Here is a 72,089-nt window from a genome sequence, read left to right as displayed (position 1 = left end):
CAGGAAATAGGGCAGAACTCCTTTACACTTGTTTGCACCCATATCCCAAATATCTGGAACTGTGCCTAGAACATGATGAACAATAAATATCAGTTGATTTAAAGAATCTCTGAAATTATCTGGCATATTCCCCCACCCAGGGAATTCTGAGAGTTTTCTTACTTTACAGTCCACATGATTCCAGCATAGCAGCCTCTGGAGCTCCAAGGGTGAGGCTTCAAGTCTATGTGACCAGCCATAGGGGAAAGCTGGGGGGGGGCGTCCAAGATTCTGGGATCATTTTGATATGAATCAACAGGAAAGAATGTGGTTTTATTCATATAAAGATATCAAAAGGTGTATGGAGAATGAGTCAAGGTAGGGGAGAGAGACTTGAAGAGTGTCAGCTCAGATGCAGAGACAGGATATAGCTAAGAAGCACCAGGACTGATCCATAACAATGACTGACTGAGGAAACAACCAGAGAGTAGCAACAGTTGGCCTAAGAGGGAAAGCAATGCTTATTGCAGATCTTCCTTGTTTGTTTGTTTTTTTTTTTTCACGTCATATCTTACTTATTCCTGTTATTTTAATACAATCAAGCTCCCAAACCAAAAATCGACCCTTATTCTGAGAATGAAGTAAAAATCAATATCAAGGTTTCCTCATTTTTAGTTCAGTTCAGTTCAGTTGCTCAGTCATGTCCAACTCTTTGTGACCCCATGAATTGCAGCACGCCAGGCCTCCCTGTCCATCACCAACTCCCAGAGTTCACCCAAACCCGTGTCCATTGAGTCAGTGATGCCATCCAACCATCTCATCCTCTGTCGTCCCCTTCTCCTCCTACCCTCAATCTTTCCTAGCATCAGGGTCTTTTCAAGTGAGTCAGCTCTTTGCAGCAGGTGGCCAAAATATTGGAGTTTCTGCTTTAACATCAGTCCTACCAATGAATACTCAGGACTGATTTCCTCTAGGATGGACTGGTTGGACCTCCTTGCAGTCCAAGGGACTCTCAAGAGTCTTCTCCAACACCACAGTTCAAAAGCATCAATTCTTCGGTGCTCAGCTTTCTTCACAGTCCAGCTCTCTCATCCATACATGACCACTGGAAAAACCATAGCCTTGACTAGACGGACCTTTGTTGACAAAGTAATGCCTCTGCTTTTCAATATGCTATCTAGGTTGGTCGAAAATTTTGGAGCCCCCCAAAATAAAGTCTGACACTGTTTCCACTGTTTCCCCATCTATTTGCCATGAAGTGATGGGACCAGATGTCATGATCTTCATTTTCTGAATGTTGAGCTTTAAGCCAACTTTTTCACTCTCCTCTTTCACTTTCATCAAGAGACTCTTTAGTTCTTCATTTTCTGCCATAAGGGTGGTGTCATCTATATATCTGAGGTTATTGATATTTCTCCCAGCAATCTTGATTCCAGCCTGTGCTTCCTCCAGCCCAGAGTTTCTCATGATGTACTCTGCATATAAGTTAAATAAGCAGGGTGACAATATATAGTCTTGATGTACTCCTTTTCCTATTTGGAACCAGTCTGTTGTTCCATGTCCAGTTCTAACTGTTGTTTCCTGACCTGCATACAGGCTTCTCAAGAAGCAGGTCAGGTGGTCTGGTATTCCTATCTTTTTCAGGATTTTCCACAGTTTATTGTGATCCACACAGTCAAAGGCTTCGGTATAGTCAATAAAGCAGAAATAGATGTTTTTCTGGAACTCTCTTGGTTTTTCGATGATCCAGCATTTAAAAGAAACTCAATTCCAGTGTTGCTTAGTTTCACCTCAGGATAGGATTTGAAATGCTGAGTGATATTCCAGATGGTAACTGGGCTCTTCCGGTAGCACTAATTATAATTGAGCCCTGAGCACATCTCTTGCACTTATAGTTAGCAGACTTATTTTAAAAGTATTTTCCGAGAAGTTGCTACAGGGAATTATGAAAAGTTATAATCATGAGTAACTAATGTCATTCACAGATATGTTTTTTTAGTTATATGCATGTCTATTCTGCAAATTATATCTTAAATCATTTTTTTTTAAATTGTTGTTTTTCAGTCACTAAGTCATATCTGACTCTTTGTGACCCCATGGTCTGAAACTAACCCAATTTTATAAATCTAAGTCTAAATATTATATTATATAAAATAAAAAATAATTTTTGAAACAAAACAGCTGCAACAACAGTAACAAATAAATAGACACCTGAATTCCATTATTTGAAGAGGGGAAAGGGTGGTTAGGAGAAAAATAGCTGAAGTACGGCAGACACCATCAGAATATTGTAAAGTAATTATTCTCCATTTAAATAAACTATTAAATTATAAAAAAAAAAAAAAAAGAAATGAGGCCCTGGAAACTTCATTCACCAAGAATTTTTCTCTTTTTTGGCAATGCTTTGTTGCATTTCAGATCTTAGTTACCTGACCAGGGACCCAGGGCAGTGGAAGCACAAAGTCCTAATCACTGGGCCGCCAGACAATTCCCATACTAGAATTTCTAATCATATAACATAGTTACTTTTGTTGTTTCTCAGGAATTCTTAATTGCTGACTTTCCCCCTCCCTATATTTATTTCTAGAAATAGAATGGAATCTTTAAAAATTGAAATTCCTCTATATTGTTGTAAATTTTAAAGAAGTCACACTGTGATATGAATGCTTCACTTTTCCAAGTTAGGACCTTATAACTCCAGCCCAGATGCTTTTTTTTTTTTTTTTTAGGATGAAAGGACCCAGCTGGACCACCAGACATATGGACTTGGGATTTCAAACACAACATATTAAAAGTTGGACTTATCATATCCTATGCTATCCTCCTCTCAGTTTATTCACTGTCCAATATTTCCCATAACTGCTTGCCAGCAACTCCAAAATTAAGCTTGCTTTCCCCCTCTGCCTTGTACCTCTTCATCAAAGCAATCAAAAGATGCTCCTGGTTCTGATCCTTTGATATCTGTCTTATCTATCCCCTTTTCTCTGTACATCCTGCCTGCTTCTATCTTGCTCTTTCATTATTTCTCTTGTAGATTGTAACAGGAGTTTCTTAAAGAATTATTTGCAATCCACAGTCCTCCTAAGAGACCATAAATTGAACAAAATATTAAATATTTTTGTCCATTTTATGGACTGATGATGCACAATTCTATATATTTTCATTTGTAAATAAAACAAAGCATTATGTCATCTGCAAACAGTGAGAGTTTTACTTCTTTTCCAATTTGGATTCCTTTTATTTCTGTTTCTGCTCTGATTGCTGTGGCCCAAACTTCCAGAGCTATGTTGAATAGTGGCAGTGAAAGTGGGCACCCTTGTCTTGTTCCTGACTTTAGGGGAAATGCTTTCAATTTTTCACCATTGAGGATAATGTTTGCTGCAGGTTTGTCATATAAAGCTTTTATTAAGTTGAGGTATGTTCCTTCTATTCCTGCTTTCTGGAGGTTTTTTTTTTTTTTTTTTAATCATAAATGGATGTTGAATTTTGTCAAAGGCTTTCTCTGCACCTATTGAGATAATCATATGGCTTTTATTTTTCAATTTGTTAATGTGGTGAATTACATTGATTGATTTGTGGATATTGAAGAATCCTTGCATCCCTGGGATAAAGCCCACTTGGTCATGGTGTGTGATCTTTTTACTGTGTTGTTAGATTCTGATTGCTAGAATTTTGTTAAGGATTTTTGCATCTATGTTCATCAGTGATATTGGCTGTAGTTTTCTTTTTTTGTGGCATCTTTGGTATTAGGGTGAAGGTGGCCTCATAGAATGAGTTTGGAAGTTTACCTTCCTCTACAATTTTCTGGAAGAGTTTGAGTAGGATAGGTGTTAGCTCTTCTCGAAATTTTTGGTAGAATTCAGCTGTGAACCGTCTGGACCTGGGCTTTTGTTTACTGGAAGATTTCTGATTACAGTTGCAATTTCTGTACTTGTGATGGGCCTGTTAAGATTTTCTATTTCTTCCTGGTTCAGTTTTGGAAAGTTGTACTTTTCTAAGAATTTTTCCATTTCTTCCATGTTTTCCATTTTATTGGCATATAATTGCTGATAGTAGTCTCTTATGGATCCTTTGTATTTCTGTATTGTCTGTTATGATCTCTCCATTTTCATTTCTAATTTTATTGATTTGATTTTTCTCCCTTTGTTTCTTGATGAATCTGGCTAATGGCTTGTCAGTTTTATTTATCCTTTCAAAGAACCAGCTTTTGGCTTTGTTGATTTTTGCTATGGTCTCTTTTGTTTCTTTTGCATTTATTTCTGCCCTAATTTTTAAGATATCTTTCCTTCTACTAACCCTGGATCCTCTACATAGAAACCCTAAAGACTCCACCAGAAAATTACTAGAGCTAATCAATGAATATAGTAAAGTTGCAGGATATAAAATCAACACACAGAAATTGCTTGCATTCCTATACACTAATAATGAGAAAGTAGAAAAAGAAATTAAGGAAACAATTCCATTCACCATTGCAACGAAAAAAATAAAATAGTTAGGAATATATCTACCTAAAGAAACTAAAGACCTATATATAGAAAACTATAAAACACCAATGAAAGAAATCAAAGAGGACACTAATAGATGGGGGAAAATATCATGTTCATGGGTCAGAAGAATCAATATAGTGAAAATGAGTATACTACCCAAAGCAATCTACAAATTCAATGCAATCCCTATCAAGCTACCAGCGGTATTTTTCACAGAACTATAACAAATAATTTCACAATTTGTATGGAAATACAAAAACCTCAAATAGCCAAAGCAATGTTGAGAAAGAAGAATGGAACTGGAGGAATCAACCTGCCTGACTTCAGGCTCTACTACAAAGCCACAGTCACCAAGACAGTATGGTACTGGCACAAAGACAGAAATATAGATCAATGGAACAAAATAGAAAGCCCAGAGATAAATCCACACACCTATGGACACCTTATCTTTGACAAAGGAGGCAAGAATATACAATGGAGAAATGACAATCTTTTTAACAAGTGGTGCTGGGAAAACTGGTCAACCACTTGTAAAAGAATGAAACTAGAACACTTTCTAACACCATACACAAAAATAAACTCAAAATGGATTAAAGATCTAAATGTAAGACCAGAAACTATAAAACTCCTAGAGGAGAACATAGGCAAAACACTCTCCAACATAAAACAGCAAGATCCTCTATGACCCACCTCCCAGAATACTGGAAATAAAAGCAAAAATAAACAAATGGGATCTAATTAAACTTAAAAGCTTCTGCACAACAAAGGAAACTATAAACAAGGTGAAAAGACAGCCTTCTGAATGGGAGAAAATAATAGCAAATGAAGGAATGGACAAACAACTAATCTCAAAAATACACAAGCAACTTATGCAGCTCAATTCCAGAAAAAATAAATGACCCAATCACCTCCCAGAATTCTGGAAATAAAAGCAAAAATAAACAAATGGGATCTAATTAAAATAAAAAGCTTCTGCACAACAAAGGAAAATATAAGCAAGGTGAAAAGACAGTCTTCTGAATGGGAGAAAATAATAGCAAATGAAGCAACTGACAAACAACTAATCTCAAAAATATACAAGCAACTTCTGCAGCTCAATTCCAGAAAAATAAACGACCCAATCAAAAAATGGGCCAAAGAACTAAATAGACATTTCTCCAAAGAAGACATAACAAACACATGAAAAGATGCTCAACATCACTCATTATTAGAGAAATACAAATCAAAACCACAATGAGGTACCACTTCACACCAGTCAGAAGGGCTGCGATCCAAAAATCTGCAAGCAATAAATGCTGGAGAGGGTGTGGAGAAAAGGGAACCCTCCTACACTGTTGGTGGGAATGCAAACTAGTACAGCCACTATGGAGAACAGTGTGGAGATTCCTTTAAAAATTGCAAATAGAACTACCTTATGACCCAGCAATCCCACCGCTGGGCATACACACCGAGGAAACCAGAATTGAAAGAGACACGTGTACCCCAATGTTCATCGCAGCACTGTTTATAATAGCCAGGACATGGAAACAACCTAGATGTCCATCAGCAGATGAATGGATAAGAAAGCTGTGGTACATATACACAATGGAGTATTACTCAGCCATTAAAAAGAATTCATTTGAATCAGTTCTGATGAGATGGATGAAACTGGAGCCGATTATACAGAGTGAAGTAAGCCAGAAAGAAAAACACCAATACAGTATACTAACACATATATATGGAATTTAGAAAGATGGCAATGACGACCCTGTATGCAAGACAGGAAAAAAGACACAGCTGTGTATAACGGACTTTTGGACTCAGAGGGAGAGGGAGAGGGTGGGATGATTTGGGAGAATGGCATTCTAACATGTATACTATCATGTAAGAATTGAATCGCCAGTCTATGTCTGACGCAGGATACAGTATGCTTGGGGCTGGTGCGTGGGGATGACCCAGAGAGATGTTATGGGGAGGGGAGGTGGGAGGGGGGTTCATGTTCGGGAACGCATGTAAGAATTAAAGATTTTAAAATTAAAAAAATTTAAAAAAAATGGGCCAAAGAACTAAACAGACATTTCTCCAAAGAAGACATATGGATGGCTAACAAACACATGAAAAGATGCTCAACATCACTCATTATCAGAGAAATACAAATCAATACCACAACATGGTACCATTTCACACCAGTCAGAATGGCTGTGATCCAAAAGTCTACAAGCAATAAATGCTGGAGAGGGTGTGGAGAAAAGGGAACCCTCTTACACTGTTGGTGGGAATGCATACTAGTACAGCCACTATGGAGAACAGTGTGGAGATTCCTTAAAAAATTGGAAATAGAACTGCCTTATGACCCAGCAATCCCACCGCTGGGCATACACACCAAGGAAACCAGAATTGAAAGAGACACGTATAGAAAGAGTCTGTATAGAACAGACTTTTGGATTCTGTGGGAGAGGGAGAGGGTGGGATGATTTGGGAGGATGGCATTGAAACATGAATACTATCATGTAAGAAACTAATCGCCAGTCTAGGTTCGATGCAGGATACAGGATGCTTGGGTCTGGTGCACTGGGATGACCCAGAGAGGGTGGTGGGAGGGGGGATTGGGAACTCATGTACATCTGTGGCGGATTCATGTCAATATATGGCAAAACCAATACAGTATTGTAAAGTAAAAAAATAAAATAAAATAAAAAACAAAGCACTAATTATTAATAACCAATTAAATGAGTTATTAAGGATTGCCAATATTTTGTATTAATAAAATAAAATGAGCATATTAATAGGATTTGCTGATTAAAATACATCCCACAAAGAAGTCTGGTTGAATGTTATGTTATCGTACATCAGTAGTTGAAATTACCCTTATTTTCAGAATAGAAGCCTTCATTTCCGTGTCATAGTTTTAAGTTGCTGCTTTTTAACTGAAATTTCCCATAAATGTAGCTTTCATCACAGTGCTTTAGGTTTATAGATACCTTTTAAGACATATCTGCATTTTTATTCAAATACTAATGATAAAGTAGGTATATATATATATATAATCCCATTAAGTCTTGGTTTACAAAAAATGACACTTCATTCTATGACTCAGAATTTTTTTTCTCAGGAAAGTGGCAACAGTGGGTAAAATATCTTATGGGGTCATTTCTTCCCCCTGCGAAGTAGACTACAATCAAAAGAATCTGAAGATCATGGTCTTTATTACCATCCTGGCTTTAACTTCTGCCTTCTTTCTCCAAACACATACACATTATCACTGTAGTCTGGACTATCAAGAAGAGATCTTTTTTGCACACAAAATAGAATTGTTTCATATCTCTTGCTCAGGATATTTCAGTTTCAACATTACTTTCAACAATGATTATTAGCATATTTTAGATGCTTTTCCCTTTAAGAATAAGTGAAAAATAATTAAAGCTTCTTTCTTCTGAGGAAAATGTACAGCTCAAGAGGTTTTGCAACACCCCTGAAGCCCATCCACAGATCTTCTAGGAATCCCTCACCCAGCCTATACAATTTGCAAATTGAGTCTCCTTTGAATAGTACAAAAGATCTTTTGCCTACCTAACCAAACTCTTAACTTTCTCTCCCCACTTCAAAAGGAATTTTCATAGCATATTATATTCTCTCTTATACTTCTTTTTTAAAATACTTTTTTATTTTATTTTATTTTTTTTAATTTTAGTTTTTTAAATTTTAAAATCTTTAATTCTTACATGCATTCCCAAACATGAACCCCCCTCCCACCTCCCTCCCCATAACAACTTTCTGGGTCATCCCCATGCACCAGCCCCAAGCATGCTGCATCCTGCGTCAGACATAGACTGGCGATTCAATTCACATGATAGTATACATGTTAGAATGTCATTCTCCCAAATCATCCCACCCTCTCCCTCTCCCTCTGAGTCCAAAAGTCCGTTATACACATCTGTGTCTCTTTCCCTGTCTTGCATACAGGGTCGTCATTGCCATCTTCCTAAATTCCATATATATGTGTTAGTATACTGTATTGGTGTTTTTCTTTCTGGCTTACTTCACTCTGTATAATCGGCTCCAGTTTCATCCATCTCATCAGAACTGATTCAAATGAATTCTTTTTAATGGCTGAGTAATACTCCATTGTGTATATGTACCACAGCTTTCTTATCCATTCATCTGCTGATGGACATCTAGGTTGTTTCCATGTCCTGGCTATTATAAACAGTGCTGCGATGAACATTGGGGTACATGTGTCTCTTTCAATTCTGGTTTCCTCGGTGTGTATGCCCAGAAGTGGGATTGCTGGGTCATAAGGTAGTTCTATTTGCAATTTTTTAAGGAATCTCCACACTGTTCTCCATAGTGGCTGTACTAGTTTGCATTCCCACCAACAGTGTAGGAGGGTTCTGTGAAAAGACAGCCTTCTGAATGGGAGAAAATAATAAAATACTTTTAATTTTAGAATAGTTTGAGATTTACATTAAAGTTCCTATGATAGTGCATATTGTTTCTGTATTCACCAAACCCACTTTCTCCTATTATTAACATTTTACCTGAGTGTAGTACATTTCATAATTAATGAAAAAATGTGGTTGTTTAGTAGTTAAATCATGTCTGACTCTTGTGACCCCATGTTCTGTAGCCCACCAGGCTCCTTTATCCATGAGATTTCTCAAGAAAGAATACTGGAGTGGATTGCCATTTCCTTCTCCAGGGGGATCTTCCTGAGCCAGGGATTGAACCCTGATCTCCTTCTTTACTGGCTGAGCCACCAGGGAAGCCCCAGTGAATCAATATCAGAGTGTTATTACTAAATAAAGTTCATACTTTTTTTCAGACTTCCTTAGGTTTTATGAAATTACCTTTTTCTAAGATCCTCTCCAGAGCACCACATTACATTTAGTTGCTATGTTCTTTTGGCTCCTCTTAGCTCTAATAGTCTCTCAGACTTTCCTTGTTTTTTGATGACCGTGACAGTTTTGAAGGACACAGATCAGATATTTGGTAAAATGATGGTTACCTGGGATTTGTCTGACATTTTTTTCTCATGATTAGTCAAGGATAATGTGTTTGGAGAAGGAAGACCACAAATATCATTTTCATCATATGGTATCTAGGATACCTCCCATCAAAATAGCCTATTACTGTTGATATTAACTTGGATCCACTGCTGAAGTAGTGTTTGTCAGGTTTCTCTGCTGTAAAATTACTCCTTTATCCTCCTTTCCATAGTGTATTCTTGGAAAGGGATTCACTATGCACAGCCCACACTAAAGAGCGGGGAGTTATACTCTATTTTCTTGAGGGCAGCGTATCTTTGTAAGTTTCTTGGAATACTTTTGCATGGGGGATTTGTCCATTCTTCTTTCCCTTTGTTTTTAAAATTGTTTTACCTCCATCAAAATGATGAAATAACAAAACATTCCCCAAGTTTCTATGAGTAAACACACAATGTACTTCTCATTCATCTCACAATGTCCAGCATGGTTCCACATGTGGCTCTGCTCCAGACAGTTACACAGGCACTCAAGCTGACAAGAGGTTTTACCAACAGGTGACTATACCTTCTGACACACACAACTTCATCAGTTGCCAAGGTAGGTAGAAAGCACTGGAGTGTTTTCACTAGCAATTAAATGTTTTCACTTTTAAAGTGATCTGTATCATTTCTACCCATAGCTCATTGGCCAGAATTACATAGTTCTCTGTAAATTCAAGGGAATAAGGAAGTATAATCCTTCCCTGTGCCTGGAAGGAGAGAGAACCAGACCTGGAAGGTTCCTATCACAAATCTGCCACCCCAACTATCCACCTAACAAAATCCTCTTCTTCCTCCAGTTCTCATTTATCTTAAATGCTGTGAAGCCTTCATTGTCTCTTCCGCGCAGATTTCAGATCCCCCTCTTTGCTCCATCAGTCCTTTGAGCAGACCAACAGTAAACAGCTATTGTGAGTGAGTGTTAGTTGCCCGATCATGTCTGAGCCTTTGCAACCTCATGGTCTTAGCCCACTAGATTCTGCTGTCCATGGGATTATCCCAGTAAGAATACTGGAGTGGGTTGCCATCGTAATTGTTGATTTGCAGAGAAAAACAATTATGCCTTTTCACCTTGGTATCCTCAGCTTTAATACAGTACCTCTTACCTAGAAAATATTCAATCAACTTCTATTATTTATCGAATTAACAACTGGAGGAAATCCTAAATTCATAACCAAATGTTACATAGGAACTTTTTCCCTAATAAAATTATTCATGCATAAATTCTTGACAATTGAAGTATAAAATTATTTTCCTTTACTAACTTTAACATTGAATCATACCTTCAAAGATTTTACATATATTGGCCTGAGTAATCCTGTATCTCAAACATATGGTCTTGTTTCTAATTTATTTCAGGCCTAAGTTAACTCTTTATTTAAAAAATGATTCTGTCTTTAAAATTTTAGGTTTGTTGGTGCACTTAATCGCTCAGTCATATTTGACTCTTTGCAATCCCATGGACTGCAGCCCACCAGGCTCCTCTTGTCCATGGAATTTTTCAGCAAGAATATCAGAGTGGGTTGCCATTTTCCTCCTCCAGGGGATCTGCCAGACCCAGGGATTGAACCCAAGGTCTCTTGCATTAGCTGGCAGAGCCTTTACCTATAGCACCATCTGAGAAGCCCCCAAAGTAAATGGTCTCATTCTTAATTTCTTTCCGAAATCTGAGTTAACTTTACCTAAAAAGTGATTCTGTCTTTAAAATTCTAGGTTATCTTTTGTAATTGCTTTCCCATGTTGGAGAAGCACATCCTTCTGTAGTTTATGTGCTATGCGTGTGCTTAGTTGCTCAATCATGTCTGACTCTTTGCGACCCTATAGACTACAGCCTACCAGGCTCCTCTGTCCAAGGGATTCTCCAGGCCAGAATACTGGAGTGGGTTGTCATGCCCTCCTCCAGGAGATCTTCCCAACCCATGGATCAAATCAAGGTCTCCCAATTTGCAGGCAGATTCTTTACCATCTGAGCCACCAGGGAAGCTGTGGAAGCTGTGGCTGTAGTTTGTGGTTGATATTTGTTTGTAAGCTTGCATTACTTCCCTGCATCATTTGTAATATCAAAACACTATTTTAACACAGGTGGTCAAGAGAGGAGTGTAACACCCTAATTGTAGGTGGAGTATATTTATATACAGGGAATTTACCAATTTTGTTGAATGTCTACACTATACGTATGAGTGTCCTTCTTTCTGAGAAAGCAGAGGAGAAGCCTTAAGGGAGCATAAGACCTCAAGTAGCTCATCATGATGAGTATAAGGACATGACAGCAAACCTCAGGATAGACAATAAAGTCATAGGTGGCGTGTGATTGACATATGTGTGTTATAAAGGCCGAGTCCTCTGAGTTCAATGTTGGCGTGCTCTGGATGAAGAGTGGGTTAGAGGGAGGAGAAACCGGAGGGAAGAAGACTGCTTAGAAAGCCAAGTCAGTAGTCCCATCATGAAATTCAAATCCTAACCAGATTTCACACGCTGACTACGCAGAGGATATTTAACTTGCCGTGGATTTAACTTTTACATAAGGAAGATATTTTAAGTGCATTCACTCAGTCGTGTCCAACTTTTTGTGACCCCATGGGTTGTAGCCCTTCAAGCTCGTCTGTCCATGGAATCCTCCAGGCAAGAATACTGGAGTGGGTTGCCATTTCCTTCTCTAGGTTTCTATACTTAGGCTTATTTTATTCCCATTATTTTTCAGAAAAATTAGTAGTCATGCATGTATGTATAAATGAGTTTGTGTAAACTTTCCTATTAGAAGATAGTATACTTATGAGGAAACTTAAAAGTACCTTAACTTCCCAGATGTTGAAACATCCATTTATATTTTTTAAGCAGGTTTAAGTTTACCATTTTATATTCACATGATATTTCTGATTTACTTAATTGCTCTTTAACTGAAAATCCTTTTGCAGTGGGAGGGAAGCTCAAGAGGGAGGGGATTTATGTAAACTTATAGCTGATTTACACTGTTATACAGCAGAAACCAATGCAATATTGTTAAGCAATTATCCTCTAATTAAAAACAAATCTTAAAATAGAAAATCTTATTGAATCAGTAGTCAGGGAAACTATTTTCCAAAATAAATCAGTAAAGCACTGATACTAGCCCTCATCATTTTTGGGGTCAAATCATGTTAGACTCTGTGAAAATGATGCCATGTTTGTGAGTTCAGCTTCTATTTGACTGAGTTGGAAATAGACCACTCCCATGCCAGCAACCAGCTACCTCACAGAGGTATGATATTGGCTTGAGGTGAGGGGTTGGGGTGAGAAAATGAATTTTAAAAAATCTTAAACAACTTGGAGTGTTTTATCTTCAATTCAATGTGTACAGATAAATTGTTGTTAATAAGAAGCTGAGCACATTATCTTATTTGGTTCCTAAGGGTAGCAATAAAAGGTTTGTTGAGAGAGAGAAAAAATATAAATAACCCAAGTACATGACCTTACTTGCAACAATTTCTTCTCTCTTATCCCAACATTTTGTGATGTTGCTGCTGCTACTGCTGCTGCCAAGTCGCTTCAGTCGTGTCCAACTCTGTGCGACCCCATAGACGGCAGCCACCAGGCTGCCCTGTCCCTGGGATTCTCCAGGCAAGAACACTGGAGGGGGTAGCCATTTTCTTCTTCAGTTTTTTTGTGATGTTACTAGAGCTAAATTACAGATTGAAACCATAGCTTTCTAGTTCAAGAAAGAAACTGAATGACTATGCAGCAAATAAAAAGATCAAACCTAATCTTAAATCAAAAAGTAATGCTTAACAGAGAAACGAAATCAGAATTCTCTTCTGGAAAGAGGGAACTAAAATGGGAACATTTTGTTCTCTTTGTAAACAAGATTATTCTTTATCACCTGTTTGAAAAATTACTTTTCAGTGATGAATGCCCAATTGTTATGTGAATTGAGAAAGGATTTTTGAACCTGACCTGTATGGGAAGGGAAATATTTGCTCATAATGTGAAAAGGAGAAGTGAGATCCAGCCTAAGTTCTAATTGTATTGACCATGAACCTTTAAAGATAATAGAAATAATAGGACAAAGAAAGTATGCACAAAGAAATCAAGATTTCCTCAGTTATCAGTTGTGCACACTTTAAGAATTTTGTTATTGAAATAGTCTCTAATTGTTTTGTGGCATTCCTGATGTGGGATCAATCTCTTGAAGAAAAGTCACACTTTAAAAATAAATACATAAAATGGGTTTGTACAACTGTGTCAGGAACTAAACGTGGTAGATAAAGGAGTTACAGCATGTTAGGGGGTGAGAATTGCATAGTGACAGAATTCCTTCCCTTTCACTTCGACTTCAAAGTGATGTGGTAAACTCAAGAGACCATTGAGATGATCTGAATCTAAATCCCAGCTCTACCACTATCTATGTCTTTGGGCAGGTGACTTTTCTTCTCTGGGACACATATATTTTAATTTGTAAAGTGGACATAATACTTACATTTAAGACACTGGTATGAATTATGTTGTTGTTGTTCATTCAATAAGTCATGTATTCTCTGTGGCCCCTAGGACTATAGAACACTAGGCTCCTCCGTCCTCCACTATATCCCTGAGTTTTTTCAGATTAATTCCATTCAGTGGTAATACTATCTAACCATCTCATCCTCCACCACCCCTTTCTCCTTTTGCCTTCAATCTTTCCCAGCATCAGGGTCTTTTCCAATGAGTTGGCTCTTTGCATCAGGTGGCCAAAGTATTGGAGCTTCAACTTCAGCATCAGTCCTTCCAATGAATATTCAGATTTGATTTCCTTTAGGATTGACTGGTTTGATCTTCTTGCAATCCAAGGGACTCTCAAAGTCTTCTTCAGCACCATAATTAAAAAGCTTCTGTTCTCAGCGCTCAGTCTTCATTATGATTCAACTTTCACATCCATACATGACTTCTGGAAAAACCATAGCTTTGACTAGACAGACCTTTGTCAGCAAAGTGATGTCTCTGCTTTTGAATACACTGTCTAGGTTTGTCATAGTTTTCCTTCCAAGGAGCAAGCATCTTTTAATTTCATGGCTCCACTCACCATCCACAGTGATTTTAGAGCCCAAGAAAATAAAATATCTCACTGTTTCCACTTTTCCTTCTTCTATTTGCCATGAAGTAATGGGATCAGATACCATGATCTTAGTTCTTTGAATGTTGAGTTTTAAGTCAGCTTTTTCACTCTCCTCTTTCACCTTCAAGAGGCTCTTTAGTTCTTCTTTGCTTTCTGCTATTAGGGTGGTGTCATCTGCATATCTGAGGTTATTGATGTTTCTCTGAGCAATCTTGATTCCAGCTTGTGCTTCATCCAGCCCAGCATTTCCCGTGATGCACTCTGCATATAAGTTAAATAAGCAGGGTGACAATATACAGCCTTGTACTCCTTTCCCAATTTTGAACTAGTCAGTAATTTGTGTATTAATTCATTACCCAAAGTCTCAGCCAAAGTTGTCAAACTCCTTTCAACATGTTCACACATTCCAGAACATCTTTAAGTTTTTCCCCAGGTAATTCACAGGGCCTCTTCTCCCTTCATCTCAATAATTTACCTTCTTATCCCTCCTGTATTAGAACCCTGTGCTTAGAACCCCCATATTCTAACTTATTTGCTCTTTTTATTTTTTATGTATTCATTTTATGGCCAAGCAGGGTGACTTGCAGGATCTTAGTTCCCCAACCAAGGATTGAACTTGGGCCCTGGCAGTGAAAGCACCAATTCCTAACCACTAGACCAGAGAATTCCCAGGAATACATCATTTTGGAATTTCTAGAGCCACGTGCCTTTTTAATGTACATATTTTTAAAGTGACAAAAAGAGCATGTTATTAACAGACCCAGATATCTTCATTTCTCTAATATGAAGTTAAAAGCAGATAATCTTAAATGAATGTTTGGCAATTAATGTTTCAGTATTTTCTCTTTTCTGGAAAGGATCTACATATCCAATGAATATTCTTCTTAAATTTAAGGTTAACAAAATGATTTTGAAAGCAATTTTTAAGTAGATATACTTTATAAAATATAATGATGGTTGCAGAATTCATTTATAAACCTTGTTCCCACTTAGTAGTAGAAGCAGTAGTAATTAATCACTCAGTCATGTCCAGCTCTTTGCAACCCCATGGACTGTAGTCCACCAGGCTTCTCTGTCCATGGGATTCTCCAGGCAAGAATAATGGAGTGGATTTCCATGTCCTTCTTCAGGGGATCTGCCCAATCCAGGGATCAAACCTGCATTGCAGGCAGATACTTTACCATCTAAGCCACCAGGGAAGACCCTTTTGCCCACTTATATCCATTTAATTCATGTGTTCTTAACAATTATGCTTGAGTTGCCATGAAACTTTCATGAGATATTAAAAATTAACCATCATTTTGAGTTACTTTTCTTGTTGAAAAACCAGGCAAGTAGCAAAAATCACAAAAGGAAAGAAACTTAAAATTTACACATGGCTTTTTTCTCTACCATATTGACATACATCAAGAAAATCATTTTTATTGTAAACTGAGTTCTTAGATTGAATTTATAATTTTATCATCTCAAGCATCTAGTAGAGACAACATAAAATTTGACAAAGCTGATTCATTTTATTTGAAAAGAATATTTACTTAGTTATTTGGCTGCTCCAGGTCTTAGTTGTGGCAAGCAGGATCTCTATTTGCAGTATGTGGGATCTAGTTCCCAGACCAGGGACTGAACCTGGGCCACCGGCATTGGGAGCTTAGAATTTTAGTCACTGGACTGTCAGGAAAATCTCGTGACTAGTCTTAACTTATACAAATGATTCTATTTTCTTTAAGCCAATTAAATAGAGCACAAGTTTTTAGGAATGCTATCCAGAGGGAGAAAAATATCACATATATACAACATAAAAACATAGATATATGTAGACATATAGACAGATGCAAACACAGATCTCATAGCTTTCATTTCAATTTAGTCACATTTCAGGTTCAGTAGTACAAAACTCAAGAGCTTATAAAAGAGTAGTTGGATCTAAATGGTGTTTCTGGCAGATGGAACAAGTTTTCCCCTCAGATGACTGGCGTCTTTTACCAAGATTTGTGGAAAAGACCATTAAGATTTTTACTTGTCTTTAAAAGATAATCTTATGGAGGCTGTCAACAAAATCTGGATCAAGGGAGCTTATGAAAATATGAAATAACAGTTTGTTTTTCAAATCTCTCTTTTTGTTCCAGTCTCATGCTTGCTTTAGGCAACAATTTTCTCTTTGCATGTTTACATTTCAAAGATATGGTAAAGTCAATATTTCCAAAGTACTGAGAAAGAATTGTAGGGTTTAATCTAAGAAGGAACTCAGGGGCATATTTGTCTGTTATCAGAAATCTAAGCCTATTCCTATAACATTTTTCTTTTCTTTTATAATAGGATAGTTCAATGATATTTTAAATTTCTTTTTATTATTTTCTTTTTGTAGCCCTATCCAGACTATAGGACATTCTAGACATGGTGGGATCCTCCTACAGAGTAACAGACAATACATCAAGACTTCTTGTACATTTTCTGGACCTTGTCAAAACTGTTTCCTGGCTATCAATATTTATATAAATTATAAACCTCCTTGAGTGATGTCTGCAGGTTTTGACATTTATTCTCTGATCTTCTTCTTTTAATCTTGTTAACAAAGTGTTTTGTTTCACTTTGTTTTCTCAAGTAACCAAGATATTTTTTTGTAGCTAACTTTGTCTTTCTTTTTCTTTTCTTTTCAATAGAATCTTACCATAAGTAAAAATAGGACCTCTGTTTAAAATGCAAGCTCTCTTAAAAATACTTTTTAGATATAAAAGTTCAGATCTTCAATATACCTCTTTCAACTCTGACTCCAAACCAGTGAGTCTTTTTATGGCTTAAAACCAATATTAGGGTGGCACAGATGGTAAAACGTCTGACTGCAATGCGGAAGACCCGGGTTCAATCCCTGGGTTGGGAAGATCCCCTGGAGAAGGAAATGGCTACTCACTCCAGTACTCCTGCCTGGAAAATTCCATGGATGAAGGAGCCTCACTGGCTTCAGCCCATGAGGTTGCAAAGAGTCGGACATGACTGAGTGACTTCACTATGGACACAAAAGGTGTCCTCTAAGAAATGTAGGCCTCTCAAGATGCAGAACCTCTCCAGAGAAAGCCTAAGAAACAAAGACCTTCCTTGACTCAGGTGACAAAGAAAGCTCTATCTCCCACAAAGTGGGACACCTTAAATGACGGACCTCCTAACCTATGCTACCAGAAAGGTGATACTGGGATGAGAGTTTTCCCTTTCAAGCCAGACAATGAAAGTAGAGGCTATAAAGTCCCCTTATGAACTGAGACCCTTTATTAAGACAAACTCCCCTGAAAGCCAGCATGTTTGGACAAAGAGAATGTTGCCTGTCACTTCATGTCTTCAGCTCCTAGCTGGCTGACTAGCTGCTGATGCAAGTCTGACAGACAACCTGTGTTCCCAAGCAGCAGAAACCAGAGGGAATATTCTCACCAGTTACAAAGCCACATTCTTAGGATATAAAACAAAACAATTGGAGATTCTCATCTGATGATTTTTCATCGTTATGACAAATGAAAGGGACAAAGGAAAACACGATTCCTTCTGGGAGGCTAAGGATCAGTGACCATAGGTGTTTATTACCAAAACCATGTTCACAAGAGTCACAGTTCAAGATCTATTTTCACAAATGTTTTTCTCCTACCACTGTGAATTTGGAAAGGGAGGGACAAGGAGAAATATTTCTCCTCCTCTGTTGACTGTGCACTACAGACAGAGAGCTGGGAGACCGACATGGTAAGAATTCTTACCTTCTGCTGGTCTGTTGTTAGCTATCCCATATCTCAGCTGCAGTCTCCAGGGAGAGTGGAGTGTCCTGGGTTTTCACTGTCCCATCAACAATACTAGAAACTGTACAGGAGGAAACATGTGTTTCATTTTACTCTTTTTGGTTTTTGGCTGGAGCTCTGCAATAAAATACAGATTAACAAGAGAAAAGGGGACAAGTATACTAGCATGTACATCTCATGTATACTTATGAGAAATGCGGGGATAAATAACTCACAGACGTGGCTGGAATTTGGACTTACAGACCATCTGAACCAAAGAACAGTATATAATCAGAGGAGCGACTACAGAGAGGAAAAGAGTAGCAGGCTTCCAAGTGTATCAAATTTGGGGGTGATAAATACATTTGAAACTAATGGCAGATAGTAACTAGTACTAATGTTTGTTCTGTAGAGTCCTCTGGGGCTGTATTGGGGCTGATAAGTGTTCAGGGTTGTTGGTGATTAATTTATGTACAAATTTATGTTCTGCTTTCCAGAAAATAAGGGGAGGACAGAGAACTTGTCTTTGATCTGCTTTTCCTCCATTGCCTTCAGCTCAAAATAATATTTGTGTCAAAGTGGAAGATTTTGGAGTGACGTATTCTGTTTATCTTCTGTCAGTCTGTCAGTTCAGCCACTCAGTTGTGTCCGACTCTTTGCAACCCCATGAACCACAGCACCCCAGGCCTCGCTGTCCATCACCAACTCCCGGAGTTCACCCAAACTCATGTCCACTGAGTCAGTGATGCCATCCAGCCATCTCATCCTCTGTTGTCCCCTTCTCCTCCTGCCCTCAATCTTTCCCAACATCAGGGTCTTTTCAAATGAGTCAGCTCTTCACATCAGGTGGCCAAAATATTGGAGTTTCAGCTTTAACATCAGTCTTTCCAATGAACACCCAGGATTGATCTCCTTTATGATGGACTGGTTGGATCTCCTTGCAGTCCAAGGGACCCTCAAGAGTCCTCCAAAACCACAGTTCAGAGGCATCAATTCTTTGGCTCTCAGCTTTCTTTATAGTCCAACTCTCACATACATCACTACTGGAAAAACCATAGCCTTGCCTAGACGGACATTTGTAAACAAAGTAATGTCTCTGCTTTTTAATATTCTTTCTAGGTAGGTCATAACTTTCCTTCCAAGGAGTAAGCATCTTTTAATTTCATGGCTGCAATCATCTGCAGTGATTTTGGAGCCCCCCAAAATAAAGTCAACCACTGTTCCACTGTTACCCCATCTATTACCCATGAAGTGATGGTACTGGATGCCATGATCTTAGTTTTCTGAATGTTGAGCTTTAAGCCAACTTTTTCACTCTCCTTTTCACTTTCATCAAGAGGCTTTTTAGTTCTTCTTCACTTTCTGCCATAAGGGTAGTGTCATCTGCATATCTGAGGTTATTGATATTTCTCCTGGCAATCTTGATTCCAGCTTGTTGTAGGTTTTACTATAAAGTTCCCTTGCTTTACAATGACCCATTATGTTCTAATAAGGAAATGTGAAGTAAGGCTTTGTGAGAAAGGAGTTAGGAATGTTGTTCACATGAGGTTTACTGATCATAGTAAAATACTGACTTATAAATTAAGAATTTACAATAGACACCAGAAGAGTGAGTATAGGAATCTGTGATCAACATGGTGCTGGGCTATATACCAATCAGAACAACAGGAGTGTGTCATGTTCTTTGTGAAAAGTGTATATAAAATAATTTTAAGTGAAAAAGATAAGGACAATATGCAAAACACCTTAATGTAAATGAATGTTAATCAAAATGGGAGCTCATTTTCAGTTGAGTAACATGTTCATTCAGGTTTTTTTCTTTATACTTGTTCAACTTCATAATAAAATAAGAGGAAGTTCCTCTTTTGGCAATAATGCTAACTCCAGTTCTTCCTGAGAAATGTCTTTAGGCAATGTCATTTCATTATTTTCTACAGACTAATTCTTATGATATCAGAATATATCTCTTCAAAGATAAGAAGGAAAACTTTACAAGTGTGTGGACCAATAAACTTTCTGTTTTCCACATGTCTAAGAGGGTGGAGCCACCAAACCAATGAGATAAGAGGGGAGTGAAAAGATGTTAAATAGCAAGTCCAGCTCACCCTGGTCAGTCTGGACACTTGACTTCTCAGTCAACATGAAGGCTCTCGTTATTCTGGGGCTTCTCTTCCTTTCTGTTGCTGTCCAAGGCAAGGTCTTTGAGAGATGTGAGCTTGCCAGAACTCTGAAGAAACTCGGACTGGATGACTATAAGGGAGTCAGCCTGGCAAACTGTAAGTTAACTCTTCTTTCTCCTTCCAAACAGTTGACCAGGTGTGGAACTAACAGAGGATGAATAATGAGCAAGGGACTTTGAGTGAATGGGTTTTTCTTTGTTGGAGGGTTTGTACACTTACCATGGTTAAAAACATCAACTTGCTCCTTTAGAATCAAATGTACCAAGTGAAGGATTGAAGAATGGGAGAGTCAAATTCTATATCATTCTAAACATGCCAGGTCCCCCTATACTCCTCTAGTGCCACTAAATCTGCCAGCTGGCACTTGTAGGCTGGTGATAAAATGTTTCAACACCTGGGATATCTCTTTCAAGCTCTTGGTGTCTGACTCTAGCCATTTCTAGTTTGGAACTTGGGTTCTACAAGCCTGAGTAAGGCATTATTTTTCTCATTTTTATACTCCTACCAAGATGTTGGGCTTTTAACAACAATGCTTTTTCAAAAAATTACATTGAATTCATAAAACAAGAACAAGGACAGTAGGAACCTATTTCCCTTTAGTCAATATCCATATATAGATCCCTGAAATGCACCAAGAAATGACATTTTATTATTTTCACTCAAGTTGATTAATATTCATTTTCTTCCTCAGAATTCAAGATGTGCCTTAAGTAAAAATTTTAGTATTGTAGTCCATATTTGTCAAGGTCACCACTGTATTTTTCAAATTGAACTCAGACATTTCCCCTCTATAACTATTTTTGAAATAATGAGCAAATGGCTAGATGGATAGATGCATGATATAGTCTTTCCTAGTTTATGATTCTTATTGTTCAGATTCTAATTTGATACCCAAATCCACCTTTAGATATGCTAAAAATTTTTCTTTCTCCCAGAAACATATTTTTCTTAATAAAAAGCATTATTCCAATTGTATATACATCTACTGATAAAGACCAAACCCATTCAACAACCCTGTTGATTTTTTTTCTTCTATGGTCTGGCTTACCTGAGGGATGGGAGCAGGGGAAGAGCTTTTTAAAGTTTTTTAAAATGCATTATCTTGTTTCATTAGAATTACCAAATGACTTACTAATAGAAGAATTTTCTTAAGGATGCTTTAACATGAAACTGTTAAAATATCTTGCAAGGAAAATATTTCTTTATATTAATACTTATGAAAGTCATTAGTAAAATACTATTATTTAAAAGAACTGATTTGTCTATGAAGTATAAGTCAGGTCCAGTTGTTGTTTTTCAACTAAAAATACATTTTTTTCAGGGTTGTGTTTGACCAAATGGGAAAGCGGTTATAACACAAAAGCTACAAACTACAATCCTGGCAGTGAAAGCACTGATTATGGGATATTTCAGATCAACAGCAAGTGGTGGTGTAATGATGGCAAAACCCCTAACGCAGTTGACGGCTGTCATGTGTCCTGCAGCGGTAAGGCAAGATGAACGTTGAGTGATGACACAGGGCCCATCTGGTTTTATCTATAAGAATAGAGATTCAATACAAATGAAAATGTCTCAAAGAGCTCATCAGGGACCTAGAAAAGCTCCATATTAATTTCTAGAAGTTCTCTATTATCCTCCTTCTAATTTCTTAAGTAAGAAATTAAAGAGCTGGTATGATAAAAGGTTACTTGCTCTTGCTACCATCAAGAGTTTCTGGAATGACTTATGACTTTATTATAACTAGACTTGTTGATGCTCTGTAGAGAACAATACCATTCCTCTTTCTTATCTTGTCTGGGGAGATTTAGGGATAATTTGGTTGTGTGGTCTTTTTTTTTTTTTAATCTACTCTCCTTTATTGGAAAATAAAGAATTACTAGTTAAACAAAGAGGAGGAATACATGTGGTCATTTAAAAAATTATTTTTACTTTTAATGATGAAATGTTTTTAAAAATAGTAAATTAGAAACATTAATAGACATCAATATGTTCATTATGTACTTTAACAGTTTTTAATATTTTTTCATATTTACTTCTTTTATGTATATAAATTATATGTGAAAGTGAAAGTTGCTCAGTCATGTCCAGCTCTTTGCAATCCCATGGACTCTACAGTCTGTGGAATTCTCCAGGCCAGAATACTGGAGAGGGTAGTCTTTCCCTTCTCCAGGGGATCTTCCCTACAAATTACATATATGTTTTTTTTTTCTTGCTTAGTGATTTAAAGAGAATTAGAAACATTATGATATTTCATTTCTAAATTCTTTAGCTTACATCTCCATAAGATATAGTTCCTATATAAATATTGTCATTTGAACAAGTTAATTTACACAACTGTTTAATTGCAGTGAAAAAAAATTCTATTGAGTTCCTTTTAAAATAGAGATATGGAATCTTTAGTACATAAAATATTGGAGAACTATTACAAAATTTATACTGTTAAATTTTTAAATATTAAAATTCTTAATGAGAAGATTAGTCTAAGAATATTCCTTTGTATCCAGTTAATTTTCTTTAAAAATATTTTGTATTATGCAATAATATGTGGTCATTGAGTAAATATTCTTACTACCCTGAGATGTATGACCACTGGCAAATTTTGGTACCCACAGTTTCTTTCAGAATATACATCACTCTCAGACATGAATGTAAAGCCAAATTACATATATCTGTACTCAGATACAAACATGTAAGCAATGTGTTTCAACAAAACAGAAATTGTACTAAACTTACTACTTTACAATATGCTCTTTTTTGTACAAAATTATTTTTATCAACAAATACCAATCTTTATTATATTTCAAGATGAATAAATTCCACTAAAAAAATGTTCTATAGTTTATCAATCCAAATCACACTGTTAAGCACTCAAGCTGTATTTTCCCCTTTTATTAATTGCTATGGAATATCTGGTACACACATCTTGGGTGCATCTCTTAGTACTTCTTTAGGATAAACTTCCAGTAACAGAGTTGGTGAGCAAAAAACTGCTAGACTGGTTTCTGCATGTCTGCTTGTTTTATTTTGATTTTATAATCCAGAGTAAAAGAGAACATTCTATCACATTAGTTAAGAATTCCCAGAGCTTCCATTGACTTTGGCAAATGAGACACAAAATGCTTCTTTTCATGTCAAATAGGATGGAAAAGAATTTTCCCACGATATTCACAGACACATGGACTCTTAAAACATACTTTTAATTGTTCTTTCCTCAGCCTAAGAGAATAAAGCTGGCCAAACCTAAACTTTAAAAGGAATTTCTATGAATGTTGATTTCATTTTTCACCATCTCCTTTTCAGCATTAATGGAAAATGACATCGAAAAAGCTGTAGCATGTGCAAAGCACATTGTCAGTGAGCAAGGCATTACAGCATGGTATGTTGTTCTTGTTTGTGTGTGTGTGTGTGTGTTTCCTCCTTCCAGTTCTATTGAGATGTAATTGACACACGGCACTGTAGAAGTTTAAGACAAACAGCAGAATGATTTGACTTACATACATCATGAAATTATTATCACAATAACTTTGGTGAACATCCATTATATCATATGGATACAAATTAAAGAATTAGGAGAAAAAAATTTATGTGTGACGAAAAGTCTTAGGCTTTACTCTGTTAGCAATTTTCATACATAACAATAGCATGATAATTGCATTTATCATGCTGTACATTCGATTCCTAGTATTTATCTTATACCTAGAATGTTGCAGTACCTTTAACTGCCTTCACTCACTTTCCCACCCCTCACTTCACCCACTACACCCTCCACTGGTAACCATAAGTTCAGTTCAGTTGCTCAGTCATTTTGGACTCTTTGCAACCTCATGGACTGCGGCACACCAGGCTTCCCTATCCCTCACCAACTCCGGGAGCTTGCTCAAACTCATGCCCATCTAGTCGGTGATGCCATCCAACCATTTCATCCTCTGTCATCCCCTTCTGCTAATCTGACCTCTTTTACTGTGAGTTGTTCCTATATTTGTTTGTTTGTTTGGAATATAATTGACCTACAACATTATGTAAGTTCCTGTTACAGAGCATGGTTTGTGTTAAGCACTAAAAAGGAGAACTGGGGATTTCCCTGGTGGTCCTTTGATAAGACTTGTGCTTCTAATGCAGGGGCTGTTGGACAGGGAACCACATGCCATTAGGTGCTGCTAAAAAAAGGTGGGACTCAGGAAGAATTGGGGGTTTTTTTGGGCAGCACTCCAGGGCATGTGGGATTCTAGCCTCCCACCCCACCATCAGAAATCAAAACCACTCCCTCAGCATTGGAAGGTCCAGTGGTCCTTAACGCTGGACCACTGGGGAAGTCCCAGGTGAGAGCTGTTTTACCCTACTCTTCTGAGAGAAGGGAGAGAATATTCTCAAAGACAAAAGTATGCTACTGACAACTGAAAATGGCAGCTTTAGATTTATGCTAAACAATGTATTACATAGAAAAAATCTACTTTAACTGATTCAGAATCTAATTCTTTTACTCTTCAGTTTATTTTAGGGGATTCTGGAGTTTTTAAGATTCTACAAATAACCAATTCCTTGTCATATCTTGAAATAATTTTTAGAATTAAGTAAATGTGGAATGCACTCTGCAGTCGTGTTGTGAACAACACAGGACTCCACATTTGTGTTCAGCATTCTGTGCTCTAGTGAAGGCTGGTGGAGATGTATGTATCTCCAGTTAACAAATAACAATACTTGCATTTGTCTATAGCTTGTGTTTCATGTACTGATGAACTATTTTGTTCTCCCAAAGGATTTGAAGTATGTACTTTACAAGGAAGGTATGTTTTAGCCTTATTACAATTTGTTTCATCTTTCTCTACAGGGTGGCATGGAAAAGTCATTGTCGAGACCATGACGTCAGCAGTTATGTTGAGGGTTGCACGCTGTAACTGTGGAGTTATCGTTCTTCAGCTCATTTTGTCTCTTTTTTATGTTAAGAAAGTAATAGTTGAATGAAAGCTTATACCACCATTCCTTCAAGCAAACAATGGTTTTACAGAAGCAGGAGCATATGGTCTCCTAAGAAGCTTGGTGTTTATCTAATGTGTTAATTGTTTGACACTAGGCCTATAATATTTTTCAGTTTGCCAGTGAAACTAATGCTGGTGAATATTTGTCTAAACTCTTAATTATCTAATATATCTCCAGTACATTCAGTTCTTAATTAAAGCAAGATCATTTATGCATCCTGCTGATCATGAAGGAATATAAAGAGGGATTAGATGAACTGTTGCTTTCTCTTAATTTCATTAGCATTATGACAAATTCAGAGACAATGAGTCTGCAATTATTGAAATAATTGCTAGTTAACCACAGATATGAAATGATGCATGCTGTAAAAATACAAACATTTTCATTAAAAACTTTGCAGTTCAAACCTTGTCTTTGTTTGTTTAGAGCCATTTAGTGTCTCTGAAGAAATACCTATGTATATGCTGAACAACAACAAAACAGGGATTCCCTGGTGGCTTAGAGGGTAAAGTGTCTGCCTGCAATGCGGGAGACCCGGGTTTGATCCCTGGGTTGAGAAGAACCCCTGAAGAAGGAAATGGCAACCCACTCCAGTACTCTTGCTTAGAAAATCCCATGGACAGAGGAGCCTAGTTGGATACGACTAAGCGACTTCACTTTCCTTTCCTTTCCTTTTGAAAAAAATGACATTTAGCATTTCCAACATCCTCTTCTATACCCAGACAGATATGCTGGAGAAAAACCATAAGCATGATGAAAGATCTTACTTAACTTTTTAAATTTTTTTGGTAAGTTGCACAGCTTGTGGGATCTTAGTTATCCATCTAGGGACTGAATCTTTGCCCTCAACAGTGAAAGTAGGGAGTCCTAACCACCAGACTACCGGGGAATTCCCCTCAGTTTAAATTCATAACCACAAATCTCAAATGGGCCCTCAAGACTACCTGGTCATCTTAGTCACTTCTCTGTATTGGTGTTCCCACTCTTCAAAATGTCTGTCATTATTTACTTCTCTCATTTCAAAGTCCCGGCACACGTGCCAACCACTGGTCTTCCACGCTCTCAGATCTCAGTAGATGACCTGGCCTCATGTTACACTGGCAGAACAGAAGCAACCTCATAAAAATTCTCCCCTCCTCACCACCATAACCGAGCTCATGTCTCTCTGGGTCCATCCTCCCTTCTTTCCCCTTTATCACTAGGATAAAGAGCCTATGCTTTTGCCAACTGCAGTGTCTCAATAGGTAGTCTTCATCACAGCCCTCTCATTACCCTAATTTAGGCTAAGTTTTTCCTGCATTCTGAGTTTTTCCTCTTCACTGGATCATCCCTATCACTGTATTAACTGCCCTGGTAACATTGTCAGGAGGTAAACACTGACAAATTAGGATCACCTAATCATCAGATTCTATGCATTTCATCAATTGTCCCATAAGTCCTTCTTAATTAAAAAGCCTAATTCAGAATTGTGTTATATTTAGTTGTTATGTTTCCCAGTTTTTAATTTAGATCACCTCACATTTTTCCTGACATTTATGACTTTAATCCTTTTGAAGACCTCAAGCAGCTGTGGTGAAAATGGCCTAAGTTTTTATATATATATATATTCTCTGAAATAGGTTAGGTTATGCATCTTTGCAGTGGAATCTTAACCAATGGACCTCCAGGAAAGTCCCTGAAAGTGAGGTCTTTTTTAATGAAATATAGGTGGATTTTGCTTTTTTATCCAGTCTGACTTCTCATTTCAGTATCAAGCCATCCTAAGTGCTTTTTCTTTTGATTATCAATACTTGCACTCTTCTGCTATTTGCTTTTAGCCCACTTTTTCCATAAAATTTGATTATAGTTACTTTAAATAGCTTGTTGTTGTTCAGTCGCTCAGTTGTGTATGACTCTTTGCAACCCCATGAACTGCAGCACATCAGGCTTCTCTGTCCACCGCTAACTCCTGGAGTTTGCTTAATCTCATTTCCATTGAGTCCATAATGCCATTCAACATCTCATCTTCTGTCTCCCCTTCTCCTCCTGCCCTCAATCTTTCCCAGCATGAAGATCTTTTCCAGTGGCTGTTCATATGGCTTTTCCCAGCATCAGGATCTTTTCCAATGGCTCTTCATATCAGGTTTCCAAAGTATTGGAGCTTCAGCTTCAGCATCAGTCCTTCCAAGGAACATTCAGGGTTACTGTCCTTTAGGATTGACTGGTTTGATCTTGCTGTCCAACGGACTTTCAAGAGGATTCTCCAGTACCACAGTTTGAAAACATGAATTCTTTGATGCTCAGCCTTTTTTATGGTCCAACTCTCACAGCCATACATGACTACTGGAAAAACCATCAGTTCAGTTCAGTTCATTTCAATCGCTCAGTCGTGTCCAACTCTTTGTGACCTCATGAATCACACCATGCCAGGCCTCCCTGTCCATCACCAACTCCCGGAGTTCACTCAGACTCACGTCCATCGAGTCCGTGATGCCACATCCTCTGTCGTCCCCTTCTCCTCCTGCCCCCAATCCCTCCCAGCATCAGAGTCTTTTCCAATGAGTCAACTCTTCTCATGAGGTGGCCAAAGTACTGGAGTTTCAGCTTTAGCATCATTCCTTCCAAAGAAATCCCAGGACTGATCTCTTTTAGAATGGACTGGTTGGATCTCCTTGCAGTCCAAGGGACTCTCAAGAGTCTTCTCCAACACCACAGTTCAAAAGCAGCAATTCTGTGGTACTCAGCCTTCTTCACAGTTCAACTCTCAAATCCATACAGGACCACAGGAAAAACCATAGCCTTGACTAGACAGACCTTTGTTGGCAAACTAATGTCTCTGCTTTTGAATATGCTATCTAGGTTGGTCATAACTTTTCTTCCAAGGAGTAAACGCCTTTTAATTTCATGGCTGCAATCACCATCTGCAGTGATTTTGGAGCCCCCCAAAATAAAATCTGACACTGTTTCCACTGTTTCCCATCTATTTCCCATGAAGTGATGGGACCAGATGCCATGATCTTCATTTTCTGAATGTTGAGCTTTAAGCCAACTTTTTCACTCTCCTCTTTCACTTTCATCAAGAGGCTTTTTAGTTCCTCTTCACTTTCTGCCATAAGGGTGGTGTCATCTGCATATCTAAGGTTATTGATATTTCTCCCGGCTATCTTGATTCTAGCTTGTGTTTCTTCCAGTCCAGCATTTCTCATGATGTCCTCTGCATATAAATTAAATAAGCAGGGTGACAATATACAGCCTTGACGTACTCCTTTTCCTATTTGGAACCAGTCTGTTGTTCCATGTCCAGTTCTAACTGTTACTTCCTGATCTGCATACATATTTCTCAAGAGGCAGGTCAGGTGGTCTGGTATTCTGTCTTTTTCAGAATTTTCCACAGTTGATTGTGATCCACACAGTCAAAGGCTTTGGCATAGTCAATAAAGGAGAAATAGATGTTTTTCTGGAACTCTCTTGCTTTTTCCATGATCCAGTGGATGTTGGCAATTTGATCTCTGGTTCCTCTGCCTCTTCTAAAACCAGCTTGAACATCTGGAAATTCACAGTTCGCATATTGCTGAAGCCTGGCTTGGAGAATTTTGAGCATTACTTTACTAGCATATGAGATGAGTGCAATTGTGCGGTAGTTTGAGCATTCTTTGGCACTGCCTTTCCTTGGGATTGGAATGAAAACTGACCTTTTCCAGTCCTGTGGCCACTGCTGAGTTTTCCAAATTTGCTGGCTTATTGAGTGTAGCACTTTCACAGCATCATCTTTCAGCAGTTGAAATAGCTCCACTGGAATTCCATCACCTCCACTAGCTTTGTTTGTAGTGATGCTTTCTAATGCCCACTTGACTTCACATTCCAGGATGTCTGGCTCTAGATGAGTGATCACGCCATCGTGATTATCTTGGTCATGAAGATCTTTTTTGTACAGTTCTTCTGTGTATTCTTGCCACCTCTTCTTAATATCTTCTGCTTCACTATATGAACCTTTTAAAAAAAATCATTTAAAATTTTGTTGTTGCTGTTGTTCAGTCACTAAGTCATATCCAACTCTTTGGGACCCCATGGACTGCAGCACACCAGTCTCCACTGTCCTTTACTAACTCCTGGAATTTGCTCAAATTCATGTACATTGAGCTGGTGATGCCATCTAACCATCTCATCCACTGCCTTCCCCTTCTCCTTTTGCTTTCCAGCATTATGGTCTTCTCAATGAGTCATTCTTTATATCAAGTGACCAAAGTATTGGAACTTCATCAGTCTTTCCAATGAATATTCAGGATTGATTTCCTTTAAAAATGACTGGTTTGATCTCCTTGCAGTCCAAGGAACTCTCTTTTATTCCACTATTAGATATAATGGTCATCTGAATTAAATTCACCCAATCTTGTCCATTTTAGTTCACTGATTTCTAAAATGTCAATGTTTTCTCTTGCCATCCTCTGCTTGACCACGTTGACTTTATCTTGATTCACGGACCTAACATTCCAGCTGCTACTGCTAAGTCACTTCAGTCGTGTCCGACTCTGTGTGACCCCATAGATGGCAGCCCACCAGGCTCCCTCGTCCCTGGGATTCTCCAGGCAAGAACACTGGAGTGGGTTGCCATTTCCTTCTCCAATGCATGAAAGTGAAAAGTGAAAGTGAAGTCGCTCAGTCGTGTCCGACCTTCAGCGACCCCATGGAGTGCAGCCTTCCAGGCTCCTCTGTCCATGGGGTTTTCCAGGTAAGAGTAGTGGAGTGGGGTGCCATCACCTTCTCCGAACATTCCAGGTTCCTGTGCAATGTTTTTCTTTATAGCGTTGGAGTTTACTTTCACCACTAGGCACATTTACAACTGACTATTTTCTTCTACTTTGGCCCAGCCACTTCATTCTTTCTGGAACTATTTCTCTGCTCTTCCCCAGTAGCATACTAGACACCTACCAACCTGGGGGACTCATCTTCTTGTGCTATATCTTTTTGCCGTTTCATACTGTTCATGGGGTTCTTGAGGCAAGAATACTGCAGTGGTTTGCCATTCCCTTTTCCAATGGACCATGTTCTGTCAGAACTCACCACCATGATCCTTCCTTCTAGAGTGGTCCTGCAAAGCATGACTCATGTCTTTATTGAGTCACACAAGACTGTGATCCATGTGATCATTTGTTTAGCTTTCTGTGATTGTGGTTTTAGCTCTGGAGGATGTGAGATTATGCTTCTTACTTCTGTCTACCCTCTGATGGATGAGGATAAGAGACTTATGTAAGCTTCCTGATGGGAGTGACTGGCTATGGGGAAAACTGGATCTTGCTTTGGTGGGCTCAGACAGTAAAGAATCTACCCGTCATGCGGGAGATCTGTGTTCAGTCCCTGGAGAAGGGAATGGTTACCCACTCCAGTATTCTTGCCTGGAAAATCCCATGGACAAAGAAGCCTGGTGGCCTGTAGTCCTTGGGGGTCACAAGAGTCAAACACAACTGAGTGACTAACACTTTTGGCGGGCAGGGCCATGCTTAGTAAACCTTTAATCCAATCATCTGCTGATGGGTGGGTCTGTTCTCACTCTCCATTAGTTGTTTGGCCTGAGGTAACTCTTTGGCCACCTGATGGGAAAAGTTAACTCATTGGAAAAGACCCTGATGCTGGGAAAGATTGAAGGCAGGTGGAAAAGGGGACGACAGAAGATGAAATGGTTGGATGGCAACACCGACTTTATGGACATGAGTTTGAGTAAGCTCTGGGAGTTGGTGGTGGACAGGGAAGCCTGGCGTGCTGTAGTCCATGGGGTCACAAATAGTCAGATATGACTGAGTGACTGAACTGAACTGAACTGAGGCAACTCAGTCCTGGAGTGTACAAGCTCTATGGTGAGGCTACTGTTTTTGTTCAGTAGCTAAGTCGTCTCTGACTTTTTGTGACCCCATGGACTGCAGCACCGCAGGCTCCTCTGTCTTCCACTAGCCCCTGGAGTTTGCTCAAACTCAAACATGTCCATTGAGTCAGTGATGCCATCCAATCATTTCATTCTCTTACCCTTTCTCTTCCTGCCCTCAATCTTTCCCAGCATCAGGGTCTTTCCCAGTGAATCAGCTGTTTGTATCAAGTAGCCAAAGTATTGGAGCTTCAACTGCAGCATCAGTCCTTCCAATGAATATTCAAGGTTGATTTCCTTTAGGATTGACTGATTTTGTCTCCTTGCTGTTCAAGGGACTCTCAAGATGATGCTCCAGCACCACAGTTGGAAAACATACATTTTTTGATGCTCAGCCTCCTTTGTGGTCCAACTCTCACAGCCATACATGACTACTAGAAAAATCATTGATTTGACTATAAGGAACTTTGTCAGCAAAGTCATGTCTCTGTTTTTTAATATGTTGTCTAGGTTGCTCATAGCTTTCCTTCCAAGGAGCAAGCATCTTTTAATTTCAAGGCTGCACTCACCATCCACAGTGATTTTGGAGCCCAAGAAAATAAAATCTCTCACTGCTTCAACTTTTTTCCTATTCTTTTTGCCATGAAGTGATGGGGCCAGATGCCATGATCTTAGTGTTTTTGGAATGTTGAGTTTTAAGCCAGCTTTTTCACTCCCCTCTTTCACCTTCATCAAGAGGCTCTTTAGTTCCTCTTTGCTTTCTACCATTAGAAGTGGCAGTGGCATCATCTGCATATCTGAGGAGGGCTACTGGCCACCTCCACAAAGGACTGGTGCCAACAGATGCCTCCTAGGACTGCTGCTGCCTGCGCTCTTGTCCCCATGGCAGGCTACTTCCAACTCTTGCCTCCATAGGAGAAAATCTTTTCATCCCTGTCAGACTGGCTTCTGCTCAGGATTTTAAAGCTGCCATATTTCTGAGTCATTCTCTGCTCTGCTCCTCTCCATTCATTCTGGAAAATAGTTCAGGAGGTCAAAAGTCCATCACTGGTCTTAGGCGATAATCAAAGCACTGGCAGGCCTGTATTCCATTCTAAAGGTTCAGGGACAATCCATTTTCTTGTCTTTTCCAGTTTCTGGAGGCCATCGGTCTTCCTAAAGCTGAGACGCCTGCAGCAGCAACTTCTTCCAGCCTCTACTTAGTTAGGTTTATCAAACCTCTACTAAACTTTTCAAAGAGCCAGATTTTATTTGCTGATTTTCTCTATTGTTTTTCTGTTTTCAGTTTCACTGATTGCTGCTCTAATTTGTATTATTTCTTTTCCTCTGCTCTAGGTTTGAGTTGTTCTTCTTTTAGGTTCTAAGTTAGAAGCTCAGGGTTGGTTTTTTTTTTTTTATTTCACAGTTTATTCTCTACTAATAAATGTCTTTAATGCTATACATTTCTCTGTAAGCACTGTTTTTATGGCATCCCATACATTTGTATGAGCTTATTTTTATTTTCATTTCAGTTCAGTTCAGTTCAGTCACTCAGTCGTGTCCGACTCTTTGCGACCCCATGAATTGCAGCACGCCAGGCCTCCCTGTCCATTACTTCTCTTGAGAGACCCAGTGTTATTTAAAAGTGTGATGCTTCACCTTTATTTTTAAAATATTTTTTCTGTGTATAAAATACTAGGTTGACTATTTTTGCCTTTCAGTACTTTAAAGATGTTACTCCAATGATTTCATTGTTTTTATTGTTTCTGATAAGAATTCTAATCTCACTCTTTGTTTCTCTATATGTAACTAGTCTTTGTTTTCTGGATCCTTAAAAAACGGAAACAGCTTAATTGAGATAAAATTATTTTCATCACCCATTTGTAGTCACTTCTCATTTCTCCCCAATGCTCATAGCCCTAGCCAGCCACTAATCTCCTTTCTGTCTCTACAGGATTGCCTAACTAGACAACTCATGCGTATAGTATGTGGTCTTCTATAATTGACATTTTTCACTTAGCATCATGTTTTCAAAATTTATCCATGTCATAACATGTATCAGTACTTTACTTCTTTTTATGGTGAAATAATATTCAGTTATATGCATCCTGTTAAATGTATGTACCACATTTTATTTATATGCTTATTAGTTGATGGGTATTTGAATTGTTTTCATTTTTAGCTGTTATGAATAATGCTACTATGAACATTTGTTTACAAGATCTGCATGAACATGTGTTTTCATTTCTTTTAAAATGAAACCTAGGAGTTGAAGAGCTGGATCATAAGGTAACTGTGTGTTTAACATTTTGAAGAACTGCTAGACAATTTTCCAAATGACTGTACCATTTACATTCCTGCCAGAAGTGTATGAGATTTCTAGTTTCTTTGCATCCTAACCAATATATGTTATTATCTGTATTTATGAATCTAGCCCTTCTAGCCCGTACCACACTGTCTTGATTACCATTGTTTTGTAGTAAGTTTTGAAATTGGGGAGTGCAAATTCTACTTTATTCTTTTTCAAGATTTTTTTTGCTATTCTGGGTCCCTTGAATTCCATATGAATTTTAGGATCAGCTTGTCAGTTTCTACAGAGAAGTTACTGGGATTCTGATAAGGATTTTGTTGAATCTATAGATTAGTTTGGAGAATATTGCTATCTTAACAATGGTAAGTCTGCTGGTCCTTGAACATGAAATTTTCCCCAATTATTTAGATCTTAACTTCTCTCAACAATGGCTAGTGCTTTCCAGTGTGTATGTTTTGCACTTTTTTGGTTAAAGTTATTCCTGAGTATCTTATTCTTTTTTTATAAAGAATTAATAATCTTGTTTTTAAATAAGAATAAATAATAATTCCATTTGTAAAAGGAATTATTTTATTTCATCTTTGGATGGTTCATTAAAAGTGCACAGAAATGCAATTGACTTTTGTAACTAGATCCTGTATCCTGCAACCTTGCTGAACTTGTTTATTAGGTTTTTGTTTGTTTGTTTTTAACAGATGCTTTAAGATATTCTATCAGGTTGGCCAAAAAATTCAGGTTTTTCCATAATGTTTTATGGAAAAATCCAAATGACATTTTTGGCCCACCCAATACATACAAGATCATGTCTACTGTGAATAAAGATGGTTTTACTTCTCGTTTCTGATCTGGATGACTCTTATCCTTTTTGTAACTAATTGGTTTGGCTAGGGCCTTCTGTACAATGTTGAATAGAAGTGGTAAACAAAGAAGGGCTTCTTTGTTTTGTTCCTGATCTTCAGGGGAAGATATCCAGTTTATCAAAATTAACTATACAGGTTTTTTTTTTTTATAGACATCCTTTATCAGACTGAAAATGTTCCCTTCTGTTCTTAGTTTGTTGAGTAGTTCCATCAGGAAATGGTGCAGGATCTTTTTCAATGTTTTTTCTATATCTACTGAGATGATAATGGCATTTTTGTTTTTATCTTGTTGATGGGATGTATTGCATTGTATTCAGGTGTTAAGCCAGTTAGTGTTGCTGGGATAAAATCCACTAGATCATGGTGCATAATTCGTTTTATGTGTTGCTGCATTCAATTAGCTGTTATTTTTTGAGGAGCTTTACATTCATCTTCATAAGAAATACTGATCTTTAGTTTTCTGTTTTTGTGATGTCTTTCTTTAATTTTGGTATGAGGGTAATATTTGCCTCCTAAAATCGATTGAGTACTGTTTCTTATTCTGATTTTGGTAGAGTTTGTGAAGAATCGGTATTCATCTCTTATCCATTCAAATTTAATGTTATTATTGATAGTTAGATTTACATCTGCAATTTTTTTTTTTCAATGTCTCATGTTTTTTGTTCCACTCTTCTTCCTTTACTGCATTTTCTCATTAAACAAACTTTTCTAATGTAGCACTTTAATTGAATGATTTTTCACAATTTTTAGGGTTTTTTAGTAGTTGCTCTAGGTTTTACCATCTTTATCCTAATTTATCAAAATCAGCTTCAGATTTTTACCACCAAAAAATAAAACTATTCTTCTTGGCATTCAGTAGGAGGGGCTTTCCTGATGGCTCAAATGGTGAAGAATCTGCCTGCAATGCAGAAGACCCAGATTCAATCCCTGAGTTGGGAAGATCCCCTGTTGATGGGAATGGCAACCCACTCCAGTATTCTTGCCTGGAGAATTCCATGGATAGAGGAGTCTGCAGGGAACAGTCATATGGTCACAGAGAGTCAAATACAACTGAGCGACTAACAACACAATAACAGCTTTATTAGTATGTATTTTGATTTGTAGGAAGGGGAATTCATTATCTTTTAAAAACAATTTTATATTATTTACAATTTTGCAACAACTGTATTCTTTTTATAGTCACACAAAAAATAAAAATAAAATATACAAATAAATAAATAAAAAGAAAAACAATGTTGAGGTTCAAGTAGCAATATAGGAACACAATGTGTTCAAGCAACACATATAGGAAAAAATGTAAAGATAAAGGGTATACTTTCATGCCAGCTTATTTTCTGTCGGGGGCCAGCATGAGGAATCCCACCCGTGACAAGGTCATGCGGAAGGAAGCCTGACAAAATGCAAGGACGTGATCAGACTTCAGGGGTTCCCCCTGGAATTTCCTGAGCATCCACCCCCCCCCCAAGACCAGAGTCTGCCTACTTTACTGTGTTATGCTTTCCACCTACTCTTCTGTCATTAACAGGGGGCTGTCCCCCCACCACCTTTTTATGGAAAAAATTAGAGCTTTTAGACAATAAATCTCCTGGGCATAATACGAGTGTTTCAATCCAAAATCCCCTCTGATGGCTTTCTAGCCTGCCTGCAGGACTATGTGATTGTTTGAGGCCTCCTGACCGCAGGAGGCACAGGAAGCTTAAAATATCCTAGGAATGTAGGGGCTTCCAAGGAGTCAAAATCATTAGAATAGGACTGATTAAAGGTTTCATTTGTTGAGCCAATACTTGCTGCCAAATTTTCATATCCTTTATTTTTAGATACAGTTGGTATATAGAAAAACAAGTAGTAGACCTTGTATTAGCAACATTAGATCTTTGAGTTAAGTACCTTCTTTGTTATAACCCACTGTGCCTTTGTTCTGTAGAGATGTAACTTTAGTGCTTTAAGGGGATGCAGATTAAAGAAAAACACTTCAGGGGAAACGAGATTAACATTCATTAAGAAAGAGAGCCAAAAAGTGTTAGAAGCCTCTGGGCCAGAAGATAATGTAAATCACCTGAGACCTTTTGTATACAAAAGACATACAGAAAGGGTCAGGACTGCTGCCCCTGCATGACTTTGTATCTTCCATTATGTAAAATTTAGAGTATATAAACACCTTTTGAACAATAAAGCTGGAGGGGGTTTTTGCACAAACCTGGCCTCCCTGTGTCGATTCTTTCTCTTGCTCCCTCCCTCTCCTTTTCAGGCTGATCCCTTGGAACGTGGAGGCTCACCGAGTCTACTTACTTGCCCAGGCTTCTGAGACCCACGTGAGAGGGAGCCCAAGGCGGGGCACCCTCCGATATTCAAACGGGCACCTGTGGCCCAACGTAGACAGTGCAAGTTCCTTGTCTGGAGCTTGATTGGTTTTCCATGTAAACCAAGTTAATCAGCCTCTTTTCTCCACTAAATTTTCCTACTACACTATTTCTTCCTAATCTAATCTTATATTAATAAATAAATAACTTTTTCCCCTCGCCAATGCCATCCCCACTTCAAATTCCCTGGATCCACTGGGGCTGGACTCTGGCAATTTTCTTTATCCTAAAATGACAGAATGTCCAGATCATTTGTGAACACCTGCAATTACATATTTCTCACTGGTCTTTTTTGTTGTATCAGCTTCTAAGCATCAAAATAATTCTATTCAAAGGTTTTCAATGAAAGGTAAGAGAAGATAGTAGGTTTAGAATCAGTAAAGTTCAACAAAGGTAAAATTTTTTTCTGTGTAACTGACAAAATTATTAATTATAAGTAAATCATATTCTTAAAATGTTCATAGCTGCCTTAAAACATTATTATTTTGAAATAATTATAAATTCATAGAAGTTACAAAAAATGTATAGAAGAATCCTATGCACTCTCCCTCCAGCCTCCTCCAGTGTTAACATTTTGGACAACTGTAGTACAGTACCAAAGTAAAAAACTGACATTGATACAATCTAGAGGCTTATTTAAATTCACCACTTATACATGTACTTATTTGTGGGGGTGTGTATGTGTGTGTGCGTGTGTGTGTGTGGCTTTATGGTGCTTTATCACACGTGGAGTCTTGGACAATTACAATCAAGACACTTGATCATACACATCAGCCCAAGACTCCTCTCTTCCACTACTTTATAGTCATAACTCTCTACTCTCTCCCATCCCTAACACCTATAACTGCTTCTCTATTCTCCGTCTCTTTTATTGTTATTTCGTGAATGTTAAATAAGTGGAATCTTTCAGTGTGTATCCTTTTGAAATCTGTTTTTTTTCATTCAGTATAATTTTCTTGATGTTCCTTCAAGATGTTGCATGTATTAATAGTTTGTTTCTTTATTATCACTGGGTAGTCAACCAGTGGACATACCAGTTTGTTAAACCATTCACTTGTTCAAGGAAATTTGGATAGTTCACTGTTATTGGCTATTTAAGAATAAAGTTGCTATGAATATACTTACACAGAATATCTCATGAAGAAAGAAGACAGTTCTCTGGGGTAAATACCCAAGAGTGGATTGCTGGGTTATATCATAAGTCCATTTTAATTTTTGCATGATTTGCCAGGCTATTTCATACTTAATAGAGAAACAAATCTGAATACTCTTCTGGAAAAAAAAAAACAACTAAAATGGAAAATTTTCCATCACTTTTTAAACAAGATTATGCTTCATGATGTGTTTAAAAAATAATTTCTCAGTGATGAATGCCCCACTGTTATGTAAATTAATAAAGGATATTTTAATCTGACTTATGTGGGAAGGGAAATATTTGTTCATAATGTGAAAAAGAGAGTGAGATCAAGCCAAAGTTCTAATTGAACTGACCATGGAAATTTAAAGATAACAGAAATAATTGTACAAAGAAAGTATACACAAAGAAACCCAAAGCTTTCCACAATTATCAGTTGTACACACATTAAGAACTAATGTTTAAATAGTCTCTAATTGTTTCATGGCATTCCTGGCACTAGATCAATCTCTTAAAGAAAAATCACACTTCAAAAATAAATACATAAATTGGTTTTGCACAACTATATCAGTAAGTAAAATCAGACACGTGGTAAATAAATGTTACAGTGTGTTAAGGGGTGAGAATTGTGTTGCGATAGAATTCCTTCCCTTTCACTTCAACTTCAAAGTAACGTGGTAAATTGAAAAGGCCAGGGAACTGACCTGAATCTAAATCCCAGCTCTCCCACTCCCTATCTATATGTCTTTGGGCAGATGAATTTTCTTTCCAGGACACATATATTTTGATTTGTAAAATGGACACAATACCTGTATTTAAGACCCCTGTTTGAATTATGTCATTGTTGTTGTTCAGTTGCTCAGTCATGTCCAATTCTTTGTGACCCCATGGTCTACAGCATGCCAGTCTCCTCTGTCCTTCACTATCTTTCAGAGTTTTCTCAAATTCCATCCAGTGATAATACTATCCAACCGTCTTGTCCTCTGCTACGTCCTTCTCCTTTTGCCTTCAGTCTTTCCCAGCATCGGGGTCTTCTCCAATGAGTTGGCTCTTTGCATCAGGTGGCCAAAGTATTGGAGCTTCAACTTCAGCATCAGTCCTTCAAGTGAATATCAGGGTTGATTTCCTTTGTGATTGACTGGTTTGAACTTCTTGCAGTTCAAGGGACTCTCAAGTGACTTCTCCAGCACCACAATTTGAAAGCATCAATTGTTCAGCACTCAGCCTTCTTTATGTCCAACGCTCACATCTGTACACGTCTACTGGAAAAACCATAGTTTTGATTATATGGACCTTTGTCAGCAAAGTGATGTCTCCGCTTTTTAATATGCTGTCTAGGTTTGTCATAGCCTTCCTTTCAGGGAACAAGCATCTTTTTTTTTTTCTTTTCTCTTGACAACAACATCTTTTTATGTCTTATATATTGATGTGCTCCTATGTTGGACGTATGTATACTTACAATTGTTATATCTTCTTCTTAGGTTGAGTTTTTCATCATTATGTAGTTAGTGTCCTTCTTTGTCTCTTGTAACAGTGTTTATTTTAAAGTTTATTTTGTCTGATATAAGTATTGTAACCGACTTTCTTTTGATTTCCATGTGCATGGAATACCTTTTACCATGCCCTCACTTTCAGACTGTATGAGTCTCTTCATCTGAAGTGAGTCTCTTGTAAGCAGCAAATATATCAGTCTTATTCTGTATTCATTTGGTCAGTCTTTGTTGTTTGGCTGGGGCATTTAGTCCATTTGTATTTAAGGTAAAAATGGATATGTCTGTGATATGGCCATTTTGTTAATTGTTTTGGATTTGGTTTTGTAATGTTTTTTCTTCATTCTTCTTCTCTTCTCTTGTGATGTGATGACTATCTTCAGTTTCATTTTTAGGTTCCTTTTGGTATGTGTATCTATTATAGATTTTTGTTTAGGAGTCTATATTTATAATTGCTTGTTTTAAGTTGCTAATCTTTAGATTTCAAGCAAGCAGTCTTTTAATTTCATGGCTGCAATCACTGTCCACAGTGATTTTGGAGCCCAAGAAAATAAAACCTGTCACTACTTCCATTGTTTCCCATTCTACTGGCCATGAAGTGATGACACTGGATGCCATGATCTTAGTTTTTTGAACATATAATTTCAAGCCAGCTTTTTCACTCTCCTCTTTCACCCTCATCAAGAGGCTCTTTAGATTCTCTTCACTTTCTGCCATTAGAGTGGTATCATCTGCATATCTGAGGTTGTTGATATTTCTCTCAGCAATCTTGATTCTAGCTTATGATTCATCCAGCCTGGCATTTTGCATGATATAGTCTGCATATAAATTAAATAAGCAGGGTGACAATATACACCCTGTTATACTCTTTCCCCAATTTTGAATTAGTCAGTAATTGATGTATTAATTCATTACCCAAAATAGTCAAACTCCTTTCAATAGGTTTTCACATTCCAGGTCATCTTTTAAGTTTTTCCCCAGGGAGTTCGCAGGGACTCTTCTCCCTTCATCTCAATAATTTACCTTTTCCTCTCTCCTGTATTAGAACTCTGTCTCCTAGAACCTATATATTCTATCTTATTTGCTCTTTTAAATTTTTATTTATTTATTTTTTGGCCAAGCTGTGTGGCTTATGGGATCTTAGTTTCACAGCTAAGGATTGAACTTGGGCCCTAGCAGTGAATGCACAAAGTCCTAACCACTAGTCAGCCAAGGAATTCCCAGGAATACATCATTTTGTAATTTTTAGAGACATATGCCTTTTTCAAGTACATTTTTTTTTCAAGTGGACAAAAGAACATTTTATTAACAGATCTAAATACCTTTTGTTTCTATAAGAAGTCAAAAGCAGATAAACTTAAACATGTTTAGCAATTAATGTTTCAGTATTTTCTCTTTTTTGGAAATGATTTACATATTCAATGAAGGTACTTCATTTAAAGTTAATGTTACAAAAAGATTTTGGAAACTTTCTAAGTAGACATATTTTAGAAAGCATAATGATGGCTGCAACATTCATTTATAAACTTTTCTCCCACTTATATCCATTTAATTCATATGTTCTTAAAAATTATGCTTGAGTTGCCATGAAAATTTCATGAGATATTAAAAATTAATCATCAGTTTATTTTTCTTATTGAAAAACCAGGCAGGTAGCAAAAGTCACAGAAGCAAAGAACCTTAAAATTTACATATGGTTTTTTATCCTTACCATATTGACATACATTAAAGAAATAATTTTTATTATAAGTTTAATTCTTAGACTGAATTTATAATTTTATCATCTCAAGCATCTAGTGGAGGTAACATAAATATATTTGACAAGGCTTAATTTATTTTATTTTTTTAAATTTATTTGGCTACATCAGGTGTTAGTTGTGGCATGCGGGATCTTTATTTGTGCTCATGGGGTCTAGACCAGGGACTGAACCTGGGCCCCCAGAATGGGGAGCGTAGAATCTTAGCCACTGAACCAACAGGGAAATCAAATGACCGGACTTAATGTAAAAATTGCTTCTATTTTCTTTAAAGCAATTAAATAGAGCTCTTTCACAAGTTTTTAGGAAAACTATCCAGAGGGAGAAAAATATCACACACACATAGCATACATACATAGACATATGTAAACATATAGATGAATGCAAAGACACATCTTATAGCTTTCATTTAAACATCATAGCCACATAGCAAGTGCATGTGTAGCTCAGTTGCTCAGTTGTGCCCAGCTCTTTGCAACCCTGTGGACTGTAGCCCTCCAGGCTCCTCTGCCTATGAGATTCTCCAGGCAAGAACACTGGAGTGGGTGGCCACAACCTCCTCAGAGGATCTTCCTGACCCAGGGAGCCAACCCGTATCTCTTGCATTTCCTACTATTGGCAGGCAGGCTCATTACCACTTGTGCCATCTGGGAAGCCCCTATAAAAGAACAGTGATAGTGAAGTTGCTCAGTCGTGTCCAACTCTTTGCGACCCCATGGACTGTAGCCTACCTGGCTCCTCTGTCCATGGGATTTTCCAGGCAACAGTACTGGAGTGGATTGTCATTTCCTTCTCCAGGGGATCTTCCCGACCCAGGGATCAAACCCAGGTTTCCCGCATTGTAGACAGATGCTTTACTATCTGAGCCACCAGGGAATAGTCTCATGTAAATGGCTATGGTTTTTCCAGTAGTCATGTATGGATATGAGAGTTGGACTATGAAGAAGGCTGAGCGCCGAAGAATTGATGCTTTTGAACTGCGGTGTTGGAGAAGACTCTTGAGAGTCCCTTGGACTGCAAGGAGATCCAACCAGTTCATTCTGAAGGAGATCAGCCCTGGGATTTCTTTGGAAGGAATGATGCTAAAGCTGAAGCTCCAGTACTTTGGCCACCTCATGAGAAGATTTCACTCATTGGAAAAGACTTAGATGCTGGGAGGGATTGGGGGCAGGAGGAGAAGGGGACGACCCAGGATGAGATGGCTGGATGGCATCACTGACTCGATGGACGTGAGTCTGAGTGAACTCCAGGAGTTGGTGATGGACAGGGAGGCCTGGCATGCTGCGATTCATGGGGTCGCAAAGAGTCGGACACGACTGAGCGACTGAAATGAACTGAACTGAACTGAACTGAACTGAAATGGTTTCTGCCAGGTGGAACAAGTTAAGCTCACCCACTAAAATGGCTAAAGTATTTACCAATATTTGTGGATAAGACTTTTAGATTTTTACTTGTCTTTAAAAGATAATCTTCTGGAGGCTTTTGGCAAAATCTGGAAATATCAAATAAAGTTTGTTTTTAAAATCTCTCTTGGTTATCATTTTTTCCAGTCCCAAGTTTGCCTTAAGCAACATTTATCTCTTTGGATGCTTACATTTCAAAGATATGATAAGGTCAATATTTCCAAAGTACTGAGAAAGAACTGTAAGGTTTATCGGAGAAGGAATTCAGGGACATATTTGCTTTTCATCAGAAATCTAAGATAATTAACTAATATAACATTTTTTTTTCCATTAGCAGTAGGATAGGATAGTTCAATGATATTTTTTAAATTTTTAAAGTTTTTTATAGGGCAGCCCCAAAATACAAGAAGGTCTGGACATGGTGGGGTTAGCTTACAGAGTAATAGACAATAAATCCAGACTTCCTGTGCATTTTCTGAACCTTTGTCAAAGCTATTTGTGGCTATCAATATTTATGTAAACATCACAACTGCTTGAATGACGTTAGCAGCTTTTAATGTTTATTTTCTGAACTTACCCTCCTAATCTTGTTAAGAAAATGTTTTGTTTTTTCTTACACTAACCAAGGTATTCTTCTATAGCTATCTTTTCTTTCTTTTTTTTTTTCTCTTTTCAATCTCATCTTTCCATATGTACCAATAGGACCTTTGTTCAAAATGCAAGCTCTCTCAAAAACCCTTTTAAGGTGTAAAAGTTCAAATCTTCAATATACCTCTTTCAACTGTGACTCCAAACCAGTGAGTCTTTTTATGGCTTAAAACCAATATTAGGGCTTACTCATGGACACAACGGGGCTTCCTGGGTAGTTCAGTTGGTAAAGAATCTGCCTCCAGTGTAGAAGACCCCAGTTTGATCCCTGTGTCAGGAAGTTCCCCTGGAGAAGGGATAGACTGCTGCTGCTGCTGCTGCTGAGTCACTTCAGTTGTGTCCAACTCTGTGCGACCCCATAGACAGCAGCCCACCAGGCTCCCCCATCCCTGGGATTCTCAGGCAAGAACACTTGAGTGGGTTGCCATTTCCTTCTCCAGGGATAGACTACTCACTCCAATATTTTTGGTTTTCCCTCATGGTTCAGACAGTAAAGAATCCATCAGCAATGGGGAAGACATGGGTTTGATCCCTGGGTTGGGAAGATCCCCTGGAGGAGTGCATGACAACCCACTCCAGTATTCTTGCCCGGAGAATCCCCATTGACAGAGGAGCCAGGTGGGCTACAGTCCATGGAGTTGGGAAGAGTCAAACATGACTGAGCGACTAAACACACACATGGACACAAGGGCTGTCCCTAAGAAATGTGGCCCTCTCAAGATGCAGAGCCCCCCCAGAGAAAGTCTAAGGAAACAAACACCTTCCGTGTCTCAGGTGGCAATGAAACCTCTATCTGTCACAAAGTGAGACACCTTAAGTCTCTCATCTCCTCACCTCCGATACCAGAAAGGTGGTACTGGGATGAGAGTCTTCCCTTCACAAATCAGGCAACAAAGGTAGATAGAGCCTGTTCATAGAGGCCCCTTATGAACTGAGACTCTTTATTAAAACAGACTCCCCTGAGTGTTCACATGGCTGAATAAAGAGAATGCTGCCTGTCACTTCATGTCTTAGGCTCCCTGCTGGCTAGCTGCTGATGCAAGCCTGACAGACAACCTGTACCCCTAAAGTGGCAGAAGCCAGAGGAAGTATTCTCACTGGTGACAAAGCCAAGTTCTCAGGATATAAAACAAAACAAATGGAGATTCTCATATTATGGTTTTTCATGCTTGTGACAAATGGCAGAGACAAACGAAAACATGACTCTTTCTGGGAGGCTAAGAATCAATAACCATAGGTGTTGATTACCAAAACCAAATTCATAAGAGTCACAATTAAAAATCTATTTTCAATTTTTTTTTCCTCCTGCCAGTGTGCATTTGGAAAGGAAGGGACAAGGAGAAATTGTTATCCTTTTTCGTCTGTGCACTCTAGACAGAAAGCTAGGAGACTGACATGGTAAGAATTCTTACCTTCTACTGGTCTGTTGTCAATTAAACCATATCTCAGCTATAGTCTCCAAGAACAGTAAAGTGTTCTGGCCTTTCACTGTCCCATCCTCATCACTAGAAGCTGTACAGGAGACAATACGTGTAACAAAAGACAGTTTAACAAGAGAAAAGGAAACAAGTATATTAACATGTACATTTCATGTATACTTATGAGAAAGGCCAGGATGAGTAAATCAAAGAGTAGCTGGAATTTGGACTTAACAGATCATCTTTACCAGAGAACAGTAAATATTTAGAGGCGCAACTAGACAGAAGAAAAGAGTACTGGGCTTCCAAGGGTGCTGAATTTTAGGATGATAAATACATTAAAAACTGATAGGCGATAGTAGCTAGTCAAAATCATTGTTTTGTAGAATCCTCTGGTGCTGTCTTGGGGCTGGTAAGTATCTGGGGTTTTGGTGCTTAATATCTGCACAAATTTATGTTCTGCTTTCAGAATGATAGGGGGAGGGCAGAAAACTTGTCCAGGATCTGCTTCTTCAGCTCAAAATAATCCTTGTGCCAAAGGGGAAGATTTTGGAATGGCATATTCTGTTATTCTTCTATAGATTCTACCATCCTGCTTTTTCACTTTACAATGACACTATGTTCTAACATGGAAATGTGAAGTAAGACATTGTCAGATGTAGTTAGGGATGTTGTTCACCGGAGGTTTATTTATCATACCATGACATTGATTTATAAATTAAGAATTTATAATAGACACCAAAAGAGTAAGTATAGGAATCTGGCTGAGCAACATGGTGCTGTGCTATATATCAATCAGAACAACAGGCAGTGTGTCATGTTCTTCGTGAAAAGTGTATATAAAATAATTTTAAGTGAAAAAAATGAAGACAACATACTGAAGTCACATAAAACAACTTAATGTAAATGAATGTTAATCAAAGATGGGAGTTCATTTTCAGTTGAGAAAAATGTTGGTTCAGGTTTTTTTTCTGAATACTTGCTCAACTTCATAATAAAATAGGAGGAATTTCCTCTTTGGGCAATAGTGCTAAACCTTGTTCTTTCTTTCTTAATGTCTTTAAGTAATCTCACTTCCTTATTTTCTGCAGACTAATTCTTAGGGTATCAGAATATCTTTCTTCAAACATAAGAAGGAAAATGTTTAAGTCAGTGGACCAATAAACTGTTTCTGTTTTCCACATGTTTCAGAGGGTGGAGCCACCAAACCAGTGAGATAAGAGGGGAGTGAAAAGATGTTAAATAGCAAGTCTGGCTCACCCTGGTCAGTCTGGACATTTGACTTCTCAGTCAACATGAAGGCTCTCATTATTCTGGGGCTTCTCTGCCTTTCTGTTGCTGTCCAAGGCAAGGTCTTTGAGAGATGTGAGCTTGCCAGAACTCTGAAGGAACTCGGACTGGACGGCTATAAGGGAGTCAGCCTGGCAAACTGTAAGTTAACTCTTCTTTCTCCTTCCAAACAGCTAGCCAGGTGTGGAACTAACAGAGGATGAATAATGAGCAAGGGACTTTGAGTGAATGGGTTTTTCTTTGTTGGAGGGTTTGTACGCTTGCCATGGTTAATAACATCAACTTGCTCCTTTAGAATAGATGTACCAGGTGAAGGACTGAGGCATGAGAGGGCCATTCTAGTCCCTCTAAGCATGCCAGCTGGCACATGTAGGGTGATGATAAAATGTATTTCAGCACCTCGAATATGTGTCAAGCCCATGGTGTTTGACTCTAGCAGTTTGGCAGTTGGGTTCTTCTAACCTGAGTAAGGCAGTATTTTTCTCATTTTTAATTCCCTTACCAATGTTGGGTTTTTAACAGCAAGGTTTTTAAAAAATTACATTAAACTCTCAAAACAGGGACAGTAGGAACCTATTTCCCTCAATTCATTTCTATAATAAGGATCCCTGAAATACAGCAGGAAATGACATTTTATTGTGCTCACCCTAGTTGATTATTTTTCATTTCTTCCACAGAATTCAAGAAATGGCCTTAGGAAAATTTCCTCTGTATTGTAGTCTATATTTTTCAATGTCATCACTGTATTTTTCATATTGAGTTCAGACATCTCCCTCCATAACTATTTTTGAGTGAATGAGCAAATGGCTAGATGGATGGATGGAGGAGAGTCTTTCCTATTCTGTGATTCTTACTGTCTAATTTGGTACCCAAATTCACCTTCAGGGTCATAAGAAATTTTCTCTCTCCCAGAGAATCCTTATTTTTCCTAATAACATATTTTTCCTTAATGTGTGCATCTGCTGCTAATGACCAAACCCACTCAACTAATCTGTTGGTTTTGCTATTCTAGGCTCAGTATTAACTTAGGGGTATGTGAAGGGCAAGAGCTATTTTAATTTTTTTAAATTTATTATCTTGTTTAATTAGTATTACCAAATGATTTGCTAATAAAATAATTCTCTTAAGAGAATTCCTAGCATGAAAGTGTTAAAATATTTCACAAGTAAGTACATCTTTGTACTTTTAAAGTAAGTTGTTAGTAAAGTAGGACTAAATAGAACTGATTGGGCTATGAAGTGTAAGTCATCTCATGTTGTTTTTCAACTAAAAATACATTTTTTTCCAGGGTTGTGTTTGACCAAATGGGAAAGCAGTTATAACACAAAAGCTACAAACTACAATCCTGGCAGTGAAAGCACTGATTATGGGATATTTCAGATCAACAGCAAGTGGTGGTGTAATGATGGCAAAACCCCTAACGCAGTTGACGGCTGTCATGTGTCCTGCAGCGGTAAGACAAGATGATGTTGAGTGATAGCTCAGGCCCCATCTGGTTACACCTGTAAGAACAGAGATTCAGTACAAATGAAAATGTCTTGAAGGCTTCCCTGGTGGCTCAGATGGTAAAAAATCTGCTTACAGTAAGGGAGATCTGGGTTTGATCGCTGTTCGGGGAGAATTCCATGGACAGAGGAGCCTGGCTGGCTACAGTCCATGTGGTCGCAAACAGTCTAACACAACTGAGCGATTAACACTTTCACTCATCATGAAAGTTGGCTGTTTGCTAACATACAAGAGTTTCTTGAATGACCTAGCACTTTAGTATAACTGAACTTGTTGATGCTTTGTAAAGGACAATGCCATTCCTCTTGTCTTGTTTGAGAAGGTTTAGGGATAATTAGGTTTGTGTGTGTGTGTTTTTATTTAATATACCCTCCTTTATTGGAAAACAAAGGATTACTAGTTAACCAAAGAGGAGGAATACCTGTGGTTCCTTTTAAAAAATTGTTTTTACTTTTTATGAGTATATGTTTTAATTATATAGAAAATGAGAAACATAACTATACAACCATCAGTATGGTCATCATGTACTTTAACAGTTATTCACATTTTGTCATATTTACTTCTATGTATATAAACTGTATGTATGTGTGTGTGTTTTGGCTGAGTGATTTAAAGTGCGTTTGAAACTCTAAATTCTTGAGCTTGCATTTCCAAAAAATACAGTTTGTATTTAAATACTGTCATTGTGACAAGTTAATTTACAGATTTGTTTAGCTGGGCCAAAATAAATTTTCTATTGAGTTCCTTTTAAAATAGAGATGACATGCAGTGTTTAGTACATAAAATATTGGTGAGCTGATACAAATTTATATTGCTAATTTTTTACATATTAAAATTCCTAATAGAGAAATTAGTCAAAGAATATTCTTTTGTATCATGTTAATTTTACTTTAAAAAGCATTTTGTATTATATAATAATCTGTGGTCACTGAATAAAAATTCTCACTATCCAGAGATTTATGATAACTGGTAAGTTTTGGTATCCACATCTTTCAGAAGATACATCACTCACATACATGAATGTAGAACTATATTATGCATATTTGTACCCACATACAAGCATGTAAGCAATGTATGTCAGCAGAAATGAAATTATACTAAACTTACTGCTTTATAATATGCTGTTTATTACACAAAATTATTTTATCAACAAATACCAATCTTTATTATATTTCAAGATGAATAAATTCCACTAAATAAATATTCTATAATTTATCAATCCAAATCTCACTGATAAACACTTAGGCTGTATTTTCCCCTGTTATTAATTGATATGAAACATCTGTACACACATCTTTGGGTGCATCTCTTATTATTTCTTTAGAATAAACTTCCAGTAATAGAATTGCTGAGCCAAAAAATGCTGGACCCATTTCCCCTTGGTTGATTTAGTTTTGTTTCAGTAGCTCAGCTGGTAAAGAATCCACCTACAATTCAGGAGACCCTGGTTTGATTCCTGGGTCGGGAAGTTCCCCTGGAGAAGGGATAGGCTACTCACTCCAGTATTCTTGGCCTTCCCTGGTGGCTCAGATGGTGAAGAATCTGCCCACAATACAAGTGACCTGGGTTCGATCCCTGGGTTGGGAAGATCCCCTAGAGGAGGGCATGGCAACCCACTGCAGTATTCTTGCCAGGATAATCACCATGGACAGAGGAGCCTGGTGGGCTACAGTCCATGGGGTCGCAAAGCATTGGGCATGAATGAGCGACTAAGCACAGCACAGTAAAAAGAGAATCTTCTATCACATTAATCAATAATTCCAGAACTCCCAATGACTTTGGTAAATGAGAAACGAAATGCTTTAATTTCATGCCAAATAGGATAGAATGAAGAAAAAGTTTTCCCTCAACATTCACAACATGGACTCTTTAAAAATAATTTTAGTTGTACTTTCCTTAGCTTAAGAAAATATAGCCTGTGGAACCTAAACTTAAAATGAAATCTCTAGGAATATTGTTTTCATTTCTCACCATTTGCTTTTCAGAATTAATGGAAAATAACATCGCTAAAGCTGTAGCATGTGCAAAGCATATTGTCAGTGAGCAAGGCATTACAGCATGGTACGTTGTTGTTTTTTTTTTTTTTTTCTGCTTCCAATTCTATTGAGATGTAATTGACACACAGTGCTGTAGAAGTTCAAGGTGTATGGTATAAAAGTTTGGCTTACATACATCATGAAATTATTATCACAGTCAGTTTAGTGAACAACCATTATGTCATATGGTTACAAAAAGAAAGAAATTGAAGAAAAAAAATGTGTGTGTGATGAAAAGTCTTAGGCTATACTCTCTTAACAGTTTTCATATATATATGAATTTTATGTATGAATATGTATATGAAATGTATATGAATATGAAATGAATTCACTAAATTCATTTATATGAATTTTCATATATTTCTTATTTTATACATATAGCGGTGTTGATTGTATTTCTCACATTGTACGTTACATATCTAGCATTTTTATACTTGGAAGTTTGTAGTACCTTTCGTTGCCTTCATCCACTTCACCACCCCTCACCTCAACCACAACCTGATTCTCTGGTAACCACATATCTGACTTTTTTTTTCTATGAGTTTGTTTGTATGTTTGTTTGTGTTTGAAGCATAATGGACCTACAACACTATGTTAATTTCTATTACAGACTATGGTTAGTGTTAAGCATTAAAAAGGAGAGCTGAGGGCTTTCCTGGTGGTCCAGTTGATAAGACTTTGTGCTTCTAAGGCAAGGGGTGCTGGACAGGAAACCAACAACATCAGGTGTGGCCAAAAAAATAAGACGGTGAAGAGAACTGGGGGTTTTTTGGTAGCACCTCAGGGCACCTGGAATTTTAGCTTCCTTCTCCCCCACCAAGAATTGAATCTTGTCCACAACTTTGGAGGGGCAAAGTCTTAACAACTGGACCACCAGGGAAGTCCCAGGTGAGAGCTGTTTTACCCTACTCTTATGAGAGAAGCAAAGGAATATTTCCAAAGAACAAAGTATGCTACTGAGAACTGAAAAATTGAAGCTTTAAATTAATGCTAAACAATGTACTAATAGAAACAGTTTACTTTAACTGGCTCAGAATCTTATTCTTTAACTCTTCAATTTATTTTAGGAGATTCTAGAGTTTTTAAGATTCTACACACTCTACCTTGTCATATCTTGAAATTATTTTTGGAATTAAGTAAATATGGAATGCACTCTGCAGTTGTGTTGTGAACGCAGGACTCAACATTTGTGTTCAGCATTGTGTGCTCTAGTGAAGGCTGGTGGAGATTTGAAGTCCTTGGTATACATATCTCCAGTTGGCAAATAACAGTACTTGGATTTGTCTATAGCTTGTATTTCATGTATTGATGAACTATTTTGTTCTCCCAAAGGATTTGAAGTATGTACATTACAATGAAGCTACGTTTTAGTCTTATGACCATTTGTTTCATCTTTCTCCACAGGGTGGCTTGGAAAAGTCACTGTCGAGACCATGACGTCAGCAGTTATGTGGAGGGTTGCTCCCTGTAACTGTGGAGTTCTCGTCCTTCAGCTCATTTTGTCTCTTTTTCATATTAAAGAAGTGATAGTTGAATGAAAGTTTATACCACCATTATTTCAAACAAATAATGTTTTTACAGAAGCAGGAGCAGGTGGTCTTTCTTCTAAGAAGCTTAATGTTTATCTAATGTGTTAATTGTTTGATATTAGGCCTATAATATTTTTCAGTTTGCTAATGTAACTAATACCGGTGAATATTTGTCTAAAACCTTAATTATCAAATATGTCTCCAGTACATTCAGTTCTTAATTAAAGCAAGATCATTTATGCACCTTGCTGATCATGAAGGAATATAAAGAGGGATTAGATGAGCTGTTTCTTTCCTTAATTTTATTAGCATAGATTCATGCATTATGACCAAATTCAGAGGCAGATAAGTATTGAAATAACTAATTAACCACAGATATGAAATTATGCATGCTGTAAAAAATACAAACAATTTCATTAAAAGCTTTGCAATTCATTCCTTGTCTGTTTTGTTTAGATCCATTTAGTGTCTCTGAAGAAATACATATATATGTACTTGGGAAAAAATGAGCTGACACTTAGTATTTCCAGCATTCTCACCTGTATCCAAACAGAAGGATATTGCTAGAGAAAAATCCATAGGCTTATTCACAGATCTCAATTAACAACAGCAACAAAAAAATTGGTGGAACTGCACAGCTTTGGGATCTTAGTTCCCCAAGCAGGTATTGAATCTCCACCCTGAACAGTGGAAGCATGGATTCCTAGCCACCAGACTGCCATTCCTTTCAGTGTGGTTAAATTCATAACCACAAATCCCAAATGGGCCCTTAAGACTGATTGGTGGTCACTTCTCTGCAAACTTTCTGTGCTGATATCCCCACTCTCATCCCAAAATGACTGTCACTGTTCACTTCTCTCTTTCCAAAGATCCAGCAAGCACCCCAGCTACTAGCCTTCCATACTCTACTCTCAGTAGACGACCTGGGCTCACACTACACTGACAGAACAGAATCAAGTCATACAAAATTCTCCCCTCCAGGCCACCATAATAGTGTTCGCATCTCTCCTTTGAGCCCTCCTTCCCTTCTTTCCCCTTTATCACTAGGATGTAGGGCCTCTGCTCTTGCCAATGACAGTGTTTCTACATGCAGTCTTCATCATACATAGCCCTCTCACTACTCCAATTTAAGCTAAGTTTTTCCAGCATCCTGTGTTTCTTCCTCATTGCTGGATCATCCCATCACTGTACAAACTGCCCCAGAAAAGTTTCATCTTGCAAAGAACTCTCCATGGACCCTACCTGCCAGAGTTCAGCTCCATCAGCCAGGGATTCAACCTGAAGGGATGAGCGGTGTTGGCGAGAAACTGAGGCAGCCTCTCAGTTTTTCTTTGGACTGCCTGTTTATTTCAAGCTTATGATTCTTTTATACTTTTACAAAAGCGTTAGGTCAGAGGTTTGATATTTTTAGTTCCCAGAGACCCAGATTTATTTTTCTCCAAAAATCATTGTTGCCCCTCAAAAGGAGTTCCTTCCTCAGTGATTCTCTTATCTACTTTTTCTCATGTGTCCTTGTGAATACACTGTAACTCATGCTAATATCTGGGTTGCATACCACATTCCTCAGTTTAATTCTTATCTTTCTAAGTCTTGTTTGCCCCTAGTATCCTAAGCTCAACATTTCTAAGAAAGGGCTTCTAGCTAAATATCTCTGAAGTCCCTAATCTCTATAAGCTATAGTAGAATATGTTAACATTACAGCATCCCTTAAATCTTTAGCTTCTAACTATTTTAATTATTCCTAAACCCTAAATTCAGCAAACTCCTTTGCCGTAAACACTTTTCTCACAAATGGGCTTCAGATAGCAATCCCTACAATGGCCTCAAGCTGCAGCCTGTGTGCTCACTCTGGAACACTTTATTGTAAAATTCCTTGAACAAATGTCAGTGATTAACTTTATGAATTATTCTTTGAGCACAGCTGCAGAAGGCTTTATGCCTTCTCATGCTCCTCTCAAAAACAATAAGTACCTTAATATTCTCTTCAGTCAACTCAGCCGAGGAAAGGAAAAAACAAGTCAGAATCACAAAGCCTAACTCCTTCATTCCGGGTCCATGCCTACGGAACAACGGGAGGGGGTTTAGGGTTGTGCCTCCATTTTGTCAGTAATGCCTAACGCTGCTTCCAACATCTACATAACCCTCCAAGTACATCATTCTTTGCTCCCTTTTACAGCAGCATTTCTGGGATGAAATATCTATATTCACCCACTCCATGACCTCACCTCCCTTTCTCTTTTCGTCTCTTCTTAATCTGACTGCTCTCCTCACTTAGCTGAAAACGGCTCCAGCTTGACTCCTTCCAGGATGCCTTGGGGCTAGTTCTAGTGATCACCTGATTTCTGTTCATCCTACTTGATCTCTCAGCAGCATTTGACAAAGTGAATCACTTCCTACTTCTAGAAAAGTTTTTCTTCCTCAGCTTCTCCTCCTTTACATCCTACCTCATTGATGGCTCCTTCTCAGCCCTTCATGCCTAGCTGTTCTTGATTTTTAACTGTGGGAGTCCCCAGGACTCAAACCTGTAAAACCATCTGAAAGAACAGTTTTACTTATTCATTTATTTTTCTTTTCTTGCCGAAGTATAACTTTCAAAAGAATAGAGTCTTTCCCACTCTTTAAGGAGATTAAAATAATCTCAGTGTTTCCCCAAATTTGCAAGTACAGTAAAGCCTTTTAAGTTTTCAGAACAGTTTGAGAATATAATGCCAATATGGTGCCCAGCAGCTCTGAATCCTTCAATATGCAACTCTCACAGAACCTCAGAACATCATCCAAATTAGGAGGTGAACACTGACAAATTAGGACCACTTTGTCATCAGATCTAGGCAATTTTATCAATTGTAACATAAGTTTTTCTTAACTAACAGGTATAATTCAGAATAACATGTTTAAATTGGTTGCTATATTTTTCAGTTTCCTTCAATCTAGATCATTTCTTCACTTTTTTCTTAACTTTTATCACTTTAACCCCTTTGAAGACCTCAAACCAGCTATGGTGTAAATGGCCTAAGGTTTTTCTGATATTCTCTAGAGTAAATTAGGTTATACATCTTTGGCAGAGATACCACAGATGTAATACTGTGCTCTTTCTGTTGTATCTTTCAAGTGACATGCAGTTTTGAATATTCTATTATGATGTTCTCATCAATTATTTGATTAATGTAATGCCTGCAGATGGTGACTGCAGCCATGAAATTAAAAGACGCTCACTCCTTGGAAGAAAAGCTATGACCAACCTAGATAGCATATTCAAAAGCAGAGACATTACTTTGCTGACTAAGGTCCGTCTAGTCAAGGCTATGGTTTTTCCAGTGGTTATGTATGGATGTGAGAGTTGGACTGTGAAGAAGGCTGAGCACCGCAGAATTAATGCTTTTGAACTGTGGTGTGGGAGAAGACTCTTGAGAGTCCCTTGGACTGCAAGGAGATCCAACCAGTCCATTCTGAAGGAGATCAGCCCTGGGATTTCTTTGGAAGGAATGATGCTAGAGTACTCCAGTACTTTGGCCACCTCATGTGAAGAGTTGACTCATTGGAAAAGACCCTGATGGTGGGAGGGATTGGGGGCAGGAGGAGAAGGGGACGACCGAGGATGAGATGGCTGGATGGCATCACCAACTCGATGGACGAGAGTTTGAGTGAACTCTGGGAGTTGGTGGTGGACAGGGAGGCCTGGTGTGCTGTGATTCATGGGGTCGCAAAGAGTCAGACACACTGAGTGACTGAACTGAACTGAACTGAACTGAGGTACTTTGAGAAATTTTCTTCCTCATCAAAATGTCAATTTTGGGGTGCACTTACTATATCAGTATGGACACCTGGCTTCCTATCTTACTGCAATTATTACGTGTCATAATCCATGGCCATCATTTATTTCGATGCTAATATTGTCCCTGATTTGGCCAGGAGAGACTCTACAGACTAGCTTTGGTGTCCCCATCATTCTCTGGATACTTTTTTGGTTTTTCGTGTAAAGTGTTTTAATTATCCCCTTGTTCTTTTCCTCCTTCAGCCTGGAATCTTCCACTTCTCCCAAGAACCCTTATTTTAAAAAACCAGCTCAGAGTAGTTGAGTATTATTGTTTGCCTATCCCATCAATGATAAGGGCTATAGAATGTATGAATTTACATAATTTTTATCTATTTAAATTGAATTCATATAATACCTCCAGTTCCAGTCTCATACAACTAGGTTAATTGTAGTTTTTTTCCCTTTTTCATGTTGGTAACTCCCTTGTATGCTGCTGCTGCTGCTGCTGCTGCTAAGTCACTTCAGTCATGTCTGACTCTGTGTGACCCCATAGATGGCAGCCCACCAGGCTCCCCTGTCCCTGGGATTCTCCAGGCAAGAACACTGGAGTGGATTGCCATTTTCTTCTCCAATGCATGAAAGTGAAAGTGAAGTCGCTCAGTCGTGTCCGACTCTTAGCGACCCCATGGACTGCAGCCTTCCAGGCTCCTCCATCCATGGGATTTTTCCAGGCAAGAGTACTGGAGTGGGTTGCCATTGCCTTCTCCAACTCCCTTATATGACAGTGAGAAATCAGGCACCCATTGTCTTTAATACCCTTGAGGTTTATTGTGAACACATGCATATTTGATCAACTTGACTATTTGTAACCAATCTCCCAACACTGCCACACCATGGATTTGATGCTGCGCACTCAGGCTTTGATACCTCTCATTGGGTCACCCCTTCCTCCACGTCTGGACAGCTGCTTTGGTGTGTTATATCTTTGACACAACATGCTGGACCACTGTTTTTACAGGAAGGAGGGCAGAAAGGTTTTACTCTTGTTTATACCTACATTCCAAGTACCTAGAACAGTGCTTATAACATCATATATGCCCAATAAAAATCAGTTGCTTGAATGAGTCTCCCTGATGAGTTAGTATATTCCCCCACCCTGGGGATTCTGAGTTTTCTTACTATCCAATCTCAGATGATTCTAATACAGTAGCTTCTGGGGCTCCAAGTATCAGATCTCAAATCTATATGACCAGCCATGGGAGGAAAGCAGAGGGTCCAAACTCTAGTACAGCCTCTGGCTTCAAGATTTTAGGACCATTTTGCTATGAATAAGGGGTTTATTCATATCAGGATATCCAGAGGTATAAGAAGAATTAGTCAAGGTAGAGGAGTGAGGCTTGAAGAGTCACAGCTCAGATGCACAGATAGGATATATCTAAGAAGCCGCAGGACAGACGTATAACAATGGCTGACTTAAGAAATAACCAGAGAGTAGCAAAAGTTGGCCTAACAGGGAAAGCAGTGGTTGTTGAAGATTTTGCTTAGTGTTTTTGATAAATGTCATGCCTTTACTTATACCTGTTATTTTAATACAATTAAGTTCTCAAGCCAAATTTTCACCCTTATTCTGAGAACGAAGTAAAAATCAATGTGAAAGTTTCATCATGTTTAAAAGACATTCAGTTCTGATGTTGCTCAGTTTCACCTCAGGATATTATTTGACATGTAGAGTGATATTCCAGATGATTTTACTGGGCTCTTCCTGTAGCACTAGTTATAACTAAGCCTTGAGCACATCTCTTGCACTTGTATTTAGCAGACTTACTTAAAAAATATTTTATAGAAATTGCTAAAGGGAATTTAAAAGTTATATGACTAAAGTCATTCATAGACATAATGTTTTTCAGTTATATATATGCCTATTATACAAATTACATTTAAAAAATAATTTTATGTATTCATTTTATGTTTTGCTGTGCTGGGTCTTCATTGCGTGGGCTTTTCCGTAGCTGAGGCAAGAAGGGGCTACCTCTAGTTGCAGTACATGGGCCTCTCCTTGGGGTGGCTTCTCTTGCTGAGGAGCTCTAGGGGGCTGGGGCTTCAGTAGTTGCTGTACAGGGCTCAGTATTTGCAAGCCCTGGTCTCTAGAGCACAGGCTCAGTAGTCGTGGTGCACAGGTTTAGCTGCTCCGAGCACATGGGATCCTCTGGGTCAGGGATCGAACATGTGTCTCCTTCATTGGCAGGTGAATTCCACTAAGTCCACCAGGGAAGCAGCAAATTATATTGTAGATCATTCAAAATTTTTTACAAAGTTATAAATTCTCAGTGTTTCCAAAATGAGATGTTTCTACAGATTTGTTATGAAAGATGTTACTCCTCATTTCTCCCACTTCACAGGCAACAATTTTCTACTCTTTTAGCTTAATGTTAGGAATTTTAGACAGTGCCCTGTTGGCCTGATTGTTAGCATTTTGCACGTTCACTGCTGTGGCCCAGGTTCAATCCCTGGTCTAGGAATTGAGATAACATAAGCTGTGTGGCATGGCTGAAAAAAAAAAAGAATTTTATTTATACTCCCATGTTTTTATGTATCAGGCTTGTATTGCTTCTTCTTGATTTCTCCATTTTATGATATTGATTCCTATGGTTAAGGATTACGTTCTATTTCCTCCTCTTGCATCTTCATCATACATGGCAACTTTCCCTAAAACCTATCCTTCTGATGTAACTATATATACTTTATTAGATCAATACTCAGTTTTTACAGTCATAAATACAATTATTTTCTTCTCTTATGCAATATTTTATTTCCCCTAAAGCTAATAACTACATGATCTTAAACTGGCTTAGCTTTCTTTGTATCTATCATTAGTTCAACTCCCAACTTCAAGGTAGCTTCAATACTTTATTGAAGTATAGTTGATGTAAATACAATATTATATAAGTTTTAAGTGTACAACATAGCAATTCACAATTCTTAAAAATTGTATTTCATTTGTAGTTATAAAGTATTGGCTATATTCCTTGTATTGCCCAATATATTTGTGTAGTTTGCTTATTAATTTATTTTGTCTGTGCTACATGGCTTTCAAGATCTTAGTTTCCAACCAGGGTCCAAACCCGCACTCCCTGCAGTAGATGCGTGGAATCCTATCTGCTGGACTGCCAGGGATTCTCGGCTTATTTATTTTACACATAACTGTTTGCACCTCTTAATCCCCACTGCCATCTGCGTCTCCCGTTTGAATCTCCTCTCAGGTCTGTAGATACAGATAGTATTTCATCAGTCTTATCTTTCTCCAAGATTTTTCATTTCTGCTGTCAAAGTTTTGATTCCAGCAGCTCTTTTTCACTCCCTGAGTATTCTTTTCTTCCTTGTTTTGTGTCATGTTTGCTATTTCTTATTTTATCTGGATATAGTAATAACAGTTTGGGTTTGTTTTGGCTTTAGTTGACTTCTCTATGTTTCCTCTTATATGCCATTTTGCTTTTTTTTAATTTGAATTATATCTTTTTGTATTAGAGGCATTTCTCTGTTATTTGGCAACCCTTGGTTATCTACTTAAATTCAGGATTGGGAAACTTTTAAAGGCATTTGAGGTTCCAAGGGCCTATGTGGATTTGACCATGTGTACTTCTCAGAAGGATGACCTGGTTGGTTGAGTCAGTTTCACTGAGGCTCCTTAGATCTCCTCTTAGACTGGACACATCCCCAGGGCAGCCTCTCCCTCCTCTCTGCTCACATACACATAAAAAGGCCTGGTTGCCAGTACTTCAAGAGTTTAGTGGGGGATGAAGGGTTTAGTGGGGGATGAAGGTTTTAGTACCAGGCATGTGTTTGGCTAATCTACTTATTTTCTGTAGGGTATTCCTCCCTTAATCCTGTCTGGTGACCCTCAATGCAAAGGCCTTACTTTACCCCTGTTTTATCCCATGGGGGTAAATGAGGGGTAATTATTCAGCTGAATTAAAAAAAAATTTTTGTGGTAAAAGTCACATAATATAAAGCATACTATTTTAACCATATTTAACTATATATTTCAGTGGCACTGAGTGCATTCACATTATTGCGCAACTCTCATTATCATCCATTGTCAAATTGTTCACCTTCCTACTGAACCTCTGACCCTGTTAAACACTAACTCCCCATTCTCCCTCCCCCAGCCCCCCGGCATCTATCCGTGTCCTTTCTGACTCTATGAGTTTGAGTATTCTAGGTGTCTCCTCGGAGAAGGCAATGGCAACCCACTCCAGTACTCTTGCCTGGCAAATCCCATGGACAGAGGAGCCAGGTGTGCTGCAGTCCAGGGGGTCGCTAAGAGTCGTACACGGCTGAGCGACTTCACTTTCACTTTTCACTTTCATGCACTGGAGAAGGAAATGGCAACCCACTCCAGTGTTCTTGCCTGGAGAATCCCAGGGACGGGGGAGCCTGGTGGGCTGCCGTCTATGGGGTTGCACAGAGTCGGACACGACTGAAGTGACTTAGCAGCAGCCTCAGCAGCAGCAGGTGTCTCCTATAAGTGGAATCAAACAGTATTTGTCTGCATCTAATACATATTCCCTTGTGGCTCAGCAGGTAAAGAATCTGCCTGCAATGCAGGAGACCTAGATTTGATTCCTGGGTTGGGAAGAGCCCCTGAAGAAGTGAAAGGTTACCTACTCCAGTATTCTGGCCTGGAGAATTCCATGGACTATACAGTCCATGGGGTTGCAGAGTTGGACACGACTGAGTGACTTTTACTTTCAATGTACATTGGAATGTATTCTTAGGTAAATGTATGTCCTACAAACAGATTATAACTGTTTTTTTTTCTGCTACGGGAACAGTTCAGTTCAGTTCAGTTCAGTCGCTCAATTGTGTCCAACTCTTTGCGACCCCATGAATTGCAGCACGCCAGGCCTCCCTGTCCATCACCAACTCCTAGATCTCAATAATCATCTATTTTATACATGGTAGTGTGTATATGCCAATCCCAATCTCCAAACTTATCCTACCTCAGTGCCCACCTTGGTATCCATGTGTTTATTCCCTAAGTCTGTAGAACCTGAATTTTTTTAAACAGAATCTCAACCAATCTTTTTTTTCTAGCTCCTCTCTTCCTCCTCCCTTCCCTTACTTCCAGAGATCCCTACACCCACAAATTCTTGAGATTCAGGGAGTTCCTGCAGTGTGAACTGGCTAGCTTCTTAGCTCTGACCTCAGCTCCCAGGACTGCCCTATACCACTTACCTTTTCTAGTGAAAGTTCCAAGACTTCTGTTTCTGTCTTCTCTGTTATTCTCCCAGTCCTGATAGATTTATGTCTTTTTGAAAATCTCTTATTTTTTTATTCTTTCTTTCTTTTATTTTTGGCTGTACTGGTCTTCTTTGCTGAATGCAGTCTTCTCCAGCTGTGGTAAGCGGGTGTCACTGTGTGTTGCAGGGTGCGGGTTTCCCATTGTGGTGACTCCTCTGTTGCAGAGCGCGGGCTTTAGCCTGGAGGGCTTCAGTAGTTGCAGCCCACATGCTCAGTAGTCGTGGTACACAGTTTTTAGGTGGCATGTGGGTCTGTATTCCCAGACCAGGGATCAAACCTGTGCCCTCTGCTGTGGAAACACAGATTCTGAACCATTAGACTACCAGGAAAGTCCTTACTTTTATTTTATGAAAGCTTATTTTGCTTTAAAAATACTTAGGGTAACTTCTTAAGCAAAGAATTAAAAAAAAATTTTTTTTTTTTGAGAAATGGGAGAAGCAGAAACGGGAAAGCCAGAGAAATAATTACAAAGAGGAAAGTTCTGCTCCAGAGATCACATTATTTTTTGTGTGTGGCTAAGGCAGGTCTTACTTGCAGAATGCTGGGTCTTTAGTTCAAGCATGTGGGATCTAGTTTCCTGACTGGGGATTGAACCTAAGAACCCGGCATTGGGATCTTTAGTCTGAGCCACTGGACCACCAGGGAAGCTCTAGAGACCACATTCTGAAAGGTAGAATCCAGCAGAGTGTGCAGAGGGCAAAAAATCCTGTATTGTGGTATGAAGAATGTATTGTAACTGAAAGTTGGATCCCACTGCTCACTACGCAAAAGCCAATAAAGAGGCCAGGGTGGTGTAAAAGAAAGTTTGCTTTATTTTGAATGCTGGCTACAGGAGTGGGAAGGGTGTGGAGGAGTGGGGCAGAGGGGAGGGGATGCCTGTTCAAAGACTGACTCCCCCCAAACCCCCCCATAGTCAGTGGACAAGAGCTTTTATAGGCTGAGGAAGGGGGTTATATGCAGGAACAGTATAATCAGCTCTGATGTCATCTTGAAATTGGTCACGTGTTAGTCTGACCACTCTCATGTTGTTTTAGGGACAGTGAATCTTCAGTTTGAGGGTTGGTTTGTTTCCATTTCCTTGAGGCCAGAATTGTGGCAGCTTATGTCCTGGGTCCTGCTCCATTTCAGTATCACAGAGTACTTTAACAGACCTCACTGATTTCAACCACTTTTGGGAAAAGAGCCTAGAGTCTTCTTAACTTTTCCAATTTTCATTTATTCATTATTCAACAAACATAGATGACTAGAAACATTTTGTAGGGCTTAAGAACATTTAAGTGTATAAGATACAATTATTGTCCTCATGGAGTTCACAAATAATTAGTATATAACTTACGTGTTATAAGAACTTCAGTGTTATATAACTTAAGTGTTTCAATCCAGTAAGCACCACAGAAACAGAGGACAGTCTGACTGAACTATCTGGAAATCAGCAGCCAGAAAGATAGGAGAAAAAAGACTATATTTTATCAAAGGAGGCATAGATAGCTGTGTCAAATCCTGCCAAGAAGCTAAGGAATTAGGGGAAGCGGCAGATGGATTTACTGATCCCCTAGCTTTGTTCGTAGTGATGCTTTCTAAGGCCCACTTGACTTCACATTCCAGGATGTCTAGCTCTAGGTGAGTGATCACACCATAGTGACTATCTGGGTCATGAAAATCTTTTTTGTGCAGTGCTTCTGTGTATTCTTGCCACCTCTTCTTAATATCTCCTGCTTCTCTTAGGTCCATACCATTTCTGTCCTTTATTGAGCCCATCTCTACATGTCTCCAATTTTATTTTTGTCTTTGCCTTTTAATATATATATATATATATACATATATATATATATATATTTAAATTTTTTATATTTTGGGCTGTGCTGAGTCTTTGTTGCTATTAGGGTTTTTCTCCAATTGCGACAAACAGGGGCTACTCTGTAGTTGTGCTCAGGCTTCTCACTGTGGTGGCTTCTCTTGTTGTGGAGCACTGGCTTTGGGGTGTATGGGCTTCAGTAGTTGAGCTCCCAGGCTCTAGAGAACAGGCTCAATAGTTGTGGTGCATGGGCTTAGTGGCAGCAAACAGAACCTTTCCAGATCAGGGATCAAACCCTATGTTTCCTGCGCTGGCAGACAATGACACAGAAGTTAGCTTGCAGAGACTCTCCTGGCCAAACCAGGGACAACGTGAACAACAAAATAAACGACAGCAATGGATTATAGCAAAGCTAGTAGAGGTGATGGAATTCCAATTGAGCTATTTCAAATCCTGAAAGATGATGCTGTGAAAGTGCTGCACTCAATATGCCAGCAGATTTGGAAAACTCAGCAGTGGCCACAGGACTGGAAAAGGTCAGTTTTCATTCCATTCCCAAAGAAAGGCAATGCCAAAGAATGCTCAAACTACCACACAATTGCATTCATTTCACATGCTAGTAAAGTAATGCTCAAAATTCTCCAAGCCAGGCTTCAACAATACATGAACCATGAACTTCTAGATGTTTAAGTTGGTTTTTAGAAAAGGCAGAGGAACCAGAGATCAAATTGCCAACATCCACTAGATCATCAAAAAAGCAAGAGAGTTCCAGAAAAACATCTATTTCTGCTTTATTGACTATGCTAAAACCTTTGACTGTGTGGATCACAATAAACTGTGGAAAATTCTTAAAGAAATGGGAATACCAGACCACCTGACTTGCCTCTTGAGGAATCTACATGCGGGTCAGGAAACAATAGTTAGAATTGGACATGGAACAATAGACTGGTTCCAAATAGGAAAAGGAATACGTCAAGGCTGTATATTGTAACCCTGCTTATTTAACTTATGTTCAGAGTACATCATGAGAAACGCTGGGCTGGAAGAAACACAAGCTGGAATCAAGATTGCCGGGAAAAATATCAATAACCTCAAATATGCAGATAACACCACCCTTATGGCAGAAAGTGAAGAAGAACTAAAGAGCCTCTTCATGAAAGTGAAAGAGGAGAGTGAAAAAGTTGGCTTAAAACTCAACAGAGATCATTCTGTTGTTTTTGAGACTGCATCCATGTACTGCATTTCAGAGTCTTTTGTTGACCATGATGGCTACTCCATTTCTTCTAAGGGATTCCTGCCCACAGTAGTAGATATAATGGTCATCTGAGTTAAATTCACCCATTCTGGTCCATTTCAGTTCGCGGATTCCTAGAATGTTGACATTCACTCTTGCCATCTCCTGTCTGACCACTTCCAATTTGCCCTGATTCATGGACCTAACATTCCAGGTTCCTATGCAATATTGCTCTTTACAGCATTGGACCTTGCTTCTATCACCAGTCACATCCACAGCTGGGTATTATTTTTGCTTTGGCTCCATCCCTTCATTCTTTTTGGAGTTATTTCTCCACTGATCTCCAGAAGCATATTGGGCCTCTACCGACCTGGGGAAATCCTCTTTCAGTATCCTATCATTTTGCCTTTTCATACTGTTCATGGGGTTCTCAGGGCAAGAATACTGAAGTGGTTTGCCATTCCCTTCTCCAGTGGACCACCATATGTCAGACCTCTCCACCATGACCCGCCTGTCTTCGGTGGCCCCACGGGCATGGCTTAGTTTAATTGAGTTAGACAAGGCTGTGGTCCATGTAATTAGATTGACTAGTTTTCTGTGATTATGGTTTGTGTGTCTGCCCTCTGATGCCTCTCGCAACACCTACTGTTTTACTTGGGTTTCTTTTACCTTGGATGTGGGGTATCTCTTCATGGCTGCCCCAGCAAAGTGCAGCCGCTGTTCCTTACCTTGGATGAGGGTTATGTCCTCATGGCCGCCCCTCCTGACCTTGGGTGTGGAGTAACTCCTCTCGGCCCTCCTGTGCCCGCGTGGCCACTGCTCCTTGGACGTGGGGTTGCTCCTCTCAGACACCTCCCCTGACCTCGGGAGTCGGGTAGCTCCTCTCAGTCGCCACCCTTGACCTTGGAAAAAGGAAGAGAGTTCCAGAAAAACATCCATTTCTGCTTTATTGACTATGCCAAAGCCTTTGACTGTGTGGATCACAATAAACTGTGGAAAATTCTTCAAGAGATGGAAATATCAGACCACCTGACCTGCCTCCTAAGAAACCTCTATGCAGGTCAGGAAGCACAGTTAGAACTGGACATGGAACAACAGACTGGTTCCAAATAGGAAAAGGAGTACATCAAGGCTGTATATTGTCACCCTGCTTATTTAACTTCTATGCAGAGTACATCATAAGAAACACTGGGCTGGAGTAAGCACAAGCTGGAATCAAGATTGCCGGGAGAAATATCAATAACATCAGATATGCAGATGATACCACCCTTATGGCAGAAAGTGAAGAGCAACTAAAAAGCCTCTTGATGAAAGTGAAAGAGGAGAGTGAAAAGTTGGCTTAAAGCTCAACATTCAGAAAACGAAGATCATGGCATCCGGTCCCATCACTTCAAGGCAAATATATGGGGAAACAGTGGAATCAGTGGCTGATGTTATTTTTCTGGGCTCCGAAATTATTGCAGATGGTGATTGCAGCCATGAAATTAAAAGGCTTACTCCTTGGAAGGAAAGTTATGATCAACCTAGACAGCATATTCAAAAGCAGAGACATTACTTTGCCAACAAAGGTCTGTAGTCAAGGCTATGGTTTTTCCAGTGGTCGTGTATGGATGTGAGAGTTGGACTGCGAAGAAAGCTGAGCGCCAAAGAATTGCTGCTTTTGAACTGTGGTGTTGGAGAAGACTCTTGAGAGTCCCTTGGACTGCAAGGAGATCCAGCCAGCCCATCCTAAAGGAGATCAGTCCTGGGTGTTCATTGGAAGGACTGATGCTGAAGCTGAAACTCCAATACTTTGGCCACCTAATGTGACGAGCTGACTCATTTGAAAAAATCCTGATGCTGGGAAAGATTGAGGGCAGGAGGAGAAGGGCACAACAGAGGATAAGATGGTTGGATGGCATCACCAACTCAATGGACCTGACTTTGGGTAGATTCTGGAATTCATGAAGGACAGGGAGGCCTGGCATGCTGTGGTTTATGGGGTAGCAAAGAGTCGGACATGACTGAACAAATGAACTGAACTGAACTGAATGGATTATGACTCATTATAATTGGAATAAAGTAGGAAGCCAGGGGTCCATCCTGATATAATGTATGCATGCCTGCATGTGTGCCTGCTCATGTCTGACTCTTTGTGACCCCATGGATGGTAGCCCTCCAGGCTCCTCTGTCCGTGGAATTATCCTGGCAGGAATACTGGAGTGGGCAGCCATTTCCTTTATCAGGGGATCGTCTTGACCCTGAGATCAAACCCATGTCTCATGCGTCTCCTGTATTGGCAGGCGAATTCTTTACCATTGAGCCACTGGGGAAACCCATACTGATATAACAAGTCAACATAAAAATTGAAATTTTGATCAGGAACAAAATTTCTCAAAGTACCTCACCATTTCCTAAATACTTCACAGTGGAGGTGACTTGCAGACATCACCTTGATCAAATGATCAATGTGTACATCACCAGTAATAGAACATTTCAAAACCAGATGTCACCTGAAAGGATGCAATGGGAAGAGCACAAAATCACTTCTATGGTATCCCTGCCAAAGGTGCATAAGCTAATCTGCTCCATAGAATATCAGAAAAGCCGTACGCTGTTTTACACCACAGGTGGTTGAGGTCTTCAAAAGGGTTAAAGTCATAAAAGTCATGGAAAAAGGGATCTAGACTGAAGGAAACTGAGAAACATAACAACCAAATAAAACACTTGGTTCTTTTAATTAAGAAAAGCTTTTGGGACACTTGATGAAATCGCATAGAATCTGATGATTAAGTGGTCCTAATTTGTCAGTGTTCACCTCCTGATTTGGATGATGTTTTGAGGAGTTACACACTGAAGGATCAGAGCCACCGGGCACCATTTTGGCAGTATATTTTCAAAGTGTTCAGAAAACATAAAAGACTGTACTGTACTTGCATATTTTGGAGAAAATTGACATTATTTCAGTGTCTTCAAAAAGTTGGAAAAACTCATTTTTAGTGTTATACTTCAGCTAGAAGAGACAAATAAATGAATAAATATGTTTATCAAATGATTACAGGCTTGAGCCCTAGGGCACTCTAACTCTTAAATATCAGTCAGCGGAGAAATAGCCAGAATGGCTGTGAAAGAAGCATCAGTGAAGCAGGATGTAAAGGAGGAAAAGCTGAGGAAGAAAATGTTTTCAAAAGTAGGAAGTGGTTCACTCTGTCAAATGCTGCTGAGAGATCAAGGAGGATGAACAGAAAACGATTGATCACTGAACTGGCTCCAAGGCATCCTGGAAGGAGTCAGGCTGGAGCCGTTTTGAGCTGAGAAAGGACAGCAGTCAGATTGAGAAGAGTCACAGAGAGAAATGGAGGTGAGGATGTGGAGTGGGTGAATACAGATAACATCCCAGAAGTGTTGCTGTTAAAGAAAATAAAAAATGTTATGTAGAGCTCACAGAGAGTTCTTTGTAAGAAGCAAGGTTAGCAGGGCAGTTTGTACAGTGACAGAGATGATCCAGCAAAGAGGGGAAAACTCAGGATGCAGGAAACCCTCAGCCTAAACTGGAGCAGGGAGACGGCTGTGATGAAATCTGCATATGGAGACATTGCCCCTGGGAGGAGCAGATGCCCTTCATCATAGTGATAAACGGGAATGAAGTGAGGTTGGGCCCAGGAAAAGAAAGATGTGAGCTCTACTACGGTGGGGATGAAGGGAGAATTTTCTATGAGTTGCATCTGTTCTGTCAGTGTAATATGAAGCCAGATCATCTACTGAGAGCAGTGTGTTGAAGCCCGGTAGTTGGGCATGTGGGTTAGGACTTTGAAATGAGAGGAGAAGCAAATAGTGACAGCCATTTTAGAGAGTGGGACACCAATACAGAACCGCAGAGAAGTGACTATGATGGCCAAGCAGATTTGAGTGCCCATTTGAGATTTATGTTTATGAATTTAAGGTGAGGGGAATTCCTTGGTGGCCCCATGATTAGGACTCTGTGCTTTCACTGTTTAGGGTGCGAATTCAAGCCCTGGCTGGGGAACTAAGGTCCCAGAAGCTGTGTGGCACCACCAAAAATTTTTTTTAATTTGAAATATTAAGTGAGATCTGTCAGTATGCTTATGGATTTCTTGCAACAACGCCCAGCTATTTCATTACAGGTGAAGATGTAGGAAATACTGTGTCAGATCATTTTTTTCCCAAATATATACATATGTATTTTTTCAGAGACATTACATGGCTCTTATTACTTTGCTGACTAAGGTCCATCTAGTCAAGGCTATGGTTTTTCCAGTAGTCATGTATGGATGTGAGAGTTGGACTGTGAAGAAGGCTGAGCGCCGAAGAATTGATGCTTTTGAACTGTGGTGTTGGAGAAGACTCTTGAGAGTCCCTTGGACTGCAAGGAGATCCAACCAGTCCATTCTGAAGGAGATCAGACCTGGGATTTCTTTGGAAGGAATGATGCTAAAGCTGAAACTCCAGTACTTTGGCCACCTCATGTGAAGAGTTGACTCATTGGAAAAGACTCTGATGCTGGGAGGGATTGGGGGCAGGAGGAGAAGGGGACGACCAAGGATGAGATGGCTGGATGGCATCACTGACTCGATGAACATGAATCTGAGTGAACTCCAGGAGTTGGTAATGGACAAGGAAGCCTGGCATGCTGTGATTCATGGGGTCGCAAAGAGTCAGACACGACTGAGCAACTGAACTGAACTGAACTGAACAAAGGAAGACAAGGTATGAATTGCAAAGCTTTTAATGAAAATGTTTGTACCTTTTTACTGCCTGCACAATTTCACATCTATTTAATAGCAATTAATTCAATGCTTGCAAGCTCATCTACCTCTGAATTTGTCATAGAGTATGAATCTAAGTTAATAAAATTAAGGAAAAGCATCAGCTCATCTAATCCTTCTTTATGTTCCAGAATCAGCAAGATGCATATATGAGTTCTTTACAAAGGCTAAAATAGGTTGATGTATACATTGTGAGTTTATTTCTAAAGCTGTGTAAATGCAACATTTCTACAAAAACATTTAAATCAAAGGCCACACTGTATGAAAACAAAATTCTTAATTCAGGCTGCTTTCATATATAGCCATTTGGTATTCATCTCCTTTTGGCTGGACAGATGAAAATTCACATGCCTACACAGTGGGCCTTTGCCCAAGATCAATTTGCTTAAAGATATTCTTTTGTAATATTTGTGTTAAATATTGGGGAGTACTTGCATCATTCAAAATTAAGTCTGGGTTATTTCTTTGATTAAGAACTTAATGTACTAGGGATACATTTGATAACTAAGGTTTTAGACAAATATTCATCCGCATTAGTTCTGTTTAGAACCTGAAATATGTTGTAGTAATATCAAACAATAAACACATGAGGTAAGCATCAAGCCTCTTAGAAGAAAGACCACATGCTCCTGCTTCTGTGAAAGCATTATTTATTTGAAAGAGTGCTAGTATAACCTTTTACTCAACTATTACTTCTTAATATGAAAAAGAGACAGATGAGCAGAAGAAAGAAAACTCCAGAGTTACAGTTTGCAACCCTGAATATAACTGCTGACATTTCGGTTTCGACAGTTGTTTTTCCACGCCACCCTGTAGAGAAAGATGAAACACACGGTAATAAGGTTAAAACATATCTTCATTGTTTATACATTCTTATACATATTTCAGATCCTTTGGGAGAACAAAATTGTTTATCAATATATGAAATACAGGCTACAGACTGATCCGAGTATTGCTATTTATTAACTGGAGACATGTATACCAAGGCCTTCACATCTCCCCAAGGCTTCACTAGAGCACAGAATGCTGAACACAAATATTGAGTCTTGTGTAGTCCACAACACAACTGCAAAGCGTGTTCCATATTTACTTACTTTCAAAATTAATTTCAAGATATGACAAGGAATTGGTAGAGTGTGTAGAAACTTAAAAACTCTAGAAGCCCTTAAAATAAATTGAGGAATAAAATAATTAGATTCTGAATCAGTTAAAGTAGATTATTTCTATGTGATACACTGTTGAGCATAAATCTAATTGTTTAGATTTTCAGTTCTCAGTAGCATACCTTGGTCTTTGAGAATATTCCCTCACTTCTCTCATAACAGTAGGGTAAAACTACCATAAAACAGTAGGGTAAAACTCCCCCCTACCCTTTTTTTTTTTTTTTGACCGCACCACATGGCCTCTGGTATCTTAGTTCCCCAACCAGGTACCAGACCCCCACCTCCTGAACTGAACACACAGAATCTAAACTACTAGGGAAGACCGCAGGTCTCCTTTTAATGCCTAATGCATACCTTGCTCTGTAAAAGGAACTTACATAGTGTTGCAGTTTGAAGTTTATACTTCAAACACAAACAAACCAGCTCATAGAAAAAGAGGTGAGATTTGTGGTTACCAGAGGTGGCTGTTGTGGGTGGGGTGAGGGGTGGGGAATTGGATGAAAGCAGTGGAAAGTACTACAAACTTCCAGGTATAAGATAAACAAACACTAGGGATGTAATGTACAACATGATAATATAATTAACACTGCTATATCTTATCTATGAAAATAGATTAGAGTGTAAATCTTAAGCTTTTCATCACACACACAAAATTTTTTCTTCTGTTTCTTTAATTTTTTATCCATTGAGATCATGGATGTTCACTAAACTTACTGTGATAATCATTTTGGGATGTACATAAGTCATTATGCTATACACCTTAAACTTAAAAAGTGCTGTGTGTCTATTATATCTCAACAACACTGGACAGAAAACAAAAACAAAAAAAAAGAACATACCATGCTGTAATGCCTTGCCGACTGACAATCTTCTTTGCACATGCTACAGCTTGAGTGATGTCATCTTTCAGCAAAGCTGGAAAAGAGGTGTTGAGAAATGAGGACAACGTTCACAGAAATTTCATGTAAATTTTAGGTTCAGCCAGCTTTATTCTCTTAGGCTGAGGAAAGAACAACTAAAATTATTTTTTTAAGAATCTCTTTATCTGTGAATATTGGGAGAAACTCTCTCCATTCCATCTCACTTAGCATTAAATAAAGCATTTGTTTCTCATTTGCCAAAGTCATTCGAAGCTCTGAAACTATTAACAAATATGATAGAAGGTTCTCTTTTCACTGGACACTGTGAAAACAAAACAAAAACAAACAAGCAAAACCCGGTCTAGCAGTTTTTTGCTTAGCAATTCTACTAGTGGAAATTTATTCCAAAAAAAATAATAAGATATGTACCCAAGATATATGTGTTAATACAAGAGTTGGATTGATGAATTTTAGAATATTTATATAGTAGAATTCTATTCATCCAGAAAAAAATAATAAAGATTAATATTTGTTGAAAAAATGATTTTTTACAGTAAAGAGCAAATTGTAAGCTGGTAAATATGAGTCAGTTTCATTTTTGTTGAAGCACATTGCTTACATGTTTGTGAGTACAAATGTGCGTAATACAGCTTTACATTCATGTACTTGAGTGATGCATAATCTGAAAGAAAACCTGAATACCAAACCAGTGGTCGTAAATCTCTGGGTAGTAAGAATTTTTATTCAATGACCACAGATTATTATATAATAAAAAATAATTTTTAAATCCTAACACTTAACTGAGTACAAAAGAATATCCAGAAACTAATCTTCTTTATTAGGAATTTTAATATTAAAAATTAAACAATATCAAGTTTACAATACTTCTCAATATTTTACACAATAAATATTGTATGTGTATGCACATTTGCTAAGTAGCTTCAGTCATGTCCAACTCTGTGAGACCCCATGGACTGTAGCCCCTCAGGCTCCTCTGTCTGTAGGGATTCTCCCAGGCAAGAATACTGGAGTGGGCTGCCATGCCCTCCTCCAGAGAATCTTCCCAACCCAGGGATCAAACCCGTGTCTCTTATGTCTCCTGCGTTGGCAGGCAGGTCCTTTACTACTAGCCTCACCTGGCAAGCCCTAAATATTGCATATGTTATCTCAATTTGAAAAGGAACTCAATAGAATATTTGTTTCATTCTGATTAAACAAATCCATATATGAAATTGCTAGAATGATAGTGATTAAATATGAAGTGTATTTTTTAGAGATGCACAGTAAAGAATTTAGAAATGAAATGTAATAATGTTTCTAATTCACTTTAAAATCACTCAGCAGAAAACCACCAACTGGATAATGTATACATAAAAGAAGTAAACATGACAAAATGTTAACAACTGCTAAAGCACATATTATGCTGTTAAAGTACACATTTATGTTGATATGTGTTTCAAATTGTTCACATATTTAAAATATGTCATAGTCAAAAGTAAAAGTTTTTTAAAAAGACCACATATATTCCTCCTCTTTGGCTAACTACTAATTCTTTCATTTTCCAATAAAGGAGTGTATATTTAAAACACACACACACACAACTTGATTATCCCTAAACCTTTCCCAAACAAGGTGAGTAGGAGGAATAGCATTGTTCTTTACAAAGCATCAGCAAGTCCAGTTATAATAAAGTGATAGATCATTCCAAAAATTTTTGTATGTTAGCAAACAGCAAACTTTTATGATACCAGCTATTTAATTTCTTACTTAAGGACTTATGAGATAGATAATAAAGCATTTCTAGAAGTTAAGATGGAGTTTTTCTAGGTCCATCATGAACTCTTCAAGATCTTTTCACTTGTATTGAATCTCTATTCTTGTAGATATAACCAGAAGACGTCTGTGCCATCCCTCAACATTATCTTGTCTTACCACTGCAGGATACACCACAGCCATTAACTGCTCTTGGGGTTTTGCCATCATTACACCACCATTTGCTGTTGATCTGAAATATCCCATAATCAGTGCTTTTGCTTCCAGGATTGTAGTTTGTAACTTGTGTGTTATATCGGCTTTCTCCATAGATCAAACACATCCCTGGAAAAAAATGTACTTTTAGTAATAAACAGTAACATCATATGACTTATATTTCATAGCACAATTCTATTTTACTAATGACTTATTTTAGAAGCATAAAGATATATTTTACT

General features: G+C 38.4%; 3 protein-coding genes across 3 annotated transcripts in view; 2 read left to right on the top strand and 1 right to left on the bottom strand.

Annotated features, from left to right (window-relative positions):
• The first annotated feature begins 20,431 nt into the window (after positions 1-20,431).
• On the top strand, positions 20,432-25,366 carry LOC443322 (lysozyme 3a precursor). The gene is made up of 4 exons (NM_001280710.1): positions 20,432-20,567; positions 21,793-21,957; positions 23,772-23,847; positions 25,300-25,366. The coding sequence occupies exons 1-4, from the start codon at positions 20,432-20,434 to the stop codon at positions 25,364-25,366; spliced, it is 444 nt and encodes a 147-aa protein (NP_001267639.1).
• Positions 25,367-45,940: 20,574 nt separating this feature from the next.
• Positions 45,941-50,948, top strand: LOC443320 (lysozyme C-1-like). Its single transcript, NM_001308588.1, has 4 exons — positions 45,941-46,076; positions 47,224-47,388; positions 49,427-49,502; positions 50,882-50,948. Exons 1-4 carry the CDS (start codon positions 45,941-45,943, stop codon positions 50,946-50,948), a joined length of 444 nt encoding a protein of 147 aa, NP_001295517.1.
• A 17,541-nt stretch (positions 50,949-68,489) lies between these two features.
• The window catches only part of LOC101103222 (lysozyme C, intestinal isozyme), a 4,865-nt gene continuing 1,265 nt past the window's right edge, over positions 68,490-72,089 (bottom strand). Inside the window, exons 2-4 of the mRNA XM_004006473.5 lie at positions 71,812-71,976; positions 69,859-69,934; positions 68,490-68,666 (exon numbers count right to left, since the gene is read on the bottom strand). Of these exons, the coding sequence (XP_004006522.1) occupies positions 68,600-68,666; positions 69,859-69,934; positions 71,812-71,976 (308 nt within the window). The 3' untranslated portion in view covers positions 68,490-68,599. The remainder of the gene's footprint in view (positions 68,667-69,858; positions 69,935-71,811; positions 71,977-72,089) is intronic.

Source organism: Ovis aries, chromosome 3 (genome assembly GCF_016772045.2).
Source record: "Ovis aries strain OAR_USU_Benz2616 breed Rambouillet chromosome 3, ARS-UI_Ramb_v3.0, whole genome shotgun sequence".
Lineage (NCBI taxonomy): Eukaryota > Metazoa > Chordata > Mammalia > Artiodactyla > Bovidae > Ovis > Ovis aries.
This window is presented reverse-complemented; position numbering and strand designations above follow the sequence as displayed.

What these genes read in the sequence shown, in the direction of transcription:
- LOC443322 (NM_001280710.1), top strand. Translation starts at nt 20,432, where the DNA reads ATGAAGGCTCTCGTTATTCTGGGGCTTCTCTTCCTTTCTGTTGCTGTC. An exon ending in GGGAGTCAGCCTGGCAAACT is followed by an intron (nt 20,568 to 21,792) that starts GTAAGTTAACTC and finishes CATTTTTTTCAG; the next exon opens with GGTTGTGTTTGACCAAATGG. An exon ending in GAGCAAGGCATTACAGCATG is followed by an intron (nt 23,848 to 25,299) that starts GTATGTTGTTCT and finishes CTTTCTCTACAG; the next exon opens with GGTGGCATGGAAAAGTCATT.
- LOC443320 (NM_001308588.1), top strand. Translation starts at nt 45,941, where the DNA reads ATGAAGGCTCTCATTATTCTGGGGCTTCTCTGCCTTTCTGTTGCTGTC. An exon ending in GGGAGTCAGCCTGGCAAACT is followed by an intron (nt 46,077 to 47,223) that starts GTAAGTTAACTC and finishes ATTTTTTTCCAG; the next exon opens with GGTTGTGTTTGACCAAATGG. An exon ending in GAGCAAGGCATTACAGCATG is followed by an intron (nt 49,503 to 50,881) that starts GTACGTTGTTGT and finishes CTTTCTCCACAG; the next exon opens with GGTGGCTTGGAAAAGTCACT.